The 72,089-nt window shown below is 37.0% G+C and overlaps 3 protein-coding genes and 1 non-coding gene across 4 annotated transcripts; 2 read left to right on the top strand and 2 right to left on the bottom strand.

The window, feature by feature from the left end:
* Nucleotides 1-10,734: 10,734 nt before the first annotated feature.
* Nucleotides 10,735-10,841, top strand: LOC112418003 (small nucleolar RNA R71). Its single transcript, XR_003008330.1, has one exon. It is a non-coding gene; the product is annotated as a small nucleolar RNA R71 (small nucleolar RNA).
* A 10,589-nt stretch (nt 10,842-21,430) lies between these two features.
* Nucleotides 21,431-25,519, top strand: LOC120577047 (disease resistance protein RPM1). The gene is made up of 2 exons (XM_039827949.1): nt 21,431-24,428; nt 25,178-25,519. Exon 1 carries the CDS (start codon nt 21,542-21,544, stop codon nt 24,389-24,391), a length of 2,850 nt encoding a protein of 949 aa, XP_039683883.1. The 5' UTR covers nt 21,431-21,541; the 3' UTR covers nt 24,392-24,428; nt 25,178-25,519.
* A 7,035-nt stretch (nt 25,520-32,554) lies between these two features.
* Nucleotides 32,555-34,274, bottom strand: LOC120577149 (uncharacterized). Its single transcript, XM_039828207.1, has 4 exons — nt 34,211-34,274; nt 33,730-33,999; nt 33,436-33,541; nt 32,555-33,308 (listed from the first exon to the last, which is right to left on the bottom strand). The coding sequence occupies exon 4, from the start codon at nt 33,253-33,255 to the stop codon at nt 32,626-32,628; it is 630 nt and encodes a 209-aa protein (XP_039684141.1). The 5' UTR covers nt 33,256-33,308; nt 33,436-33,541; nt 33,730-33,999; nt 34,211-34,274; the 3' UTR covers nt 32,555-32,625.
* Nucleotides 33,877-53,580, bottom strand: LOC25490443 (uncharacterized). Its single transcript, XM_039827880.1, has 9 exons — nt 53,161-53,580; nt 36,223-36,937; nt 35,714-35,832; nt 35,348-35,443; nt 34,858-34,935; nt 34,698-34,770; nt 34,496-34,618; nt 34,211-34,374; nt 33,877-33,999 (listed from the first exon to the last, which is right to left on the bottom strand). The coding sequence occupies exons 1-9, from the start codon at nt 53,578-53,580 to the stop codon at nt 33,877-33,879; spliced, it is 1,911 nt and encodes a 636-aa protein (XP_039683814.1).
* Between the last annotated feature and the right edge of the window lie 18,509 nt (nt 53,581-72,089).

Below are 72,089 nucleotides of genomic sequence, written 5' to 3'. Positions count from 1 at the left end.
ACAACATTATTCAAAAGACAATAAAGGCTCCTCATCAACAAGTTCCAAAATTCGATACATGGAAAAGAAACAACAATAATATAAATAACAGTTCCCATCCCACGTATCAGAGCCCTAGACACGACATTGAGCCACCACCAACTACTCAGGATCACCTGCAAGTTACCCATAGGAAGGGCAACATTTTCAAGCAGAAGGGGTGAGATTCACAACAGTAAATATAGATATTAAGATCTTCAATTGAATCTAACACCCTAATCATCAAACACATCATCTTGTAAACATATATATGTGTATAAGTTACAAGCAACAACAACATCCACAATACACCATGATCACAATGAATATATATAAAGGTTTTGAGGTAGATATGGAGGTTTAAGGTTTTGTGGTTATGAAGGTTTTAGAGAGAAGTTTGAAGGTGGAGATGTAACACCCCGTTTTACCAATATACAAATTTCTTAAAACATTTTATTAGAGTAAGCATCATAAACAACGGGATATCACATATAACATGATCCAAAACAGTTAAATAATAATTTAACCAAAAGTCGTAAACATTGCAGCGGAATTTAGTTCATAATCCATAAATCAGTTTGGCACGTAGGCCCCATCAAAATATCTCAAATGAGTTAAATCAACTTAACGAAACATAATAATTGTTCAACATCATAAAACATAAACGTGATAGTCACGTAAGAGAATGAAGCATGCAAATAACCCCATCCCGTTACGTATCAGAGCGACCTAGACGACACAGTGAAGGCAAGGCCACTCACGACGGCAACTGCACACTAAACACGATCACCTGCAAATTACCCATACGAAGGGCAACATTTTCAAGCAGAAGGGGTGAGATTTCATAACAAAATAATGTTAATCAAAGTAATTCGAATCATAATTAACATTAACATCATAATCATTCTTACATAACTTTGCATATTCAAATAACAAGTATCACGTATTCACATATTCAATCGTCATCAACAACATAACATTATGGACATGACAATGTGACAATGCTCTTAGACTCTTTATATGCATGTGTACCAATCGTCATCATAAGTATTAATATACTTTAATCGTGCGGAGGACAAAGCTCCTATAAATCGTGCGGAGGACAAAGCTCCTAATAATCGTGGTGAGGACTAAGCTCAATGAAATGCTATGCATGGACTCTTACGAACAAAACGTCGTAATCAACATATCAACATGCATCCAATAATTTGGAGCTAAACGTCATCATTCATCATATAAATATACTATGCACTTAGTCAAATAACAGCAGCAGCATAATCAAGTCACATAACAGGATGATATCATTATATCAATAGCAATTCATTTGCATCATAATTAAACCTTCATATCATACATATTTTCACAATAGATTAATCAAACTCAATTAAATATCAACATATCTGAAACAGCTCTACAGACTGCATTTAACGTCATCATTAGGTCTCATTATCATAAGGGGGTTCACTCTTGATCCAAACGTGCGACACAGATCGCACAAACACTCAAGACACTCAAAGCTGGAAGTGCTCGCGAGGCGAGAGTTCTTACTCGCCATGGCGAGTACCAAACAATTCCCAAACTAAAGTTGTTCTGGGTCCAATCTTGCCTTACATTCAATCCTAATCATTACTAGGTATGTTCAGGCACTCAAGGTCCAACTAAAAAGGTCGAAACACAAAATCTAACATGCTCTCTGCCTTAGCTCGCTATGGCGAGTAAGGTTGCTCACTATGACGAGCGATACCAAAGGAACTCGCGAGGCGAAGGGAAAGGGCTCGCGTGGCGAGCGATGAAGATCATCACTCGCGAGGCGAGGTTCATTGCTCGCCGTGGCGAGCGATGAATGTCGCTACGGCCAGGCTTCCTATTTTCACAAAAATCTGACGATCCACAAGGTTCCAAGCCTAGTATTGATTCCAAAGTTTTTCCTAAACATAATCTAAGGTCCAGGAACACTTTCTACAATAGTTTAATCAATTCCTACGGTTTAATCATCAATTTTAGGGTTTTGACCTAATTCCAAAACTTTTCTAAATCAATCCTAACTTTGTCAATTAATCATCAGAATTACAACAACTAACATTATTAAATTATTAGTCTCACCCTTACCTTGTATTGAAGAAATCGCAGCACTCTAAGGTGGTTCTCCCTTCTCTTGGCTTTTTCTCCCTTTTTATCCAAAAACGTACGTACAACAATGTTTTTCTAAAACTAGGTCTAACCTTTTTATATCTCCTCTTAATTACTTATCTTATCTCACTTCCTCCCCCAAAACTATCTAAAATATCAAAACAGCCCTCAACTAAATATTTTATATTATTTTCAAATCTTTATTTTATTTAACAAAAAAATAAATCCCTTAATCTTATCAAATCTTCCAAAACTCATAACTTATCACAATATCAACTAAACCATCAACATAAACGTAAATCATTCAAATCGTACCATAATCATGCATATATTATATAAATATAATATAATCGCCTAAACCCGATTTAAATAAACAATTAACGAAAGTGGGCGTTACAACTCTCCCCCACTTAAAAGATTTTCGTCCTCGAAAATTTACCTCAAGCAAACAACTCTGGATAAGACTCCAGCATCTTACTCTCAAGCTTTCACCAGTCGCTCCCGTCCAAAAGACTCTCACGAGAGGTATCTCCTTGCCTCTCAACGTCTTCACTTTACGATCATCAATCCTCACCGGTAAAGTTTCTACCGTAAGGTTGTCTCTAACTTGCACATCGTCACTCTGGATTACATGAGATGGATCCGGAACATACTTCCGAAGTTGCGACACATGGAAAACATTGTGCAAATTCGAAAGATGCGGCGGTAAACCCACTCGGTAAGCCACCGTTCCAACTCTTTCCAATATCTGATATGGACCAATGAACTTCGGGGTCAACTTCGTTGACTTCAAAGCACGTCCTACACCAGTCATAGGAGTGACTCTCAAATACGTGGTCTCCTTCCTGAAACTCAAGGTCTTTTCTACGCTTATCATGATAACTCTTTTGTCGACACTGCGACGCTTTCATTTTCTCTTGAATCATCTGAACTTTCTCAGTAGTTTGCTGAACAATCTCTGGTCCTAAGACCACTCTTTCACCTGACTCAAACCAGCACAACGGAGTTCTGCATCTCCGACCATATAAAGCCTCGAAAGGTGCCATTCCAATACTAGAATGATAACTATTATTGTATGTGAACTCGATCAACGGAAGATGACTATCCCAAGTTCCTCCTTGCTCAAGAACACAAATCCTCAACAAATCCATGAGCGACTGAATTGTCCTCTCCGACTGACCATCTGTCTGTGGATGATACGCCAAACTCAATCTCAGCTTCGAACCCAAAGCCTCTTGCAAACTTTTCCAAAATCTAGAAGTAAATCTTGGATCTCTGTCTGACACAATGCTCGAAGGAACACCATGCAACTTCACAATCTCCTTGATATAAATCTCTGCCAACTAGGCAACAGGGAAACTAATATTAATCAGTAGAAAATGAGCCGACTTTGTCAACCTATCAACAATAACCCAAATTGCGTCGTTCCCTCTAGGAGTATTCGGCAAACTCGTCACGAAATCCATTGATATGCTATCCCATTTCCATTCTGGCACATCTAAAGGTACCATCATTCCAGCAGGTTTCTGATGCTCGACTTTCGACTTCTGACAAACTAAACAGGAATACACGAACTGTGCCACATCTCGCTTCAAACCAGACCACCAGAAAATCTTCTTTAAATCATGATACATCTTCGTAGCTCCCGGGTGAATACTCAAGCTACTTCTATGACTCTCTTCAAGAATCATCTTCTTAATCTCCTCATTGTCTGGAATACAAATTCTCCCTCGGAATCTCAACACACCCTGATCATCGATTTTAAAATCACTGTCTTCAGTCTGATCTCTAGCAACCAACAAGTCCACAAACTTTACATCAACTTTTTGTGCTTCCTTGATACTTTTCAGAAATTCACTATCAATCTTCAGCATACCCAGTTTCACGCTCTGAGGTGACCATTCGCAAACCAAACTCATATCTCTGAACTGTTCAAGTAACTCGAACTCTCTGACCATCATATCGGACATATGCAATGCCTTCCTACTCAAGGCATCTGCAACAACATTAGCTTTACCTGGATGATAATTCAAACCAAAGTCATAATCCTTCAACAATTCAAGCCACCTCCTCTGCCTCATATTCAATTCCTTCTGGTCGAACAAATACTTCAAACTCTTGTGATCACTAAACACCTCAAACCTCGAACCATACAAGTAATGTCTCCATATCTTCAATACAAAGACTACGGCCGCCAACTCGAGATCATGCGTAGGATAATTCTTCTCATGAACTCTCAACTGTCTTGAAGCATAAGCTACCACTTTACCTTCTTGCATAAGCACACCTCCTAAACCCAACTTGGACGCATCACAATACACCACAAAAGGCTCATCTGACTTCGGCAAAATCAAAACTGGAGCAGTCGTCAGACGTTTCTTCAATTCACTGAAACTGTTCTCACAATGGAAGTCCCACACAAAAGTTTTACCTTTACAAGTCAATTGCGTTAGCGGAAGAGCTAACTTGGAAAACCCTTCAATAAATCTTCTGTAGTAACCAGCTAAACCCAAGAAGCTTCTAATCTCTGTAACTGACTTAGGAGTCTCCCATTACGATACCGCTTCAACTTTAGACGGATCCACAGCAATACCATCTCCGGAAATAACATGGCCAAGAAAGCTCACCCCTTTCAACTATAATTCACACTTAGATAATTTGGCATAAAGTTTCTTCTCTTTCAACACTTGCAAGACAATCTTCAGATGCTCAGCATGTTCTTCTTCAGTCTTGGAGTAAATCAAAATATCATCGATGAACACAACTACGAACCGATCCAAAAATGCATGGAAGATGCGATTCATATACTCCATAAACACTCCAGGTGCATTGGTAACACCAAAAAGGCATAACTTTATATTCATAGTGACCATAACGCGTTTTGAAAGCTGTCTTCTACATATCTTCATCCTTTACATTAATCTGATGATAACCTGACCTCAAATCAATCTTGCTGAAAACACGTGCACCCACTAACTGATCCATCAAATCATCAATTCTCGGAAGTGGATACCTATTCTTTATAGTTACCTTGTTCAACTGTCGATAATCAATACATAGCCTCATACTACCATCTTTCTTCTTTACTAGTAAAACCGGCGCTCCCCAAGGTGAAACACTTGGTCTAACAAACTTCTTCTCGAGCAAGTCTTCCAACTGTTTCTTCAACTCAGATAACTCGGAAGCAGACATACGATAAGGTGCCATCGACACCGGCTTCGTTCTAGGAACAAGATCAATAGAAAACTCGACTTCTCTCTCTGGAGGCACATCAGGAATCTCATCTGGAAAAACTTCAGGAAATTCACACACCACCGGTAGCCTATCAATCACTGCTTGATTCTCAATAGATAAAGAAGCCATCAATGAAAAAATCAAGATACCATCGCGTTCCAGTTGCTTCAGCTGCTTAGTAGATAAAAACTCTGCACCACTTTCCTCCTCGACGGAAAAGAAATGCACTGACTTGCTAAAACAATTAATAAGAACGTGGTTGTACTCTAACCAGTTCATACCCAGAATCACATCCATACCACTCAAGGGTAGACAAACTAAATGCATTTCAAAATCACGAACAAACATAGACAAAGGACATTTCAAACATATGAGAGAAGTAGTCACCGAACCCTTAGCTGGAGTTTCGACAACCATCTCTCCATTCATATCAGACAATTCAAGACCCAAAGCAGAAACACAATCGAAAGCAATAAAGCAATGCGTAGCACCAGTATCAATAATAGCAACTAAAGGAGTATTATTAATATAGCAAGTACCTCTAATCAAACGATCCTCGTTCTCCGTCTGAGTACCAGTCAAAGCAAAGAATCTACCAGTAGTCGGCGCCCTCTTAGGCTGAGTACACTGTGAAACGACTCTGCTGTCCCTTGCCCTTCCTCTCGTTCACTATCTTGTAGTGAGCCTTTGTATCCTCTTCATAGATCCTGCAGCTATTAACCAAATCCGGAAAAACTCTCAGCTGTTGGTATCCAATCGCCCTTTTGATGTCGGGCCTTCTCTGTCACAGACTTCGCCAACTCAACAAACTTGGCAGCATACTCTATCACAGACATGTTTCCTTGCTTCAGCTCAAGGAATTCGATCTCCTTCTTCCCGCGAACATCTTTCGGAAAGTATCTTCTCAGGAACTCTCTCCTGAACACAGCCCAAGTCACAACAGCTCCTTCCTGCCCAAGGGTAGGCAGAAGACCAACCCACCAGTCATCAGCTTCCTCAGCTAGCTGATGAGTGCCGAACCGCACCTTCTGATCCTCAGTGCACGGCATAACCCGGAAAATCCTCTCAATCTCTTTAAGCCACGTCTGGGCTCCATCAGGATCATAACATCCTTTGAAAGTTGGAGGGTTCTTCAGCATGAAAGTCTCCAACATCCTAGCTTCAGCATTCGCACCATCATTTGCGTTAGGTTGTTGTCCCACAGCTTGGGCAACAGCTTGTAGAGTAGCAGCTAACGCAGCATCGTTTCTTCCAGCCATTTCTGATATTCTACAAAAGTAGCAACAACAACATAAGATAGTAATATAAATATTACTAAGACTCGACACGACTCTCTAATTGGCCGGACGCACCGACCTGCTCTGATACCAATTGTAACACCCCGTTTTCCCAATATACAAATTTCTTAAAACATTTGATCAGAGTAAGCATCATAAACAACGGGATATCACATATAACATGATCCAAAACAGTTAAATAATAATTTAACCAAAAGTCGTAAACATTGCAGCGGAATTTAGTTCATAATCCATAAATCAGTTTGGCACGTAGGCCCCATCAAAATATCTCAAATGAGTTAAATCAACTTAACGAAACATAATAATTGTTCAACATCATAAAACATAAACATGATAGTCACGTAAGAGAATGAAGCATGCAAATAACCCCATACCGTTACGTATCAGAGCGACCTAGACGACACAGTGAAGGCAAGGCCACTCATGACGGCAACTGCACACTAAACACGATCACCTACAAGTTACCCATATGAAGGGCAACATTTTCAAGCAGAAGGGGTGAGATTTCATAACAAAATAATGTTAATCAAAGTAATTCGAATCATAATTAACATTAACATCATAATCATTCTTACATAACTTTGCATATTCAAATAACAAGTATCACGTATTCACATATTCAATCGTCATCAACAACATAACATTATGGACATGACAATGTGACAATGCTCTTAGACTCTTTATATGCATGTGGTACCAATCGTCATCATAAGTATTAATATACTTTAATCGTGCGGAGGACAAAGCTCCTATAAATCGTGCGGAGGACAAAGCTCCTAATAATCGTGGTGAGGACTAAGCTCAATGAAATGCTATGCATGGACTCTTACGAACAAAACATCGTAATCAACATATCAACATGCATCCAATAATTTGGAGCTAAACGTCATCATTCATCATATTAATATACTATGCACTTAGTCAAATAACAGCAGCAGCATAATCAAGTCACATAACAGGATGATATCATTATATCAATAGCAATTCATTTGCATCATAATTAAACCTTCATATCGTACATATTTGCACAATACATTAATCAAACTCAATTAAATATCAACATATCTGAAACAGCTCTACAGACTGCATTTAACGTCATCATTAGGTCTCATTATCATAAGGGGGTTCACTCTTGATCCAAACGTGCGACACAGATCACACAAACACTCAAGACACTCAAAGCTGGAAGTGCTCGCGAGGCGAGAGTTCTTACTCGCCATGGTGAGTACCAAACAATTCCCAAACTAAAGTTGTTCTGGGTCCAATCTTGCCCTACATTCAATCCTAATCATTACTAGGTATGTTCAGGCACTCAAGGTCCAACTAAAAAGGTCGAAACACAAAATCTAACATGCTCTCTGCCTTAGCTCGCTATGGCGAGTAAGGTTGCTCACTATGGCGAGCGATACCAAAGGAACTCGCGAGGCGAAGGGAAAGGGCTCGCGTGGCGAGCGATGAAGATCATCCCTCGCGAGGCGAGGTTCATAGCTCACCGTGGCGAGCGATGAATGTCGCTACGGCCAGGCTTCCTATTTTCACAAAAATCCGACGATCCACAAGGTTCTAAGCCTAGTATTGATTCCAAAGTTTGTCCTAAACATAATCTAAGGTCCAGGAACACTTTCCACAACGGTTTAAGCAATTCCTACGGTTTAATCATCAATTTTAGGGTTTTGACCTAATTCCAAAAGTTTTCTAAATCAATCCTAACTTTGTCAATTAATCATCAGAATTACAACAACTAACATTATTGAATTATTAGTCTCACCCTTACCTTGTATTGAAGAAATCGCAGCACTCTAAGGTGGTTCTCCCTTCTCTTGGCTTTTTCTCCCTTTTTCTCCAAAAACGTACGTACAACAATGTTTTTCTAAAACTAGGTCTAACCTTTTTATATCTCCTCTTAATTACTTATCTTATCTCACTGCCTCCCCCAAAACTATTTAAAATATCAAAACAGCCCTCAACTAAATATTTTATATTATTTTCAAATCTTCATTTTATTTAACAATAAAATAAATCCCTTAATCTTATCAAATCTTCCAAAACTCATAACTTATCACAATATCAACTAAACCATCAACATAAACGTAAATCATTCAAATCGTACCATAATCATGCATATATTATATAAATATAATATAATCGCCTAAACCCGATTTAAATAAACAATTAACGAAAGTGGGCGTTACAGGAGAGATGTTTGTGGTTGAGAGTGAAGGAAGAAGAAGGCCAAAAGATGTGGTTAATCAAACCTGATGGTCGGGCACGGCCGTGCCAACCTTAGGACGGGCCGTGCCAACTTCCTGGAATGTGGCGTGGTTTTGGCTTGGCAAGATCTGGCACGGCCATGCCAGTGTGAGCACGGGCCGGGCGAAGGTTCTGGATGACGGGCTTCAAAAATTTTCCATTTTCTTGGATCATACTCGGACAATTACCTACAAAACAACTTAAAATAACAGAAAAGAAACAAACAAAAGCGGTTAAATGCGTGGTTTGCCTCCCAAGAAGAGCTTCTTTATAGTCATTAGCTTGACGTTAGAAAGTGTCCATTAAAAAGGATCAAAGAGATCGTATTGTGTAGATGACACTAAATAGCGTTCTTTCACATCATGTTCTTTAATCATATTGCGATAATAAAGGGCAGGACCTTTCATAACATTCTCGAACTCAAATCCTACCATATCGTCACTCACTTGAAAAACTATCCTACCAGTCTGAACATCAACTATAGCACCCGCAGTGGCGAGGAAGGGTCTTCCTAGAATCATAAGGCAATCAAGGTCTTCCTCGATGTCAACAACCGCAAAGTCAGTCGGGATGTATATCCCTTCTATCTTAACGGGGATGTCCTCAACATATCCAACTATGGGGATAACGGAACGATCGGCTAACTTTAATGTCATCTCGGTAGGTTTCAACTCTCCTATTCCCATCATTTTAAAGAGGGATAGAGGCAACAAACTAACACTAGCTCCTAAGTCGCACAAGGCTTTGTCTACGGTTTCTTTCCCTATCACACAAGGGATGGCAAAACTACCACGATCTCTAAGCTTTTGGGGCTGCTTCTTGATGATTGCACTACTTTCTCTAGTTAAAGCTATTGTCTCTTTGTGGTCTATAGCCTTTTTCTTTGAAAAAATTTCTTTTATAAACTTGGCATATAGAGGCATTCGAGACAAAGCTTCCGCAAGGGGAATCTTAATGAAAATCTTCTTAAGGGTGTTGACGAACTTATCGAATTGAGCCTCCAAGTTAAGCTTAGTAAGCCTTAATGGGGAAAGGGCTTTGTTCTCATCAAGTGGTTTCTCACTTTCTATCACACATTTCTTACCCAAAAGCCTAACACTCTCACTCTTAATACTTTTGGCTTTAGCAATGGTTCCTTCCAACTTACTACGCCCATAAGAAATGGCATTGACATGAGCTTTGGGGTTTGTTTCGGGTTGACCGGGAAATACTCCCGGTGTTTGAGAAGAGTTCTTGAAGTTGTTTATTTTGATTCATCATACAATTTTCCAACAAAATTTCCAAACTTGATTTTTGAGCTACCCTCTGGTTGTTTGTATAGCCAGGTGGTGCTACTTGTCCATAGGAACCTTGAGGGTTTTTATAAAAGTTTTAATTTGGCCTCGTTCCTTGTTTGTATTGAGCATAATTCAATTGCTCAATACTATTAGTAGCACTACCTAACTGACAATCAACACCAATATGACCAAATATACCACAGATTTCACAAGGAGGAGATGTAGGAGAAGGTGTGACAGCATTAACATTGAGTTTTTCAAATTTTTGAGTTAATGCATCGACCTTAGCAGCAAGGTGATCATAATCAGAGACCTCGTAAATACCTGCCTCCTTTTTGGAGGGTGTAGAGGCAGTGATGGCTCTTTCGTTGGTCCATTGGTAGTGATTCTGAGCCATATCTTCAATCAAAGCATAAGTCTCCGTGTAGTTCTTATTCATTAGTGCTCCACCTGCGGCTACATCAACAAACATCTTAGTAGTATAAGTTAGGCCATTATAAAAAGTGTGGACTATGAGCCACTTTTCTAGACCATGGTGGGGACAAAGTCTAAGCATTTCCTTGAAACGCTCCCACGCATCATAGAGAGAATCCCCATTTTTTTGGTTGAACTGCATGATTTGGTCTATTAGTTTGGCGGTTTTAGAGGGGGGGAAGAATCGGGCAAGGAATGCTCGCCTCATCTGATCCCATGAAGTGATGGAACCGACTTCTAGGGAATGGAACCAAGCCCTAGCTCTATCCCTTAAGGAAAAGGGAAAGAGATGAAGTCTTATGGCTTCTTGGTTCTGTTTTATAGTGCCACTGAGTCTAAGGAAGGAAGAAATATGGAGATTTGGATCCTCAGTTGGTGATCCAGAAAACTGATTTAGCTGCACCAAATTGAGTAGTGCAGGCTTGATCTCGAAATTGTTACCATCAACCGTCGGGTACACGATAATAGCTTGTGGCTCTTCCGTTGAAGGAGTATCATACTCTTTGAGAGTGCGTTCAGCCATAGCAATATTATTTTTTGCCTCTCTTTTTCTTATGCAAATATCTTTCAATCTCAAGAATAAATTCTCCGAGACTTTTACTTCTTCGCATAAGAAATCGAGAACCCAAGAAGTTAATTGTAACACCCCGTTCCCAAATATCAATTATTTAATAAAATAAACACGCATCAGAGTAATAATCCCAAACGGGCATGTCACACTTCATTTTCAAATTTTCTTAAATAGAAATATAAAACTATTTAATAAACCTTCATCAAAAATATCATTAATCTGCAGCGGAATAATTGTATTTAAGCAAAAACATTAACCGTTTAAAACTCTATAAAATATCTTGGCATAAAAGCCTCAACCAGAAAAATCTAACAAAACATAGGGCTACAACATCATCATCCAAAATTTGATACATAGGAATGAAGAAACATTAAAAATCTCATCCCATGTATCAGAGCCCTAGACACTTTGAGCCACCACCTACAACTCAGGATCACCTGCAAGTTACCCATAGGAAGGGCAACATTTTCAAGTAGAAGGGGTGAGATTCTCAGTCAATAAAAATAATAAATAATAACATCAATTGAATCTAACACCCTACAATATCCATGATTATTCAATAGGCATAAGTATTTCATAATCAACAACAATCATCCAGATATAGCAATTTGATCAACAATAGCAACTCATGAAATGACATGACACCCCACTAAGACTCCTCGATAAATGCAACTATGCATGTGGTACCATAATCAGGGCCGTGACCCACACCGCTGTCGAATGGTTAAAGCATTCTCATCAGGACCTAAGTCCTCACCGCTCAACACCGCTTTGAACAACTGGTGTTCCACCGCTTTGAACGACAAGGCGTTCTAGAGCCGAAGCTCTCCCACTTTGATGCTTATGCAACTACCCAACCTGTGTATATCTACATACAACTCAACTAATACATATGTTTCATATGACTTACTACTCCGCAACTCAAACAATCCAGAACATAGACAATTATTTATAATTATGCGCATACATCAAATTCATTCAATAATTATATATTCACATGATTTCAAACTCAATCATCTCCAATATTCACTAACATCAACCAATTCGATCACCGGCTTGTTCTAGTGGGATTCTGGTACCTATACAAGGGTTATACAAGTTAAAGGAAATATTTTAGAATGCTCAAGAAGTCCCCTCGTGCACGAAGCAAAAGTTCAGAAAGAGGCTGACTAAGGCTCACTTCGCTTAAGCGACGGCTAGTTCGCTTAAGCGACCGGCTTACAGTAGGTCTGGGTTTCGCTCGCTCACAGTTCGCTTGAGCGAACACAATGTCGTAACTAAAAGGTTTCCTCGCTTACGGTTCGCTCACGGTTCGCTTAAGCGAACAGGCTTCTTCAAAATCTGGGCAACTAGCTTGAATGTTCGCTTAAGCGACGGGTAGCTCGCTTAAGCGACCATTCATCTGGGCAGGCAAAAACTTATGGGTTCAGACCTCTCCTCACTCCAAAAACCCAACTTTAATCCCCTGATCACCCAAAACGTTTTCCAACAGATGTTTACAGGTTCTATACACAACTAGGCATCTAAAGGAACACAAAACAGCCATCAACAACAACAATTACAGATCATTCCACCATCATACACAAATTCATCAATTCATCCAATCACCCATAAATTTCAATCAATTTATGATCACAGCAACAACAAAGATTAAGTTTTCATTCTGATCACAGCAATCAATTTAGACCTAATTTCTCAAGACAGTTTCTCTTTTGTTCCTCTAACAACCAAGCCTATTTCGCTGACTTGATTACTATTAGATTTTGGTTCCTCTAACAACCAAGCCTATTTCGCTGACTTGATTATTATTAGTTCCCTTGAAGATCGAAACTATATGTCTCAAAGATTGCAAAGACTATTTCGCTGCCTTTGCAATCCTGGTCTAAATTCACTTGTTCGAATATCAAAGCTCCACTTTCGTTTTATGAATTGATATTTGAGATGATGGATAAACAATTATCAAACCCTCCACTTTCGTTTCCACAGTTTGATAATGGTTGATCCATGTTAAAGCGGTGAATTTAGATAAGAAACTAGGGTTACATAAAGTTAAGGCTTAGAGCTTGGCTTGATTAGGATTATGTCATTTAGACTTATCCAACAATCCCAAGACAAGGAGAAGTCTACTCACTCATGTTCATCGTAGACATGGGTAAGAAGAGAGAAAATGTAACACCCTCTTTGAAATATTTGATTTATTTGATTGTTTTAATAAGTTTAGAATATATTTATATGATTAGGTGATTTATTAAGTGACTTATTTTATTATTTAATGGAATAGGATTTGAAAATAAAATAAGATTAAAGTTGTGGGGGCTGTTTTGGAAATTAGATGAGTAATATTTTGTTATGTTATATGTTGGTATTTGTTAGTATAATATATATGTTATTTGGTTTAGAAATATATATGTTATTTGTTATAGAAATATATTTGTTATAGAAATATTTTATATTATATATATATATATATATATTAGAATAGAATATTGAGACTTGTAAGGCATATTTGGAATTAAGAGAAAATAAGTAGGTTAAGGATTTATATAAAAGGCGAGAGTTAGAATTAGAAAATAAGGATTACGTGCAAACTGCTTTTGGGAGAAAAAGGGAGAAAGTGAGAAACTAAGAGAAGTGAAAAGTTAAAGAAAAACAAGAGAAGAGAAGAACCAAGAGGAAAGGCTGCCGATCGTTAATCTTAAGGTAAGGGTGGGACTAACATTCAATAATCTTGAGTCTATGATTCTGAAAATTGTATTTAACATGTTGTAGGTTTAGTTTTTGAGAATTTGAGAATTAGGGTTAACAGTGATGATTGTGATGATTTTGAATGAAAGTGAAGTTGAATAATATAGGTTGCTTTTTCTGATTTTTCTTTTCATCTCTGCCCCGAATTTGAAATGAAAACTGGTATTGATTAGTACAGAATTGGTCTTAGGTGATAACACGAAAGTTGTAGGTATGGATGTTAGCTTTCTAATGCCGTTGGTCTGACGTCAAAACGATTTATAAAACTTGAGTTATGGTCAAATTACTGCACGTAGGTCACAGTGAATTTTTATGAATTGTTGTAATCTGCCTATGCTGCTATTGTTATTTAACCAAGTTGCATGAGTCGGTATAAGATGATCAAGATGATGTTGAACCACCAAATTATTGGATAAATAAGAGATGATGATTACGATGTTTAAGAGATCGAGTCCATGCATTAGCATACATATGTTGGGGGCTCATGCCCTGGAGCTTTGTACTCAACACGATGGAGCATTAGCTCAAATTAACGATGGGGGCTTATGCCCTGGAAGTATATTAATACTCAAATAACGATGGGGGCTCATGCCCTGAAATGGTACCACATGCATATAAGAGGTCTAAGTTGCATAGTCACATAGTCGAGTCAATGATAAAAGATGTTAAGATGTTATGAGATTTATGATGTTCAGTGAAGTGATTACATGATATATTACTATCTATGATGCTATGATGTTTAAGATGCTTATGTTGAAGATTTATGTTGTTAATTACGATTGTTAAATTATATTGATTAATATTATTGTTTTGTGAAATCTAACCCCTTCTGCTTGGAAATGTTGCTCTTCGTATGAGTAACTTGCAGGTGATCGAGCCTAGAGTGTTGTGTTGCTGTTGTGAGTGACGTATTCCTCACTGATTCGATTAGGTTGCTCTGATACGTAACGGGATGGGGTTTATGATTGCATTCTTCATTTCCTTTACGTATTTGACTATGATATTTATGATTTAAGTTGTTTAAACTGAATTTATTGAGATGTTATGATGAGGCCTACGTGCCAAACTTATTTATGATTGATGAACTAATTCCTCTGCGATGATTGAAGTATTTTTGTTGAAAGTTAAATTGTTATTTAACTATTTATGATTATGTGAAACGTGATATCCCGTTTGTGATGTTTACTCTGATATTTGTTAAGAAATTTTTATGTTGGGAAAACAGGGTGTTACAATCCTCGCCACGGCGAGTGATGAACTTCATCGCTCGCCACGCGAGCAACCTTTACCCGCCTCGCGAGTTGCACGTCGCAGCTCACCATCGCGAACAGATGAACTCGCCTAGCGAGCTTGACCAGAGAGCATGCAAGATTTCGTGATTTTGACTTTTGAGTAGATCCTTAGATGCTTTTGAGTGCCTGAACATGTCTAATAATGATTAGGAAAGAATGTAGAATGAGATTGAACCTGGAAAGATTTAGAATGAAACGTTTTGAATTCTGACCTGAACTCGCCACGGCGAGCAGAGGCTCTCGCCTCACAAATGATCCAGAAACAGAGTGCCTTGTCAGGATTTTGCGATCTGTTTCGCACAAGTTGTTAAGAGTTTAACCTTGGGGTAGTATTGAGACTTAATGATGATGTTAATTATAACCTGTGAAGTTGTTTAAGATTGGTTGATGTTGATTATGATGTGATATAATGTTATATGCATTACTTGAATTATGAATGTATATTTGAGATGTTGTTGACTTGCATTTGATATTATTATGTCATGCAGTTTTGTATACGTCTATGTTGCTGTTGTTATTTAACTAAGTTGCATGAGTCGGTCTAAGTTGATGAAGATGATGATGGTTTCTAAATTATTGAATTATATAAGAGGTTGTTGTTCTAAGATGTTTAAGAAGTCGACTCCATGCATTAGCATTTAATTGTTGGGTGCTTGATGCCCTGGAGCCTTGTACATAACACGATGGAGCTTTAGCTCAAATAGCGATGGGGGCTTGATGGCCTGGAAGTATATTAATACTTATAGCAATGGGGGCTTTATGCCCTGGATTGGTACCACATGCATATAAGAGGTCTAAGTTGCATAGTCACATTGTTGAGTCAAAGATGATAAGTTGCCAAGATGTTGAGTTGTGTTCCATTTATGAACTATTTATGAAGTGATATGTGATATATTATTATCCATGATGTTATTATGATGTTTCCAAGTTGTTAAATATAATTGTTGAATTATATGTTTAATATTATTGTTTTGTGAAATCTCACCTCTTCTGCTTGGAAATGTTGCTCTTCATATGAGTAACTTATAGGTGATCGAGAGTAGGTTGCTGTGTTTGCTCTCGTGAGTGGCCTTTCCTCGCTGAGTCTTAGGTTGCTCTGATACGTAATGGGATGGGGTCTTTGATTGCATGCTTCTATTCCTTTACGTATTGATTTATGATTAAGTTGTTTGAACTGAATTTATGAGGGGTTTGATGAGGCCTGTGTGCCAAGACAATTTATGTTGAAGAACTTAATCCGCTGCGAAATTTTGAAATAATGATGTTGAAGGATAATTTGTTAATTATCTGTTTCTATGATTTTTTAGAAGTGTAGCATTCCGTTATGTGATGATTACTCTGATAAATGTTTATGAAATTTTTAAGTTGGAAAAACGGGGTGTTACAACAATTCAATTATCACCAATTTCATGTATTCAAACATATCACCATAATTAGAGCACGAATTTCAAAAATGATGAACAAATAATCACTTATTCAATTAAGCACTTAACATGGAATTAATAAAAAATTACAACTAATTGATTATGGTTGAATTCTAACCCCCTTACCTTAGTTAGCAAAAATCCTAGCCCAAGCTTCAATTTAGCTCCTAGAATCACCACCACCTCTTAGGTCTTCAAGTCTCCTCTCTTCTAACCCTTTTCCTCTTCTCTTGCACTTTCTCTCTCTACCTCTCTCTACCTCTCTCCAAAAATATTATGAAATGAAAAATGAATGATATTTTCTCTTCAGACAAGGTTTATATAGGCTATTCTCAAATGAGCTTAACCCTAATGCCTTAGTGGGCTTAACCCACTCAATTACAACTCTAAAATGTTTCTACACACTTAATGGTAAAATGCTAACAACGGTCACTTACCGGCTCACAACTATTTACCACACTAGTAACTTAGTAAAGTAGTGGTTCTCACTGAAACACTAAAAATAATTGTCACATGAATTTTCAAAATTACCCTTACTCACAAAATGACCAAATTACCCTTCTAACATGAAAACCCATTAAAATGTACCCAACGATAAATAATCACACACATGCACATAAAACACATATTAAAACAATTAAAAATAAATCTAACAAGAATCGGGCTGTTACAAATACTACCTCCTTTTCTTCTTTGAGATCGCTGGTTGCTTGTGAGTTTTGGTTCGGTTTTGTGGTTTCTGTATGTTGCGGTTTGCTTTCACGTGATATTGGATGTGTAAGTTTGTTGATTTGAATGGATCTTGTGTTAGGTGTGTGCCTTGGCCGGTTGGTTGTTGTTAGTTTGAGACAGGTTTTGATTTGTGTGATTGGTGTGATTTGCGTCGTTTCTTAAATGGTTAGGGTTTTGGTTCGAAACCGGTGTTTTGTGGGTTGATGATGATGGTTTGTTTGAATCGGATTTGGTGACTAGGTGTAACTTTAATGCGATGTTTGATGGTTTATGAATGGATTTGAATTTTCAATGGGTTTAGATGCTGATGCGTTGGAAATTTTTTTGCCTGCTTGAATTTGTGTATTTTTGTTAACTTGTTTGCAGGTTCTTAGTGAATTTTTGGTTGGTTTGTGTGTTGGCTGGAAAATTGTTGCGATTAATTCTTTTGTGTGTTTAGAAAATTGCCATTTTCTTGTGATTTTTCGGTCTGGAAAATTGTTGCGATGAATTCAGGTGGTTGTATTTATAGAGCTGGATTGAGACATGGAGTTTGTTAAGGCAACAACAAAAACTGCCTTGGCTTGGATTAAGGGAACATGACAGGCTGTTTTGAGTTGTGTTCCTTTGGACTTTGATAAAAATAAATAATGATAAAAAAAAAAAAAGCAAAACTAAAAATAAAAACAAGATGAGCTAAAAATAAAGATTAAAAACTGAATTTAAAGTTAATTGACTAAAATGAATTTAACTAAAAGATGGCTACTAAAATTAAATAAATAAAAAGATGAAAATTGAGAGAAGAGGGCCCGGCTCAGAGCCAAATATGAGGTATTTTAAAATACCTCCTGCTGAATTTTTTTACTGAAAAGGCTGAGACCGGTCGGGATTAAAGGACACGTGTCTGTGATATTGTGTCAAAAATTGGGGTATGACATTCTTCATCTACTTGGGACCAATATCAAAGACGGCAAAACTTAACCGTGCAAACAACAATAGTTATTAGAGAATTGTTGTTCCCACATCTGGTTTGGCTGTGCCACACGAGTACTTTACGAAAATGCCCTTCGGCAGTAAACTGCCGAAGTTTTTAGTAACCCGGCGGCAGTTGACTACCGAGGAAAACCTCGGTAGTTAACTGCCGAGGAAATCTGAACTTAAACAGATTGGAGAACCCGAACCTCCCATTTCCAAAACACTTTCTAAATTCTCAATTTCTCTCCAATCTTCACCAAATCCATTTTCACGAATTGCAAGCAAATCAAGTGCACATTATCACAAGTAAGTTTTGTCAATCATTTTAATGTTAATGTTAATTTGTTTAGGTTGATTTTTTTAAAAAAATTAGAGTAGTTTGTATGTGGTTAGGGTTGATTTCAAAATTGACAATTTGATGATTGCATGTGTAGTTTAGGAATTGATAAATGAATGTAGTTGTTGCCTATGTTGTTTAAATCATAATGTGGCTTTGAATGATGGCAAATGAACACAATTTGAATATGTTTTATACTTTGCACACAAAGTATTTGATAAAATGCCTCAATGACAATTTTATTGATTTTTTAGTTAGTTTAGGTTACGAGAATTATTATGGACACAAATGATTTAGTTGTATAGAAATGATTAAGTGTATGTTAATTATTGAATGATGTTTAGGTTATTATCGAAATGATGGACATAAATTTTATTGTAATGATGATTATATTAAATGATCATCATTACAATAAAACCTAACTAAAATACAATAAATAAAGATATTCGAGTACGAAAGAGTAACAAATATTGTATTGATATTATAAAAGAGACAACTCATTCAAATCAAATTAAAATGATAAAGATGTCACTTATTATACGACGCAATACTTATTAATTCGCTATATAAAAAGTCGTTGAAATTTCATAGTATTTACCAATATTTGTGTCGACAGTCTTACATAGCCTGCCCTAGTTTTTTAGTGAGAGACACTTCAACTTCTCTATAAACTTTCTTTCAAATCTGTTCATCGAGGAGGGGTGGTTTTAAGTTATTTTTTGACCTATAATCACCCCTCTACACCTTTTTTTCTTTTCTTTTAAGCTAAATAAGTGGTTTTTACATATATCCAGTTTTTGCTTTTGTGATTTTTGTGATTTCGTCATCTAAGTGCGGCGTTGTATTGTTCATCGTCTTGTGCAGCGTTTGATTTCGCGTCTTGTCGCGATGTTCGTTTAGTTCCTATTGAAAGATCGACATCAGTCTCTTACAAATTCAACCAATGATTTGGGCGTCAACGTTGCAGATCTGGAAGAATGGGTATTTCGGTGAATTATGTTTTATCATATTAATCGTAGGCATTTTGCCGTTGTATGCTATTAAGTTGGGTACTGTGAGTTTGTTCCCAAAATGAATCCTTTACGTTTTTAGCTATGCTTGTATCAGATGTATTTTATCGATTTGAATGAAGGAATATCGTTTTATTTTTGTTAAAAAAGAAGTCTCATACCATATGGCCCACAAAAAGCAACATGTGAAATTTCATAGTATTTACAAGTGTATTTACCAAAATACACTTGTAATTAACAAAATATTTTATTTTAGACTAGGGATGACAAAAAAATCCGCATCCGTGGATATCCGCGGATAAAATCCGCCACGGACACGGAGCGGATACCTTAATGGATATCCACGGATAAAATAAATGGATATTTTAACTACCCGTTAATTAATGGATACGGATGCTGATTTAATGGTATCCGCACCCGCGGATATCCGCACCCGTTATTAAACTGAGTGAATTACGTAAATATCCTTAATGCCTTTCAACTTCCTATTAAAAAAAAATAAAAACTTTATTTATGTGAAAGTGATTGACATTGCTGAAGCTATAAACTGTTTTGTTGATGATGAATTTTATTTTATGTTTTGTTTAATCAAGGAATTTTATTTCTGTTAAATGTAGTGAACTTTATTTATGTTTTTATTGAGTCAATGATCTTTGTTGTTGTTATAATCTATCGATATTATGTTTTGATAAAAAAAAAATGCATGTTATGAATTTTTGGTTTTAAATTTACCTAAAAAAATAAATAATTTTTTTTTCTTATGAATGTTATCCATGGATATCCGTATAAATTCGTGGATACCTCAAAATCCATTGATTATCCGCTAAATGGATATCCGCATGGATATGGATAGGGTACGGATTTCATATTTATCTAACGGAGTGGACACGGATATCACACTATCCGCATCCATGGATATCGATTTACATCCCTATTTTAGACCCTATAATATTAGTGACATTAACACCAAAATCAAATGTTCACATAAATCAATTTTGTAGGGGTTAAAACAAAAGAACAATGATTAGAAGCAAAATAAAAAATAAGGACGAGAACAAAAAAAAAAAAAGTCAGAGGAGTGAAACCAAAAGGTGATATGTTTGCAAAGATCAAATGCTTACTTAAACGTAACGATTAACGTACCATCGTTTGTCGGCTTATCAAATAATTCTAAATCTTCTACTATTATATTTTTGCATTTATTTCAATATAGATGACCACTCACTTGCAATTGGTTATAAACACAAATAACTACTGGTTCGTGTAAGACCATAGAAAATATTAATTTAATTGTCAATGCTACATTTCTTATTGATAAGCCTGACGAATTTCAATGGGATGGCAATAGAATAAATAAGATTATTGAATAAATCAATCAGATGTAAAATTATATTTATAATAACAATTTTTCTATGCAAACATGGTCTGCATCAAATTGATTAAACTAATTATGCTTGTTAAACTCCAAAGGCTTGTTTAGTGGTAAAAAGACAGGACTCGAAGAGAGAATCCGGGTTCGAGTCCCGCTAGTGCGTTTGGAGGGAAGTAAATGTAATTACCTTTGCAAGTGTTCTTTGAGTCCGAAGGTCTTCCCTACCTTGGACTGGGCACCGGATTTATTATATAAAAAAAAAAAAAATTATGCTTCGTTGCATAACCATAGGCTGATAAACAAAAAATAATGGCACACCTTTCCTTTGACTTTTGAAGCTTATTTTTCTTTGGCACTGTTCAAAGTTAATATACCCAACGGAAAGAAAGAAAAAAAAAAACTGCAGTATGAGATAAGAATTGAATGGCAGAAACTGCAGTATTGTTTGCCCTCGGAGAATTGTTCCAATTCCTAAAAAAAGAAACAAATCTTCTGAGAGGTGTACACACAGATTTTACAGACATCAAAGATGAACTTGAAAGCATTCAAATCTTCCTCAAAGATGCAGACAGAAAGGCTGCAGATGAAGCAGACACTAATGATGGAATAAGAACTTGGGTGAAGCATATGAGGGAAGCATCATTTCGCATTGAAGATGTTATTGATGAATACCTTCGGCTGATCCATAGGGCCAACCCTCCTGGATGCGGATCATTAGTCTGCAAGATTGTAAGCCTAATCAAAACTTTGATTTCTCAGCATCAGATAGCATCTGAGATTCAGGACATAAAGCTGTCAATTCGTGGAATCAAGGACAGAAGTGAAAGGTATAACTTTCAAATTTTACATGAACCTGGATCATCAAGTGTCAGCAGCAGCACAGGAGAGGCAGAAAATGGAAGATGGCGTGATCCTCGATTATCTGCCCTTTTTATTGAAGAAACTGAAGTTGTAGGATTCGAAGGCCCAAGAGAGGAATTATATGGTTGGTTATTGGAGAGTCCAGCTGAGCGCACCGTAATTTCAGTGGTAGGAATGGGAGGTATAGGGAAAACCACTCTTGCCAAGCTAGTTTTTGACAGCCAAAAGGTAACAACACAATTTGATTGTCGTGCTTGCATCGCAGTTTCTCAAACATACACCGTGAGAGGGTTACTCATAAACATGATGGAGCAATTTTGTCGGGAAACTGAAGACCCTCTTCCGCAAATGTTACACAAAATGGATGACAAGTCATTAATTATAGAAGTGAGGCAATACCTGCAACATAAGAGGTATTTGATATTCTTTGATGATGTATGGCAAGAAGATTTTTCTGACCAGGTTGAATTTGCCATGCCTAATAACAATAAAGGTAGTAGGATTATAATCACCACAAGAATGATGCTTGTTGCCGAATTTTTCAAGAAATCCTTTATAGTTCATGTTCACAAACTGCAACTCTTGCCTCCAAACAAAGTATGGGAACTCTTCTGCAAAAAAGTATTTAGATTTGAACCTGGTGGGCATTGTCCACTTGAGCTTGAGGCTGTATCAAAAGAAATTGTTAAAAAATGCAAGCAGCTACCTCTTGCAATTGTAGCCATTGGTGGTCTACTTTCAACAAAATCTAAAACAATGGTTGAATGGCAAAAGGTGAGTCAAAATTTGAGCCTAGAGTTGGAACGTAATGCCCATTTAACGAGTCTAACAAAGATTTTGTCACTTAGTTATGATGGCCTGCCTTACTACTTGAAACCATGCATTTTGTATTTTGGTATATATCCAGAGGACTATTCTATTAATCATAAGAGATTAACTCGTCAATGGATAGCTGAAGGGTTTGTTAAGTATGATGAGAGACAAACTCCCGAGCAAGTTGCAGATGAGTACTTGTCTGAATTGATTCACAGAAGTCTGGTTCAGGTCTCAAATGTTGGCTTTGAGGGGAAAGTTCAAACATGTCAAGTCCATGATTTATTGCGAGAAGTGATCATTAGAAAAATGAAGGATTTAACTTTTTGTCATTGTGTGCATGAAAATAGTGAATCAATTGTGGTTGTAAAAACTAGACGCCTGTCTATAACCACTAGTCCCAGCAATGTGTTGAAGAGCACCGATAATTCACATTTTCGTGCTATTCACGTTTTTGAAAAAGGTGGATCGTTGGAGCATTTCATGGGTAAACTGTGCTCACAGTCTAAGATTTTGAAGGTACTTGACATTCAAGGTACATCATTGAATCATATTCCCAAAAATTTGGGGAATCTTTTTCACTTGAGGTACATAAACCTACGGAACACAAAAGTAGAGGCTCTTCCTAAATCTGTTGGTGAGCTACAAAACTTAGAGACGTTGGATTTAAGAGAAACACTTGTGCATGAGTTGCCAATTGAAATAAACAAGCTGACAAGGTTACGACATCTACTTGCTTTCCATCGTAACTATGAAGATAAATATTCTATTTTAGGCTTTACAACTGGTGTGCTGATGGAAAAAGGTATTAAAAACTTGACTTCCCTACAAAATATTTGTTATGTCGAGCTAGATCATGGGGGAGTAGATCTCATTGAAGAGATGAAAATACTAAGGCAGTTAAGGAAGTTAGGTTTAAGGCATGTAAGAAGAGAACATAGCCATGCCTTAAGTGCGGCATTAGTAGAGATGCAACACCTTGAATCACTTAATATCACTGCAATAGCAGAGGATGAAATTATTGACTTAAACTTTGTGTCATCCCCACCCAAACTTCAGCGACTTCATTTGAAAGCCAGATTAGAGAGGTTACCTGATTGGATTCCAAAACTCGAGTTTCTTGTTAAGATAAGGTTAGGTTTATCCAAGCTGAAAGACGATCCAATGCAGTCACTGAAAAACTTGCCAAATCTGTTGAAGCTCTCTTTGTGGGACAATGCCTATGATGGCGAAGTTTTGCATTTTCAAAGTGGAGGATTTAAAAAATTGATGACACTGAATCTTAGTCGCTTGAGTAAAGTAAATTCCATTGTTATAGACCATGGATGTTTGCTTTCTCTTGAACATCTTAGACTGGAAATAATCCCCCAATTGAAGGAGGTACCCTCTGGCATCAAGCCCATGCATAACCTCAAAGACATTTACATCACTGATATGCCAGCTGAATTCGCTAAGAGCATTGATCCAGACGAAGGACAATACTACTGGATCATCAAGCATGTACCTATTGTATTCATTCGCCACTGGATTGGTCCAAACCTACTTGATTATGAGATTCACACTATCCACTCATACTCAGGGGAGTCACAAAATATTTGACAATGCCTTGGTGTACAATAAACTTCAAAATATTAAGGTACCTTTCCTCCGATCACAGAAAGCTTCTCTCATTTAACTTTACAATTCCTGACATTTTACTATTCTTTGCCTTGTATTATACAGCTTCTACCGTCTATCTCTATTAATTTCACATTGCATCCATCATCACATTTATGGAAAAGTATATATTTCGCACCATAAATAGGGGGTGAGAGGTGGAGAGATAATTAAAGATATTGGTCTACCTATCAAAAAATTATACATTTATAGGTCTACATGAACTAGAGCCTATGTTCTCTCAAAAAATTAAAAAAGAACTAGAGCCTATGTGTATCCCAACAAAATCTTAAAGAGAATGAAAAAAGAAAACAACTATATCAATTTCTAATTGTAGATTAGATCAAGAGCGATAGTCTAAATTGGACTACAAAATTTGTTTCTGGTGTATTACTCAGAACAGAGATTTCAAATGTTTCAACCAACTACACAATGCATACAAAGTAAATACTAAAACTGGAGCGATACAAATGGAAACTGGTCGCAAAATATAACTTGATATCATTAGCTAACTCTAATCCTCTGCAGCTTTTGGCTTCATTTAAAGTATTCTTTCATTCTAGCATGTAATATGTAGTGAAGATTTTGCACGATAAATTCTTATATGTGGTGAAAACTTTCATGAATGAAGTTGCTTATAGTGACGCTCATTTTCAGTTTAGTTAAGTTGACAACTGTATATATATATGTGATAACTGACTCAATTGTTTCTTTTGTCAATGTGGACAGAAATCCGGAGCCTCCATGTTACAGTTCAAACATGACGCATTTTGTTCTTCATTCCATCTATAGTGCTTGAGTTCAAAATAAAAAATATCTTCTCTGTGGATTCCATTCACCTAGTGATTTTGTTATTTGTGGTGTTGTATGATTTAGTTTTGGAATTTTTCAATCAAAACCTTGTAAATAAGACCTATATAAGGACTCCGTTCAGGTACATCATTTTGATATTTCTTTCCTATTTTTTCCATTTGTGGCGGTTAAGATTGGTGGGAGATTTTATTCAATCCTTGTAATAATTGAAACCTCTTCATTTGAATGAATATATTTTTATTTGTTAACCAAGAATAATGCTAGTATCATGATCTAACTCTAAATCTAGATGCCTAGTTGATTTCAAGTTTATCAGTAGGGCATGCATATGTTTCAGCCTGCCGGTTTCATCCATTCATCATTGTCTCAGTAATTTTAGAAACAAAGAAAAAAAAAAAGCATTATGGTCTGTAAACTGGTCCCTGCACCGGGCCTGATTTCAGCTCTGTGTGACTTAATAACTAGCTTTCTATTTCTACTTTTTTATTTGTAAGTCTGAGTTCTGCCTATCTCGCGACGTGGGGAGAAAGCTCGCAACGAGATAAATGAAGGATTGCTGGGAGTCCTACTATGGCATATCTTGCAACACGCGGTGCAATTCTGCGTTCTTCTGTTTTCAGTCGCCAAGTTTTAAGAGCTGGATGAATTTAATAAAAAGATAGCTCGAGTTTAGGGTCTCAAGAGAGTAAAAAAGGAAAACAGAACAAAAGAGGGAACCTTTAAGCTCTATTTGGGAGTTTGGAGGGGAAGGGAGGGAAAGACTTAAATAAACAAAAAGGAAGGAAGAAGTGGAAATAATAGAGTTTTTAATTGGGAGGGGAGGGTTTTGAGTGCTTTAGTTTTCGTCATAAAACAAAATTCCTCTAATTTGGGGGAACTAAACTTTTTTATTGCAGATGGGTTTGATTAGTTTTTCAAATCCATTCTAGCTGATAATTTTTTTGTTATTCCTCTAGTTGATTTCTGCTTGCATATTTTCTATTTTTTAACAACTAGCTGATATCGTTGAATGTTAAATCATATGTTAGTTTTTTCTTTTTTTTTAATAAATTCTTTACTTTTCTAAGTGATTCTCATTTCTCAGAGGGATTTTGATGTGTTTGATTCCACTATTTATTTTGGCATTATTCTATAACTTGTTTTAATGATTAATTCAAAGCATTATGTGAAGGTTGTCTTTATGTTCAAGCTTTTGCATCTTTGACATGGACAGATTTTGTCTTGTGACATACTCTCCATTTTTAGTGCTTTTGTATCCATGAAAAAATTGTTCATTTTGCTTTGATATGGGGACATTGTTCATCATTACATTAGTTTCTAAAATCTATTGACTTGCTCACTTATATCCAAGTTTCTACATGAAAAGTTCTAAATAATTTCGAAGTGTTTGGTGTACATTAGCAAAGTCAATGTTGATAGAACTTGAGAGATGTTTTGTGTATGGCGATGTAATTTGATAGAATTTGTAGTTTTTTCACTGCTTTCAGGGTCGTACCATTATAACTTGTAATTTATCAAAAAATTGTAGGTAGCACTAGAAGTCAAGCATTTTTTTTTTTTTTTCAAACAACTTATATTAATAACACCGAAATATACAAGCAGTACACATCCTGAAAAAAGGAAAAGAGCAGGACTGCGGTTGTAACACTGCAGAAAACAGCAGCCAACCAGCAACCTGAAAAAACCAAGAAACTCCCTAAAAACTGAAAACAGAACACCGGGAAGTCAGCAAGCCTAAAACAGATCCTGCTATCAAAACAGACGCCAAAACACAACCTGAACCCAGCAACCAGCGACACCAAAAGTCCCGGACACCTCTAAAACTACCCCACCTGTCGGAGCAAGCATTCCTTGGGCTTCCAACACCACTCATAAAAGAGGCAGGGAGGACTCTTAAGTCTTGTAATCGCCCAATTCCAAGGGAGCACCTTAATGTCATCAACAATTTCCCCATAATCTTTCACAATAGAATTAAAAATCCTATCATTCCTCGTTTTCCAGATCGTCCAAAGAACCGCATGCCAAATCATCCAATAACCTTTACGGAGCTTTAGTCTCCCAATCTCCCCACTCCAACACTCAAAATGTTGGAAGAGCGTTTGAGGAGTATTAAAATTAATCCCCAAACAGCAACATACCATCGACCACACTTTGAAGGACATATCACAGTGTAGAAAAAGATGAGCCGCCGTTTCTCCCACTTGATCACAAAACACACACCTAACCGAGGTCTCCGTTGGAAGAATACGCCGTTTCAGTAGGTTATCCTTAGTGCGGATACGATCAAGGAGCGATTGCCAAGAGAAAACCACCACTTTAGAGGGTGCCGGACTCTTCCAAACCGAACCAAACACCATAGCTTTAGTATTCTCCAAAGGCTCCAGCGGCATTTGCAATTTCACAAGAAGGGAATAGGATGATGAGACCGAGAAGATCCCTCCCTCCTCCAACTTCCACCACCAAGAATCCATTGGCTCGGAAGTCAAGCATTGAATCTGCAATTCGTGAATTTATGGACCTTCATAGGATTTGCATGTTTGGAAGTAAGTTTACCCTCGTGTTTATTAATACAATGAAGTTGCTTTGGTTTGTTGTTATCTATGCATCTTAAATGATAAGTTTAATATATTAAAATCATAAGCTCGTGATCCTTCTCTTGTTTGGAAAATAGACTTATTTTGAAGATTTTTGGTAGCTTGTCTGTTTTATATGGTGTAGGTGTGTCTATTTTGGTGACTAAGCTTTATGAGTTTATTATTGAGCTGTTATTCCTCTGTTGTTTATTGTTTTCCCTTGGCTGGTTTTCCCAAAAAGCTCATACGGCAGGAAGCTGACCTTGCTCCAAGAACATGTTACTATAAGTTTCGTTGTAATGTTAATTGTTGCTTCGTGTAAAATTGTTTGGACTTTGGACAATGTCATCTTATATGATGTATTCATTTTTTTTTTTTAAAATAAAGCTTTATTAATGAATTTAATGCATTTAGTAGTGCTTGATGTTGATATATATGTTCAGCAAACAATTTTTTTTATTTAAAAAGTAGGCAACAGTGGCCGAAGTAGAGACTGATTTTTTTAAAGTTGGTCGCTACAACCGATCTCTACAGTGGTCTCTAATACCAGCTTCATATCATATATACAGTCGTTAATTAATTCACCATATTCAGTCAATAACTTGGTCATTAACAATCTGGCGCTGACTCCGTCGCCAACATCTAGCCATGTTTTCAAGTTTTTTGCGTTCCTTCAAAAACAAATTTGTTCCTTGTACACTAATAGTTCCACATAATCAAAAGAGCAATAGTTCCTACTTCAGCAACCATATTTTGCAAAGCATTTAAGACGTTCAAACTATCTCGTGCTCATTTCTTATTGCGCTAATAGTGTGTGAATTATAAACACTTCACTATAGACAATTTTGAACACACGATGCTTCACGATTTTACATTTGTCATTAGAGGTTAACTTGGCATTGAAATAAAACAAAAATCCACTCTCATCCAAATATTTGTTCATACATGTAACTAAATTAGCAATGATGCAAATACCGAAACACACAGGAACCCCATGATATGCACATGAAGAGTTTTGCATGGTTAATTTTAGTGCAGTGAATTATGTTGATACATATACTTTATGGTTTAAAGCCACCAATACATGGAGCATAACACAGTATCGGTTAGTATGAAGAAACAAAGTAAATAAAAAGGATGATGAAAGTCATGCTCAAAACTGTAACGCACCGTTTCACTAAAGTGATTTTTTTTAAAAATAAATAAAAATAAATAATAGTAATTAAATGAAATGTAAACCAGACACGGAAGCTACTAGATTTTTCCCTCACACCCTTTCTCTTTCTCTTTCCCATATCACTCTTTCCTCTCTGTTCTCTCACATCATCACTTCTTCCTTTTCCAATTTTTCTTTCAAATCTTCAATTTTCTTCCACAAATCAAACACCCACAAGAAACGCTACATATCTGAGCTGAGTTATCTCATGACACAAGTGTTATTTGGTAGAATTTTGGGGGTTAGGGTTGTGCTCGAGGAAGATGAAAAATACCCATTTTATGGAAGTGGCTCACCGAGACTTTTGGAGGTATATTTATCAACTTACAATGCAATTGCTGCATATTTATATGATTTGAGGATTTTTGGTTACCTATTGTTAAAGAAGTAGTAGAATGAGTTTCTAATTCATAAGAAAATATTATTGATGTTCAGATATGACGCCAGACGCTTCACATGCTTCTCTTTCACCGTTTGTTAAGTTTCTCTAGATGATGATGCTGCCATGAAAGTAACCTCTATTATTGAACAATAGCTTCCTAACCTAAGGATGGCAATATCATTCCTTCCTCCATTGCATTTCCAACTCCTTCAATGCTACTTGAAGTTATATATTTTCTCCCATAATTTTATTTTAATTCTTGTATCCAAAGTTAAAGGGAAATTCTTGCTCAATAATTGCTGTGGCTTAACAGTGAAATTTTTCTGTTTTATATTTTTAATCTGATCTGCAGTGAAATCAGGCCCTTCCAAATTAAAGTATATGTAGTTAAATATTTGATCTTGTATATAAATATTGAGACTTAATATATGATAATATCATTTGTTGATTTGAATCTGTGTATAGGAAGATGGTGACGACCAAATAGCTAAGTCTTGTTTTTCCATTGCCACTATAGAGATCAATGATCAAGGTGAAGACTTTTGAATATATTTTCTATTCTTATGTTACTTCAATGTTCATCACCCTTTTGATTTTGAACTTTTTTGTCTCTCACAATTTGTTTAGTTTCTTGGAATGGTGATGCTTTCAAGAAAATAAGTTCAAATATTGATGAACAGTTTCCTAACGATGATGATATAACAGTTTCCAAATATAAACCCTCTCCTAGCATCACATTTTCCGTTGCATCTAAATTTCCTTCTGTGCCTTCTAAAGGTTTTCTTGCTGGCATTTTATTTTTAATTAACTTTGTTGTGCTCAAATATGTTTAATTATTCTTTCCTAAATTTTCAGGTGACCCTTCTCAAAAAGTAGAAGACTTCAATTCTTCTTTGCTTGTCATGAGGAAGCTTAAGCAATTAGTTTCCAAGAAGCATTTGGATTATGATAACTTGTTTATGAGGAAGCTTAAGCAATTATGATCCTCTCTCTCTCTCTCTCTCTCTCTATATATATATATATATATATATATATCCCTTAGGAAATTGAAAGGAGGAAAATAATGTGTTGAAGGTTCATTCAGTGATGTTTGAATAAACAAATTAAAAAGTGTAATTACTTGTACTGTACATCATACACCTCATGCTCCATATTTATATATACAAAAACTTTTTAACAATCTCCTTCATAATACTTCTTTAGCGTCTCAATTCATTCTACTGTACAAGTTCAAATTCCGTACTCTACGAAGTTATAGATAATACTAGCATATACAATAGAAACAATAGTAATCACATATGTGGTAGTGAAAACTTAATCAAAATTGAGAAGAACTCATGCATGCATAATAAAACCACAAGATATATTGTATTACCAAACAAAACAGTGTTCTAACGAGACTATGATTATTAAAAATTTCAATTTCTTTCCTTGTTTGAGAGATTTGGAAATAGTAGTATGATGGACAAATTGCTCTATGATGTTGGTTGTGACAATGATATTAACAATAATTCCTCTTTTAACCTTGCTTGGTCTCTGCCTAGTGCAAACTGTTTCTGTTTACCCTTCTCAGATATTTTCAAAGAGCTGAGTATAAATATCTGTTTTATGAGGTATGTTTGGAATAGAGGTAGCATGGAACCAAGTCAAACTCAATGAGGCACTTCATACACCAAAACAAACCGGTAAATTCATGCAATTCAATACCTCTTGGATTGATGTTAACGACATGAATGTCAACTTCATTACATAAATGTTCACTTCCGGTGCACTCAGAGAGTTACAACATAAACATGATCATGATATTTATTTCACTTTCTTTACTAGCTTTTTGTTCAATCAATAGTTGACGAGCTTTAGGCTTTTGTACAGATAGATACAGGAAGAAATATAATCATATAGGCATGTAAGCAATAAAGAATTAGCCTCGCCAAATCTTAGAGTCATGCAAGAAATCCATAAGGACCTTATGTGTGATAATACATTTGTCAATGGACATCTTGGACACGTGAAAATTACCGACTTGGGTCTAGTATAGATTCTATGTGGTTTGCAGCTTTTCCATGGCGTTATAGGTATTAGGTACTTATTTTTTGTGGAAGGACCCTAAAGTTTCAGGCACCAGAATTGTACGAAGAAGAATACAATGAACTTATTGGTGTGTCTTTTTGAAATTATTACATCTGACTAGTGAGTGTACTGACCCAGCTCTGTTATCCATGCTGCTGCCAGATACGAGGAACAGTAATCAATATCATTGTTTCACTTATGTCTCTACTTATTAATCGTCGCAATTAATCTTCAATTTTTCTTAAATCACAATACACTCAAATTACTGTGACTGTCAAGTTTCCAACAATACACTCAAATCAACCCCCAAAGCCCTCCCCTCCCATTTTCTTCTATTTCTTCCACTTGCTCCTTCCTTTTTTTCAAAGTCTTCCCTTCCCTTCCCCTCCAAACTCGCAAACAAAGCCCAAATGATTTGCCAATGAACCAGGAAATCAACTTTCTCCCGCTGCAATGCTTTCTCCTTTCACAATGTATGCGCTCATATTATCTCTCCGTGTCAATTTAATAAAGTCTCATGTTAATTTTCTATCTTTTGATCTGTTGACGAAGTGGAAAACCTCACTGAAACTCTCACACACTGCAAGATCATGGGTGTGAAGATATCCAACCTAAGATCCACTGTTACACTCCATGTTTGCAATAGGAAGAGCTACTATTCATTTTAAAATTTCACAACATGGTACAATATATTCCCCTGTACCAATATATATTAGCATTTCATGCATTGAAATAAGTCTTGAAAAACTGAGTAACCCAATATATATTATATTTAAAGGGGAATTCTATCATTGGAAATTGAAAGGTTTTTTTATGTACTGAATGTTACGAAATGAGCTTGGATATAGCAAGTTATTTTCTCTGTTAAAAAGTTATAGCAAAATTATTTTCCAACTGATTTCGCTAAAAAGATAAAAAGAAGATGCAACTTTGGGACTAGGAAAATCAATTCACAAGGGAATAATATTGTAATACAGTTGCCTCATTAAAAACCTTACCTGTAAAACCCAATGGGACAAAAGCAGGTGAAGGAAAAAGAGCGCAGTACTAAACATACATAAACAAAACAACATTAACAAACACCATAATCAAACCCTAACCTATTTTCGTGTGGGGTTCCTTCCTAAAATGTAGGAAACGAAGACTTTAAATTAGAAAAGCCTTCTGTTGCCAAATTCCTCGCACGCTCAGCTTCTCTTAAGTCGACCTCGGTTGATGCAAGTGCTGAAGCAAATTCTTTACTTTGTTGTGCCCACTCACTGCATTCAGCGTTCAACTCTTCCTTCTGAACATCACATTTGTTTACTACTGACTTCAAATCATCTATTTGATTCTCAAGATCTTCCAACTGTTTTCTAAGTTCATCAATTTCCAAAGAGCGTTTATGTATCTGAGCATTGGCAGTTGAAGCTTCACTGACAATGTGGAATTGCTTACTCTTTGCAATCAAAAGCTTTTCCAAAAGACCGGGTTTCAAATCAAGAAGTTGCTTATGCTTCGTAAGTAGTTGTTGATAAGTGGCGTGTTTGTTAATGATGTTATTGAAGAAGGTATTCACTTTCTCAACAAACTCCTTCACATCAGAAGGTAAGAGTCCTTGATGCTGATTCAATCCATGCAAAAGAGAAATCAATTTCGATTTGGACTCTTTGTTAGATACAAGATGGTCAAGGTCTGATGATGAGTCCAACAAAGTCTTCAGTTCTTGAAGTAAAGTTTTAATGGACAAACTTGGCACTCCAGTAAGAAACATCTCAAATGCAAGAAGTGAGTCCTCCTTGATCAGTTTGTCAATGTCTTCTATTGCTACAAGAAATCATTTATTCACTTATATTCAGCTCATTACTCTCATGGAAGAATTATAAAATAATTTAAGAAACTAAACACAAGGTGGGAGGAGAAACATTAAAATTTAAAGGAAGAAAAAACTCACCAAAAGTTTCATGGGAGTCTCCAATATCAACATATTTGGTGGAAGGAAGCTTTATAATATTGACAATTGAAGAAAACGGTATGCATGTTTTTCCATCAACAACTTCCTATCAATTGAAATTAATAAACAAATTATATCCTTAGGTTTAAAATAGTTGAAATGTCATCAAGCCATAATAATGTCCTTGCCATTTTAATTTTTCTTAATAAAAAGATTAAAAATAAAATATATTAGGTCATAATATGTATATTGGACCGGCCCTTGTGACATACTATAAGATGGTGACGAACTTACTAAATGAGTTGATGATGTTATTGTTTTGTCACAAGTTGATGTAGTTCCTTCTTCAAAACTTATCTCGCTACCCTGCTAAATATTAAAAGGATGTTTAAGATTGTAGTATAATTCAATTACTGCATTGAAAATGTGTCCAACAGAATACTAGGAAAATAAGGGAAATGCCTTTTGTTTAGGAGCAACTAATTGTATAGGTGGCTCATCGATTGTTTCTGAAATGGTGGACAAAGTTGCACCTGCTAATCTTTCTGATGCAGAGACCTCCAACTAATTGCATATCATAAAAATGAAAATTAGTTGGAAGTAAAATTTATGTTCTTCATTGTTGGAATAGATTTCTAAGCACCTGCTACTGATTTCTACCTCAGGTGTTTGTTTCATTTTTATGTGCACATAAAACAATGTGTTTGATTCGAAGACATTTTCAAGGTGATTTTATTAAGGTGTGGTTAGCTTGGACAATTAGAATAGTATGGACCTGTGAAGAAGTCGACTTGTGCCTTGATGCTGCTTCCGCTTCAATCCAGGCTGCAAATTCTTTAGTGATTTGTGCACTTTGATTTTCATTACTGTTAATGTGACCCTTAGAAACTTCTTGAAATTGTTGATATAAACTCTCCATATGCAAATACAAATCAAAATCTATATATAGCAAAAAATTATATAGATTAGCACCATTCTATGTAAATGTTGAAATTGGGTTCTTATTGAATTATTTAAGAAAAACAATGTTTATTGAAAATAAATTGAAGCTATAAAATACCTTTCGAAGGAATTAAAGGAAACTGACATGCAATAGGAGATATGATGCTGGGAGAGGGTTTTGATTTGGAAATTATTTCATCATCCATAGGAAACTGCTCCTTAATATTATGGCTTAGAGAAACTGAACATGTGTAAAATCATAATATCAAAAGGATGATGAGGTAACATAAGAAAATAAAATTGATCCAAAAAGTCTTCACCTTGATTGGTATTAGTCTGAGATGTTTCCTGAGAGGCAACATTATCAATATCTTCAATACTTAACCTGACACTCTGCACAAAATGAAAAACATATTTAAGTGGGTAGCATAGTTAAATTCCTTTGTTGAAAAAGAGTAAAGAGAGTAAAAAGGGTAATGCCTTTTGTGTAAGATCAACTAATTGAATATCTTGGTCATTCTTTGTTCCTGACGTAGAACCCTCTTGAATGATTTCATCCTGAAAATGTAAATAAGTTGCAGCATATACCTATAATGATGATCCATTTATGGAAAGCATTAAAGCTGTAATGGAAGCAGGACAAGGGAAGTGAAGGTATTCTGAAGAATATTCAGAGGGAGAGGTAGAAGAAGCCAAAGAAGTTATAGCTACAATTTATTCAGGATAATTTTCGTATTTCTAACTTAATTGATCTTTCCTCTTTATAACAATCACTTAACGTATTTTCAGATTTATATTCTACATTTTCTTTCCTTACTTATGACAGTGTTTGCCAGAAAAGGTTTGAACCAGGAACGTTTGGATTAAATTCTTGCTTTTCTTTTGATGATTGTTTCTTTTTTTCTCTACAACGTCTGACTCTGATCGACACAATGCTACGGTAATTTCAAGTTACATAAAATAAACTCACCTGGGAAGATGAACTGAGTGATTTTGAATAAGTCGAGGATTTTAATGTCTTGGTATTAGTTAATGCAGTTACTTCTTCAACAGTTATCTCGATACCCTGCTTAAAATTAAAGGATGTTTCAGTTTGTAGTATATATAATACAATTCCTGCATTGGAAAAGTGTCAGAGTAAATACAAGCAAAATAGAGGAAATGCCTTTTGTTTATGATCAATCACTTGTACGTGTGGCTATATTACATTTTTATTTCCATTAGATGGTTTGATGGTAGTATCATATTCTCCAATTGAATATTATTAGTTCATCAAATTTAATGAGTTCTGACATTTTCAACAAATTCATGCTTGACTAAATGGAATGGGATTGACCTGTGAAGAAGTCAATATAGTAACTTCAATTTCAGAATCATCATTACAGGTATCGCGGTCTCTGGTCTCTTCTCGCAAATGATCAATTGCAGAATTGATATCCTTACGCAGATAATAATCTATAGCAAAATATTATAGGGATTAACATCATTATATAGTAACTCATAAGCATAGTAATAAAACTAAATGTCCACTTTCAACTGTAAATCATCATTTTCAAATTTAAAGATGTACAACCCTGTTTATCTATATGCATAGAGTTTTTTTTCAGCACTTTTAGACTTAATATAAACTTAAGGCTTCTATTATATCCTTTAACCAAATGATATCCTTTATATAAACTTTCATTCTAGACCATGGTAAAAAAAAAAGGTTAAAATGTAGATATTAATTTTAAAAGAAAAAATCCATTAATCTACTCCTTAGTATGTTTTTGTTGCTGTAAATAATACTGTATGATATGCTATTATTTACAGCCAAAATGTAAAAATATTGGACAAAGTCTGTACCTGAGATATAATGAATTGTGTATTCTCTTAAGAATTCTGTTATTGCGTTAGTCAGAGAGAGTTCTTGACAATTTTGGATAATACGATTTTGTACAGCCTGAAAATGAATTCCTTGAGTCTGGCAGAGACTTGGTAGGTTGACAAATGCTACAAATTCCAGTTTTGGAATATTGACTTTCTCATCACCTTCTTCACATACAAATATTTCCTCTAGCTCATTTGCTTCTCTTATAATTAGAAACTGTAGCTCAGGAAGCTCTTTACATATGGAGATTGGAAACACATATTTTAACATTTTGCACCTTTTTACCACAAGTGTTTTTAGCTTTGGGAAGCATACAGTCTTGGTAGCCATAAAATTTGAGGATTTTTTACTCTCCAAATCATCTTCAATCATATGCTTCAACTCCTTGCATTCTTCAATTCTTATATGAAGCAACTGCGGTAGGCACATTATTATAGAAGTAGAGAAAACAAATTCCAATTTTTCACATCCCTTAATGTTCATCTTAGTAAGGTTTTTGAGGGAAAAATAATTTTTGCAACCCTTAAAAAGACATGTTATCATAGGTAGATTATGCAACTCAATGTCTTGCAACCCAAAGTTCATCTGCTGCTCACTTACTTCATTGAGACAAAATATATTTTCTACTTTGGAATCATGTACCTTCAGCTTTTCCAAGGAGAGGAAATGCTCAACGTTCACACTCAATTCCTGCCACAGATGAATGGCAAAATAAGTTAAGCCTAGTTTCTAATATAACTCATCTTAAGGGAACCCAGACAATTGTAAATGGTTGAATTGCAGGGACATTAAATAAAACTTTCACTGATTCATCACAACATTATGTTCTACTTTCTTATATCCAAACATAAGACAATTTATAAAATAATGATTTCTATATTTAATTTTCAACAGAGACGGAGGGGTGATTCAAGGATTCCCTAATCGCCGTTACACTTCTGAAAAACAAAAATCTAATATAACATTGGTGTTAGCCTGTAGTTTCAACAAGCTCATTTAATGCAGTCAATGAGAGTTGACTTTTGTTCTTTCAAGACCTGAAGTATTATCTTCAGCATGGAGAGTTCGACACGGTCTGGAGTCTAGCACTTAGAAGAGTTCAAGAGCTTTGGAGTTCGAAGGGAAGCAACATTGAGACAAGATTGGTCGAAGCCAAGCAGATGTTGTCGAAAGAAAATAATTTGAATTCAAAAAGCAACGGTTTTGCCATTGAAGACGTGGGGGACATGTAGGTCGTGGAAGTTAGCTCTTTTTAGTTATTTTTGCCATGTAATCTCTTTTTAGTTTTTCATATGAAAAATATGTCGCAAATCACTTATAGAATTCTAGCACTCAAAGTATCGGCATCCAGATAAAAGAGTCATACAAAATGTATGTAATCTAATTTGTCATACCACCTTTACATTAATACAATGCAATTTACCCTTTTTTTCTTTAAGTTTATGCGTTTAAGATTTTAGCCCCTTTTTTTACTTGCATTTTTCTTTACTTTTCCCTGTCGAGAGACAGTTATTTTCTTACAAAACTTCATCTTGTTCATAAAGCAATCTATAAATATGATGAACATTCAAACACTTTCTTAAAAAAGATTGCCTAACATGTCGTAGGATTTCTGGTTTAATCCTACTTGTAATAACCAAAACCAGCCTTATTGTTTACCAAAAACACCGGTAAACAATTGGGCAGGACAATTAAAACCCTGCAACCACCATCAATATCTTCTTTTATTTATAGAGTTGAACGAGAATCCATATGGAGACCATTAACTTACTTCTTTATTACTTGGTATGATATGGTGCACTTGCCAATTCACTAAAATCACCATCAAGTTTTTAACTTCTTTATTAACTTGTGAATAATTAGATTAGGTAATGTAAGTTTGAAACACCATAGCCGTAACGCCCTCTTTAATTATTTGATTATTTTAATGAGTTTAGAATATACTTATATGATTTGTGTGATTTATATGATTTATTTTGATGAGTGATATTTTGTTATGTTATATGTTGGTATTTATTAGTATAATATATATGCTATTTGGTTTAGAAATATATATGTTATAGAAATATATTTGTCATAGAGATATATTTGTTATTTGTTATAGAAATATTTTATATTATATATATATATATATATATATATATATATATATATTAGAATATTGAGTTTAGGGGGTTGTTATGAGATTTTAGAGAGTTTTGGGCGAGAAAGAGAAATAAGATAAAATAGAAAAGAAAAGTTATAAATAGGAGAAACCTAGTTTAGAAAAACATAATGTACGATCAATTTTGGAGAAAAGGGAGAAAAAGCCAAGAGAAGGGAGAGAGACCTAGGAAGCTGCGATTTCTATATTCCAAGGTAAGGGTGGGACTAACATTTTATAATCTTGAGTCTATGATTCTGAAAATTGTATTTAACATGTTGTAGGTTTAGTTTTTGAGAATTTGAGAATTAGGGTTAAGAGTGATGATTGTGATGATTTTGAATGAAAGTGAAGTTGAATAATATAGGTTGCTTTTTCTGATTTTTCTTTTCATCTCTGCCCCGAATTTGAAATGAAATATGGTATTGATACGTCCAGAATTGGTCTTAGGTGTACACACGAAAGTTGTAGGTATGGATGTTAGCTTTCTAATGCCGTTGGTCTGACGTCAAAAAGATTTATAGAACTTCAGTTATGGTCAAATTACTGCACGTAGGTCACAGTGAATTTTTATGAATTTCAGCACAACTTTGTACGAATGTGAAATGAAAACTGGTATTGATTGGTACAGAATTGGTCTTAGGTGTAAACACGAAAGTTGTAGGTATGGATGTTAGCTTTCTAATGCCGTTGGTTTGACTTCAAAAGGATTTATAGAACTTGAGTTATGGTCAAATTATTGCACGTAGGTCACAGTGAATAATTGAATATGATTGATGAATTAGTATATGTATGTATATGTTTGTGAATAATATATTGTTCATGATTGATGAAGTGTTATATGAATGTATATGTTTATGAGTATGATGTTGTTTATGATTGATGAATTAGTATATGTATGTATATATTGCGAATACGATATTGTCCATGATTGATGAAGTGTTATATGTATATATGATGTTTAAGTTGATGTTGATTATCATTTGATGTTGTTATATCTTGAGATGTTTACGTGCTGCCTATGTTGCTGTTGTTATTTAACTAAGCTGCATGAGTCGGTCTAAGTTCATCAAGATGATGAAGTTCCAAATTATTGGATTATATAAGAGTTTGTCGATTTAAGATGTTTAAGAGGTCGAGTTCATGCATTAGCATTTCATTGTTGGCGGCTTGATGCCCTGGAGCCTTTGCTCACTTAAGTTGAGGGCTTGATGCCCTGGGAGCCTATTTACGCTCAAATAAAGTTGAGGGCTTGATGCTCTGCGAGCCTATTTACGCTCAAATAAAGTTGAGGGCTTGATGCCCTGGGAGCCTATTTACGCTCAAATACGTTGGGGGCTTGATGCCCTGGATTGGTACCACATGCATATAAGAGGTCTAAGTTGCATAGTCAAGTTGGAGTCGCATTTGTCGAGTCAAAGATGTTTAAGTTACCAAGTTGTTGAAGTTGTGATTCTTTATATGAACTATTAAAGATGTGATATATGATATATTAATGTCTATGATAAATATTATGATGATTTTAGGTTGTTAAATATAATTGTTGAATTATATGCTTAATATTATTGTTTTGTGAAATCTCACCCCTTCTGCTTGGAAATGTTGCTCTTCGTATGAGTAACTTGCAGGTATTAAAGATTAGTAGGAGTGGTGGCTCAAGTGTCTTAGGGCTCTGATACGTAACGGGATGGGAAATTGTTGCTATGTTTATCATTCCTTTATGTATCAATTTTGGAACATGTTGTTGAAGCTTTTATTGTCGTTGAATTAATTCCGCTGCAAAGTTTTAATTATTACATTGTTGAAATTTGAAGGATAATTATTTAATTATTCCATTTATGATTTTTAAGAAAATAAGTGTAACATTCCGTTTAAGGTGTTTTACTCTGATTAATTTATGAAATTTTTATGTTGGGAAAACGGGGTGTTACAATAGCTACATGGGATGATCTAAAGATGTCATTCCTCTGTTGATTTTTGCCAACAGCCAAATACCTTTCAAAAGGGAAAGAGGTAGCTGGTTTCCAACAAGAAGACGAAGAGAATCTCTATGATGCAGCTGAAGTCCAAGAGCTCGTCGACAACATGTCCTTATACATATTGTCCTCAAAGAGAGAATAGGGGCGTGGTGAATAAACAGGGAGTTTTAAGTTTGGAAACACATGATGCCTTACTAGAAAGAAACAAACTCCTTAGTGACAAGATTGAAGCATTAGCTAAGATATTAGAAGCCCCAGAAGTAGTAAAGCTGTCCATCAACGGTGTAAGTTGGAAATTTAGTGAGAAAGCTTGAGAAAGTTGTGCATGTCTTCCAGCAAGTTTCGGGTTATCTGAAGAGCAGGTCAAGTTTCTAGTTGTTTGCACTAGGCAACAAAGAAATCCCTACTCGAAAACTTACAGTCTAGTTTGGGCAGAACATCCAAATTTTTTATGGAGAGGAAACAATTCTGTTAATCCAACCCAAGCACCAAATCAGCAACAGCTAAAGAAAATATTGGAAGAAGTCCTAACCCGATACATGCTGACAACTCAAAATCAAATTAAAGTTATCTTGAAAAATCAAGAAGAAGGTCAAAGAAACAATGAAGCATCTATCAAGAGTCTCGAGACACTGATTGGGAAGTTTTCTACACAACTGCCTAACATGTATAGAGTGGGATTTTCAGGAACTACCTTAGTCAAGCTGTTATACCCTGATTTTGGACCTAAAAATACTCGTTCAAATTTCTTTTCTAACACTGATATTTGTCAATTCTCTGTTATTTTACTCTGAACCTTTACTCTCTTTTCCAGCGTATTTTACTGCCTCTGTCCATCCTTTCTTGCATTTCAAGTCATTTAAGAACTCTCTAAAACATCGCATTACTTTTCTTGCATTTTATTTAAAAAAAATCATACAAAAGGGTATTTTGGTCATTTCCTACAGTGGAACCCATTTTAGTCCCTGTGTTTGCCTCTGAGTCTTTTCAACCTGTCTGTACAAATAATTGTTGAGTCTTTGTTTAAAAATCATTTCAAAAATTGCATCTGAGTCAGTTTGAGTCAGTTTAGTCCTAGGGGCATTTTGGTCTTTTCTCTCTCTTGTCAGTTACAGATCAAAACAGAAAAATCATCAAGAACATTCACAAAAACCCTAATTCACCAATCCATCAAAATTCATCAGAATTCAACAATTTTTCTTTGATTTCTTTACAGTTCTCAGTGATTCATCACTGAATCATCATCATTGAAGCATTTCCTTCGCAATTCCAGTGCGAAATCATCACCATCAGTGACGAACTCAAGCACGATCACGAAGGATCTGAGAAGAGAAAAGATGAAGAAGAATTGAATCAGTACCGGTGAAGAAGAAGAAGAACCGATTTATTTTCGGATTCACGCAACAAATCATCAAACAGAATCAAGTTCAAGTGTTTCCGAAGATCTTCGCTAGAAATCTCCAACCGAAAATCACAGGTAAAACTCAAACTTCATCTTTCTTTCTCAAGAACATCAACAAAGGAGAATCAAGTGTAGATCTGTAGAGTTTTAAAAGTTTCCAACCGAAAAAATCAAAAAAACTTGAAAAAAGTTTCTTCCAAAACCGCGAAAAGAAAACTCAGATCTACGTTGATTCGAGCTTTGCACGCAAAATCTAGTGCCATATTCAAGTTCAGAAAAAAAAAGGATTCCTAGAAAATGTAAAAATTTTCGAAATCGGAGAAGTTTGTTCAACTCCGGCGGCGGCGCCACCGCCCTTGGGCGGCCGGCCACCACGCCGGAGGAACAAACTTCACCGGAGAAGATGAAGATCATCTTCTTTTCCAGAAATCCGGCGGAGTTAGAGAGGTGAGAACTTCTCTCACTAGGTTTAGGTTAGAGAGAGAGAGGAGAAGGAAGAATGAATTGAACCGGTCCCCAAACCTTTTTATAACCAACTGAACCGGACCGGTTCAATTCTGGTTCGTTTCCCCTCAATCTAGACCGTTGGATCTAGGTTTCCATCTCCTGGATCAATCCAATGATCCCTGTGCTTTCCTGTGTGATCCGGATCTGTAGGTTTTGGGCTTGGGCTTTGTTTTACAGATTCTTTTGTTTTTTGCCTTTTCTTTGCTATCTGCACCTTATTTTCCTGCTATATACGCCTCTATTTGTTCTAAAAATTTCCTAAAAATTCTATATGTTTTTTCTGTTGTATCTTTTGACATTTTGTGTGATATTGCTACCTGTTTAGGAATGGTAAAAAAATATGTGTTATTTTTCTTGATTAATTTGTTCTTTTTGGACTAATTTTGTGAATTTCTTGCCATATCTTTTCTTCATAAATTTTGGCACATGTTAAGAACAATTGGTATGCAATTTTATGACAAATGTGATGTTGATTTAATGATTGTGCTGCTGTTTTGGTATGATTTGTGCATTTCTTGCATTTTAAGCAACTTTTCTTCTCATTAGGTCTTGGTTATTCTCATCATTTCTTTACCATTTCATTTCGTATTCAATTGATTGCTTTCTCCTATCACTCATGTTATATTTTTCATTTTGTTTTGCTAACATTGTTGACTCATGTTTCACTCATCTCATAGCATCTTACCACATCATTCTCATTTCTATTAGATTAGGTTTTATTTCTTGCAATTTTTCCTTTTTTGTATTTCCAATGGTTATGTAATATTTTAGGCTAGTTTAAATTCATCTTTTAAATCCTTGCAAGACCATAACATGTATTTAGGACTCGATATAAAGGACTATGGACACTATAAGTGATGTACACCGACACGAGCACCGACACATGCACACACCCCACATGGATATTCTAGATGCATGGTTAGGGAATGTATGTTTAGATGTATGCTTAGGTTTTATAACACTTAAACAAAAATCATTTTCCCAAAAAAAAATGTGAATAACCTCACTTGAAAACCTTTTTCCAAAATAGGAGTCAAAACTCCTCATTTTCCTTTTATTTTCTTAAGTAAAAATCTTAATGAATTTTAATCATACTTAGACTTTATTTTACAAAATAACTAATTCCACCTCACATTTTCCAAATCTCATGCCCTTGAGGCCTCTCATCTCCATTCTTCAAAATTCCTCCTTTTTTTTCAAACTTAAAATCAACCAATAAAAAACAAAAAAAAACAATTTTTGAGAATGAACTACGTTTGGTTTTGATCCCTTAAAAGGGTACGTAGGCAAGGAGTCAAAACTCCTCCAAGCCAAATAAAATAAAATCTCACTCATCTTCTTCCCCCCATTCTTCACTCAAATAAAACTTCTTTTTTCAATAAGTAGGCAATAAAAGTAAAGCGTAGACATCAAACTAGGAAAAAGGTTCTATAATCATTGCGGGTGCCTAACACCTTCCCGTAGTGAAAGCGACCCCCGAACTTAGAGACTCTAAGGGTTTTCTCAATTTTGCCCTTCCCAAGAAAAAATAGAGATTATCAAAGATTGAAAGGTTCAAGCCTAATTAATGACTTGACACCTGAAAATCATGATAACACAAGCCAAAGGGAAAAAGTTGCAGAATGGTGATAAAGGAGGAAGATGTTAAGAGAAAAGCTGAAAGGGAAAAAAAACAAAAAAAACAAAAAACTCAGATGAATGAAAGGATGATGGCAAAGAACTGGGATATGTGGAGTCCTTTATTCAGGATCAACATCATAAGTTTGCAAGTGAAACATGTCTCTCCAAAAAAGGAAAGAAAAACTTGCGAAGGCATTAACACATACAAATTCTTCAGGAAAGTAACCTTAACAGAGGAACTTCTGGAAGCATTAAAACAGAAATCTGGATGAAGAAAAAGTTGGATTTTTTTTTCCTAGTCCACTAATTACTTGAAAGGAAGGATGGGGAACAGAAGGAAAAGGTTGAATAAGAATGGGACTTTGAAAAACTAGTAGAGGGCTTGCAAACATTAAAACTAAAGATACCAGTTCTAGAACTACTAACATTTAACCCAAAATTGGTAAGGCTACTCAACAACTTCATTCGACAAGTATGAGAATCATCAATCAATAAGGAATTTCTAAGAGAAGTATCTAATTCTTCAAAAGAAGAAGAGCCCTAGAAGGTAGAAGACCTTGGTTGTTTCAACCTTCCTGCTTTTATCAATGGCATCTACATTGGAGAAGAATTTTGTGACTTTGGGTCTAGCATTAACCTAATGCGCTTTGAAACTTTTAAAAGATTGGAAGACTGCACCTACAATGAAGCAATGCCATCATAGGACTACGTAATGGTTTTAAAACCAAAGTAGATGGGATAGTCAAAGATGTAAAGTTAAAAGTTGACAAATCATCTTTTCCTACATATATGATTGTTGTAGTGATGACAAATTACCAAGAGTGTACCTTGCTATCGGGGATATCATTCCTTGCAACTTCTCAGGCAATAATAGATGTGCAAAATGGGAGGATCATGATCAGATCAAATGGTCATTCTCAAACCAATCAAATAGATTCTCAAACCAATCAAAATGGGACTTTCAAATAGATGTCATGATTCGAGATGATGTTAAGAGTTACACTAAAGTTCCTAAGTCTGAGTTTTTTTTTTTACCCAAAGAGTAGCTAGCAAAGTGCTAGGCTACCAAAAAAATATATATATATTGTTATCATGGTTTTTGGGTGCCAAGCCATTAATTGGACTTGAACCTTTTGACCGTTGATATCTCTCTTTTTTCTTGGGAAGGGTAAAAGGAGAAAAACCCTTGAGTTTCCGAATTCGGGGGTCGTTTTCGCTACGGGAAGGTGTTAGGCACCCGGAGCGATTATGGTATTCCATAAGAACCGCTCTCCTAAGTTCATTTCTACGCTTTAGTTTTATTGCTTATTTGTAAAAAAGAAGGTGTGATTAGTTAAGAATGGGGGTGAGAAGAAGTAGGATTTGATTTTTTGTTTCGGCTTGGATGAGTTTTGACTCATTGCCTACGTACCGTTTTACGGGATCAAAACCGGCGTAGTTCTTGCTAAAAGACTTGTTGTTTTTGTGTTTTAATTGTTTGATTTTAAGTTTTGAAAATGGTTTTGAAGAAGGAGATTGGGAGGCTTCATGAGCATTAGATTTAGCAAAGATGTGAGGTTTGATTAGTGATTAAAAAGAAAGTCTAAATGATTAAGATGAATTGAATTTTTTCTTAAAAAAAAGGAAGGAAAAAAAATGAAGTGTTGACTTCATATTTATTATGAAAATTTTTGAAGTGAAGTTCAATTGTTTTTTTTTAAAAAAGATGGATTTTCTCTAAGTGTTTAAAACCTAAGCATTCACCTAACCATGCAATCCTATGCATACATCTAAGGTGAGTGTGTGCGTGTCGGTGCGCCATAGTGTCCATAGTCCATATTACAACATTTCCTAAATACATTCTATGGCCTCTTTGCCAAGCTACAAACCAATGATAACAAATTACATCACTAAATGAATCAAAATTTGCAAAAATAAATGCTAAGCTAAAGAAAGTGGAGGAGGTAGTGAAATGCTAGGAGTGAAATCACATGGGGGACAAAATGTTAGTGCAACAAGGAAAAAATATAATTGGAAAGATGCAAAATGTGCCAAATGAGTATGCAACATGAGAATTTAGCAAGCACGATGTATAACAAAGTCAAGATAAAAAAAAGCAATTCAAAACAGCAAGATCAACATGTGATTAGAGGCATAAACATCTCACATCAACATACCAAAAGATTATTATCACATATTAACATAAGGATAAAAATACAATGAAAAAAAACTCATGGCAAATGATCCAAAAGGAATTAAAATGCCATGAATTAATCATGCAATACTTTTATCAAGCTCAACATGCAAAAATGTCATAGGAACAATAAGAAATCAACACAACGTATACCTAAAAAATCTAGGAATTTTTATCAAAATTTTAGCCAGGGCACAGGTTTCAATAACACAGAAATACGGTGTAAATAGCACAAAGGAGCAAAAAACGTATGGAATCTTAGGCCCAAACCCAAAGCCCAAAGTCAAAACACAGGAAAGCGCAGGGACCGTTGGATTGATCCAGGAGATGGAACCCTAGATCCAACGGTCTAGATTGAAGGGAACGAACCAGAGCTGGACCGGTCCGGTTCAGCTGCTTATAAAAGGATTACAGGACCGGTCCAGTCCATTTTTCCTTCTCCTCTCTCTCTCTAACCCTAAACCTAGTGAGAGAAGCTCTCACCTCTCTCCTCTCCTCCGGTTGTCTTCTCCGGTGAGCTTCACCGCTCCGGTGTGGTGGCTTGCCGGCCCAACAGGGCGGCGCCGCCGCACCGGAGGCGAGAAACTCTACCGTTTTCAAAATTTTTTACAGATTAAGACATCCTTTTTCGTCCTAAACAAGAATATGGCGTTAGATTTTGCATGCAAGGTCTGAATCGTTGTAGATCTGAGGTTTTATGTCACGGTTTTGAAACTCTTTTTTTCTTTGAAACTTTCTTGGATCAAATCCTTCTTTTATCCTTCTTGATCTGTAACGATTCGCTTGCGTTGATGCTTTTTGAAAAGAGAAAAACGAGATTCACGCGTTTATGGTTACGGTTACGGTTACGGTTCTTTTTGTGATTCTGGAAAATTGTTAAGTTTGCTGCTTGCGTAATTTTGCAGGTTTAAACTATGATTTTATTTTGTAAAGAGGTTCTGAGTTTTTACCTGAAATTTTTGATGGAGATTCTGTGCTTTCTGTGTTGATTTCCGGCTTTGAAACTGAAAATAAATCAGTGATTCTTCCTTTTCTTCACCGGTCCAGATTCTTCGTTTTCTTTCCCTCTTCTTCTCACTGTCTTCTTCGTGATCGTGCTTGAGTCCGTTGCTAACAGTAATGGACTCGCACTCGTATTGTGAAGGAGGTGATTCAATGATGAAGATTCAGTATTGAATCTCTGAGAATTGCAGAGAATTTGATGAATTTGTTGATGATTCAGTGATTCTGGTGATTCTGAAAAAAAACGGTTAGGGTTTTTGTTCTTGGTGTTCTTGATGAATCTGAGAAATTTTTCTGTTTTGATTCAGTTGCTGAAAAAGAAAAATGGTATTTGTGTTTATGAGTTGGCACTTGATGAATTGGAAAACGTGTGGCACTGTACACCTTTTATAGTTTGACATGTGTGCATTGGAACCAATAGGATAGTGACACCTGGATTTGTATGAAAATGGCGCAGCTTGGACTTAAAATGGATTCTGGACCTTTTTGCAAAAACAAAGAAATTGAGGACTAAACTGTAAAATAAAAAAAAAAGCTTGAAATGAAATAAAAAAACAGTTTGGACAAAAATGCAATTTTGGGACCTCAATTGAGGGACCAAAATGCAATAAAAAATAAAATTTGAATAAAAAACGTAATTTGACCAAACGTAAAGCGAAACAAAAATAAAATTGACAAAACGGACTAAAACGAACCAATGGCCTAAATGAGGTACTTCAAAGTAACCTCCCCATGCCAAAATTTCGTGTGAAATGACCAAAATGCCCCTAGGGCTAAAAATGACCTAAACTGACTCAAACAGACTTGACACTGACTCAGATGCAAGTTTGAAATGAATTTAACAAGGTTTACTGATGAAATGTTAAAAATCAATCTGAAAAGACTCAGAGACAGTCACAAGGATGAAAATGGGTCCCACTGCAGGAAATGACCAAAATACCCTTATGTACGACTTTTTGCAAATTTTGAAATAAACTGTAGAAAAAGCAATGTAATGATTCAGAGACACTTTTGAATGACTTACAAGACAAGTAAAGACATTTCAAAAGGTTTTATGCAAGAAAAACATAGGAAAAATTGTGATTGAAAATACTGCGAGGCAGAGACAATTTGAACTGTGCAGTTGAAATTTGATAATTGACAAAGTTTGAAATGAAATTGGGCCCAGTATTTTTAGGTCCAAAAACAGGGTATAACAGCTGCCCCTATTTAAGTTTCTTTGTCTGGAGAGTCAAGAGACGGAGTCTTTGGCTTGACAGGACGAAGATACTTAAATATTAGCATTTGCACTGTGTTTGGACGTAAAAATACGCCTACCCATTTTCAAATAATATGCATGCCATGCATCATTTGGATTATGAATGCAAGACCTCATGGGGATTGGAATTAACAAAATATGTCGCATCCATTGCGGGATTGGTAGACATTGACAAAGATAGTGAATAGCAGAGTAACGGGAAACTAGAAACAAGTTGGACAGATACAAGCTGTTCTTGGATGCGAACTAGCCACTTGACCGGGGATGAAACAAACAGACAACTGCGAGTTGTTCTTATGGATTCGAACTGGTCACTTCACAGGGGATAGAGGTTACTGGGCAAACATGAGTTGTTCTTATGGATTCGAACTGGTAACTCACTTGGGGATATTGGAAAGTGCGAGTTGTTCTTACGGATTCGAACTGGTGACTCGACTGAAAACATGTAAAATTGGCAGGTACGAGTTGTTCTTAAGGATTCGAACTGGTTACTCGACTGAAAGCAAGGCAAATAGACAGGTGCGAGCTTGTTCTTGGATGCGAACTGGTTACTCCACCGGAGACAAATACAAAATAGACAGGCGCAAGCTGCTCTTGGATCGAGCTAGCCACTTGAGCGAACAGAGACAGATAGGCGGGTACAAGCTGCTCTTGGATTGAGCTAGTCACTTGACTGAACGGAAACATATTGACAGGTACAAGCTGCTCTTGGATTGAGCTGGGCACTTGACCGATAACATAAGCAAATCGATAGGTACAAGCTGTTCTTGGACTTGAACTAGCCACTTGACCAAACAGAAACATATTCACTGGGGATTGGTTTGTTGGCACAATATAGATTGAGGTTGACTTGACGTCGATTTAGTTTGAAAGGTGAAAATTAAGACTAATGTTATTGGCTCACAAGGTTTTGACAGAGAACCTGACATGAGTATTGAATTGAGACTGATGTTGACATTGGAAATGCAATATGCATGGATGATATAACAGATTCATTAATATGCATGGGTACGTAATATGCATGATTATGCATGTATGAATGCTTGTAATGCATGACTGTTGGCATTTTGTAGGCACGACTTCACGGGGAAGACAAGACATCAGAATATTGGGCACGTAGTGGCTCGTGCTATATTACACATTCTTGGAAATCCTCTTTGAAGATGACGTCGTTGGGAGACGTATCGGAACCATGGCTGAGGGCAGGTAGCTATGCAACTTGCTGGAGATAGAATCTTGGAAGACTTTACTGGGGAAAACGCCGTTGTGCTGGGCATTTCAGTACTGGGTACGTTGTGGACATCGCATCTGTGGTCAATGCTTTTTGCATGTTATTTTCTCAATTTTCATTCATCATTTTTTGCATCCCATTTTTGCCTGGATCGCCCTTTCGAGTTTTCGATCCACCGGGGAAATAGATTCTATTCAATGCCCCATTTTTGCCTGAACTGCCCTTTCGGGTTGTCAATCCAGCGGGGTGCTCATTTTTGCCTAAGTCGCCCTTTCGGGTTTTCAACTTAGCGAGCTCATTCATTTTCATGCATTTTCATTCTGTTTTTTCATTCTTGCCATTGACCACAGACTATCCTGGAGGAGAACCTGCTGGTAACATACATTGAAATAGACGTTCACATACCCTCGCTCATGCATGTTTCATTTGATTGTACCCTGTTGCTCAGGTTTGCTTTTCAAAATAGACAAAAAGTTTTCAATTTTCAAAAATGTTTGTTTCAAGCATTGTCATTATCAAAATAGAAAGAAAATGTTTTGTATATAGCTTTGAAAGTAGAAGAAAATAGAATTTCAAACAAAAGCACAAGCTCAAATTGATGTATAAGAGTGGTGGTCAGCCAAAGGCGTGACTCCACGGATTCACAAGGCTTGGAAAATGGTAATTTTATTGGTTGGTGGTACATTGAACACAGTAATCACTACATTTCTTAGAAACTTTGAATCCACAAGTACAGAAGCTTTTTGATGAAGACGGTCATTAACAGCTGCAGATGCCCCAAGGGGGACGGTGGTTGGCCAGATATAGTTACTTGCCTTTGGTTTCAATCTCATTTTTGCATGAACCGCCCTTCCGGGTTTTCGGCTCATCGAGACGCTCATTCTTGCCTGAGTTGCGTACAATCTCAGCGAGCTTTTCATATTTGTTTTTTTTTTGTCCCTTATTTTTGCCTGGACCGCCCTTTCGGGTTTTCGATCCACGGGAAGCGCATTTTTGCCTAGGCCGCCCTTTCGGGTTTTCGACCTACCACGCTGTTCTTTTCACATTTCTAGGCAAAGTATTTCTTGACTATATCGGCATTCACTGGATTTGGAAGTTCTACACCATCCATGTGTGTAAGGATTAAAGCACCACCGGAGAAGGCCTTCTTGACAACATAAGGACCTTCATAGTTAGGCGTCCACTTGCCCCTTGGGTCGGGTTGCTGGCTTATCCTCCTTTTCAATACAAGTTCTCCTACCTTGAATTCTCGAGGATGTACTTGCTTGTCAAAAGCAGTCTTCATTCTTGCTTGATATGACCGTCCGCGAGCCATGGCATCCATACGTTTTTCCTCAATCAAATTCAACTGATCATACCGGCTTTGGCACCATTCAGCCTCAGATAACTTTGCTTCCATGATCACACGGAGGGATGGGATCTCCACTTCCAAAGGAAGAACTGCTTCCATACCATATACAAGAGAGAAAGGGGTTGCCCCGGTTGAACTGCGCACAGTAGTACGGTAGCCATGCAGAGCATAGGGTAACATCTCATGCCAATCCTTGTAAGTGGTTACCATCTTCTGGACAATTCTCTTGATATTCTTGTTGGCGGCCTCAACTGCACCATTCATCTGAGGTCTATAGGGAGAAGAGTTATGATGCTCAATTTTGAATTCTTCACAAAGAGCTTGCACCACATTGTTGTTCAGGTTGGTACCATTGTCGGTAATAATCTTGCTGGGAACACCATATCGACAGATGATGTTGTTCTTGATGAACTTAGCTACCACTTGCTTGGTCACATTGGTATAAGATGCTGCTTCAACCCACTTGGTGAAGTAGTCAATTGCCACTAAGATGAAACGATGACCATTTGAAGCCTTCGGTTCAATCCTTCCAATCATGTCGATGCCCCACATTGAGAACGGCCATGGGGATGACATAACATTGAGAGCATGCGGAGGCACATGAATCTTATCAGCATAGATTTGACATTTGTGACATTTTCTGGCGTACTGGTAGCAATCATGCTCCATAGTCATCCAGTAGTAACCTGCCCGTAGCAACTTTCTTGACATAGTATGCCCTGTAGCATGGGTCCCGAAGGTACCGTCATGTACATCATGCATTAACTGCTCTGCTTCATGTTCATCAACACACCTTAACAATACCATGTCATAGTTCCTCTTGTACAAGATATCTCCATCTAACAGGAATCTACCGGCCAATCTTCTCAAGGTCTTCTTGTCTTGTTTGGAAGCACCCGGCGGATACTCACGGCTTAGCAAGAACTGTTTGATGTCGTAGTACCAGGGTCTATAGTCAACCACATTTTCACCAGCCTGATCGATCGCATCCCCAATAGCAAACACATGCGAAGGTCTTTCAAGGCGTTGCACTTTGATTACTGGCACATCATTCCAATGGTTTACTCGAAACATGGAGGATAGAGTAGCAAGAGCATCAGCCATTTGGTTCTCATCACGAGGAATATGATGCAGCTCAACCTTTGTAAAATATGTCAGAAGACGTCTCGCATAATCACGATAAGGAATCAACTTAGCATGGTGGGTCTCCCATTCACCCTTTATCTGATTGATGACGAGCGCAGAATCTCCATAGATGTCGAGGTGTTTGATTCTCATGTCAATTGCTTCCTCGATCCCAAAGATACATGCTTCATACTCAGCCATGTTGTTGGTACATTCGAACAAGATTCTGGCGGTAAAAGGAATGTGATGCCCCTGCGGGGATACAATGACTGCCCCAATTCCCTTACCATAAGCATTGACAGCACCATCAAAGACTAAACCCCACTTGCTATTGGGATCTGGACCTTCATTAATCAACGGTTCGTCGCAGTCTTTGGATTTCAAATACATGATCTCTTCATCAGGGAAATCGAATTCAATTGGTTGGTAATCATCAAGAGGTTGATAAGCAAGGTGATCGGCAAGAATGCTGCCTTTGATTGCCTTTTGAGTTTTGAACACAATATCATATTCAGACAAAAGCATCTGCCAGCGTGCAATCTTCCCAGTAACGGCCGCTTTCTCAAAGATATACTTTATCGGATCCATTCTGGATATCAGCCAAGTCGTATGATTCACCAAATAATGACGCAGGCGTTTGGCAGCCCAAGCTAGAGCACAACAAGTCTTTTCAAGCATTGTATACCGAGTTTCACAATCGGTGAACTTCTTGCTTAGATAGTAGATAGCATGCTCTTTCTTTCCAGTTTCATCTTGTTGACCAAGTACACATCCCATGGATTCATCAAATACTGCCAAATACATGATCAAAGGCCTTCCTTCCACGGGAGGGACAAGGATAGGTGGTTCCAGCAGGTAATTCTTGATGCTATCAAAAGCTTCTTGGCATTCGTCATTCCATACAACAGGCTGGTTCTTTCTAAGTAGCTTGAAGATCGGCCCGCAGGTTGCAGTCATATGAGATATGAATCGGGAGATGTAATTCAAACGTCCCAAGAAACCTCTGACTTGCTTCTCTGTCCGTGGAGCTGGCATTTCTCGGATGGCCCGGACTTTATCAGGATCGACTTCAATGCCCTTTTGGCTGACAATGAAGCCTAATAACTTTCCGGACCTGACACCGAATGTACATTTGTTGGGATTCAATCGCAGCTTGTATTTTCTCAACCTTTCAAACATCTTTGTTAAATATTCAACATGCTGCTCCTCATCTGCTGACTTCACAATCATGTCATCCACATATACCTCAACTTCTTTGTGAATCATGTCATGAAACAGAGTGGTCATTCCCCTTTGGTAGGTAGCACCAGCATTGATTAGGCCGAATGGCATCACTTTGTAGAAGAAAGTACCCCATGGAGTGATAAAAGATGTCTTCTCTCTATCTTCAGGAGACATTTTGATCTGATTATAACCGGAAAAACCGTCCATGAAGGAGAACACCTTAGATTGAGCAGTATTATCAACAAGCACATCAATATGAGGTAATGGAAAGTTGTCTTTTGGACTGGCCTTGTTCAGGTCTCTGAAGTCAACACACATCCGAACTTTACCATCCTTCTTTGGCACAGGCACAATATTGGCAACCCATTCGGGATACTCAACTGTCATGAGGAAACCCGCATCAATCTGCTTTTGAACTTCATTCTTGATCTTGAGGGCCATGTCAGGATGAGTCCTTCTCAATTTCTGCCTGACGGGAGGACATTCAGGCTTGGTAGGGATCCGATGCTCCACGATCATAGGGTCTAGACCTGGCATATCTTCATAGGACCATGCAAAAATATCTGGATATTCCCGGAGGAGCTGGATGATCTTCTGTTTAACCCCTTCCTCTAGAGTAGCACCAATCTTGATTTCTCGCTTGTTTTCCTCGGTACCTATGTTGATAAGCTCAATTTCTTCCTGGTGAGGCTGAATGGCTTTCTTTTCTTGCTCAAGTAACCGAGTAATCTCATATGGTACGTCATCACCTTCCTCATCTTCGGCTTCATACACAGGGAATTCAAAATTTGGAGGAACCGTAGGATTACTGTGTTCAACGGGTTTATTATGGTTCAACCTGCATATAATGATTGGATGATTTTAGAAAGAGTTTTTTTTTTCATGCAGATTTTTGAAATTAATAAGAAAATACAGACGTTTTGGTTTTTTTCTGGCATTACCATTGTTTCCAAGGGAAAAAGCACTAAAAAAAAGTAGTCGTGGAAGAAACGACAAAATTTTATTAATCAACGGCAATGCCGAAACAAACATGCCCTTACAGAAAATATCACTCTCGCTTTGGGCAGAGCGAGAGGATTGTTATTTTGAAAACAAAGCATTAAAGCAACAAGACACATTACTCAGAAACATGCATGATTGAAGGAATGTCAATGGCATCCCAATTTGTCGCAATGCCTCCTGGTGTAACAAATGCAGGCCTGAGACCAGGTCCAGTGGCTTCTTCAGAGATAGCATTAACAAACCCTGCACTGTGGAAGACTCCCGAGGAAACCCTTGATGACGGAGAGAACCCGAGACCTTCTTTACGCTTGTTCTCACAGAGCTGTATCACCTTGCCCCAGCCGGCAGTCTGACCTTCTTGGATGGCTCTCTGAGCATCCTTCAATGAAGCCATAGCAGCCCCAGCTTCCTTAGACTCTGCACCTTCAATGGTCAAACCTTGGAAAGCAGTCCCTTCAGCAGACCCTGCTTCAATACAAGAGAAAGAAGACAACTGGCTGACTAAGTATGCTTCTTCACCATGGATTGTAACGAGTTTTCCATTCTTCACAAATTTCAACTTCTGATGTAAGGTGGAAGTAACTGCACCTGCATCGTGTATCCACGGTCTTCCCAGCAGGCAACTGTAGGATGCATTAATGTCCATCACTTGGAAAGTAACCAAGAAATTCTCAGGGCCAATGGTTATCGGCAAGTCTATCTCCCCCAGCACATTCTTTCGAGATCCATCAAAAGCTTTGACCAAGAAAGTACTTCTCCTCAACGGGGTCCCATGGTAGCTCAACTGATCTAGAGTTGTCTTGGGCATTACATTGAGAGAGGAACCGGTATCCACCAACACATTTGATATCATATCTGATTTACAATTCACCGAGATGTGCAAAGCCAAATTGTGACTCTTTCCCACTTCCGGCAACTCTTCTTCACTAAACCAGAGGTTGTTACAAGCAGTAATATTTCCCACTATGCCGCCGAAACGATCTACCGTAACTTCGTGGTCAACATAAGCCTGCTCCAGCACTTTCAACAAGGTATTCCTGTGAGCCTCAGAGCTTAAGAGTAACGACAAGACAGATATCTTCGAAGGAGTCTGCAGCAACTGATCAATGATCTTGTAGTCGCTTCTCTTTATTATCCTCAAAATCTCATCTAAATTTGAATCCTCTATAGATTTGCCTGACTGGTTCACATCTGTAGCAATGGGTGAAACAACGGTTGGAGTTGCTTCTTCAACTGGTGGAATGGTTGGCGTAGCTACCTTCTTCTGAAATAATGGCGGACGAACCTTCCCGCTTCTTAGCGCTGCAGAAGTCCCTTCGGCAATATTGCTTACTGTGGCAAAGGAGGCTAGAGGCACCTCTACTCCATTTTCTATCATAGTAGCATTGTACTTGTATGGCACTGCCTTGTCCGAAACATAAGGAATTGGTCCTGGCAACCTTATCACCAAAGGCTCAGCACACTTCTTCAAAGGTACACTCTTGACAGGCGGATCGTGAAAAACTGGCACAATCACGCAAACATCACTGACGGTCAGAAGATTATCATTCATCAAGCTTTGGATGTCGTCTTGAACAGCATGGCAACCCAAAGGATCACGGAGGCATCCTAGACACTTGGCATGATCATGGCTGAACAGAGAAGCTTTGCACAGCTTGATGTGCAGAGGCACCAGAGGAGTTGCGACGTTGCGGACATCAAGTCTAGGAGTTTCCTCACACACTTCGATCATATTCACAGCGGCATGATTTGGAAGAGGATTGTCAAGGACATGTGGAACATTATTCTCAAAAGTCAGCTTTCCCTGATCAATGAGCTTCTTCACGATATACTTCAAAGCATAACACCCCTCGACATCATGACCTAAGGCACCTTGATGAAAATCACATTTGAGATCAGACCTGAACCTTGGAGGCAACAGATCAGGTGGTGGCTTGCCCTGTCTAGTTGTACAATGACCTCTCTGGAGTAGAGTTGGAAGAAGTTCTGCATACAACATCGGTATAGGAGGGAAGGTTGGCCTGGCATATTGCTGCTGCTGTTGTTGTTGTTGTTGTTGAACCGGCAACTGTTGTTTTATCTGTTGGGCAATTGCATTGACGGGCACTTGAGGCTGGCTCGGTGGCAAAGGGTACTGATGATAAAATGGTGGGAAGAACGGATGCTGAGAATACGGCATATATGGGTATGACGGAGGCATTTGAGCTGCATTGATAGGTGCAACAGTAGCCATAGATTGACCGGCTCCAGCTGACACCATCCCCACTTCCGTTTCTTTCTTCTTGTGGTGTCCATTACCATATCTCTTCGACGCATTCACAGAGGATTCAGCTTTCTCAAACACAATGATTCCATCCCTGACTGCTTCCTCAAGACGGGTTCCCATAGTGACCATCTCCGAAAAGTTGTTCGGGGCGGCGATGATCATCCTCTCAACATAATCTTTCTTCAAGGTCTTTAAGAATGTCTGGGTCATTTCTTCTTCATCTAAAGCAGGAGTGATACGGGCAGCTGCCCCTCTCCACCTTTGCGCATATTCACGGAAACTCTCCTCCTTTTTCTGAGATAGGGACCTGAGGAACTCCCTATTCGGCTTCAAACGAGTGTTAAACCCGTAGTGGCTCCTGAAAGCGGTGGCTAGCTCATCAAAGGTATGGACATCATCTTTGCTCAGACTAGTATACCACTCTGCAGCATCTTCCATCAGACTGTCTTGGAAGTAATGGATCATAAGGGAATCATTGTCCTTGTAGTTGCCCATCTTCCGGACATATTTGACAATATGATTTTGAGGACAAGTCAGCCCGTTATATTTGTCGAACTCCGGGACTTTGAACTTTTTTGGAACATCTACCTTCGATACCAAGCAGAGATCCTGGGTTTTAATGGAGTCTCCATTTCCCCTGTTGGCCTTAATTTCCCGTCGGAGCTCTTTGGCAAGTTCTTCCATTCTCTCTTCCATAGTTCCGGTCGTGGCAATACTCCCGTGGTGCGCATTAGCATGAACAAATAGAGGCACCGCATTCACAATAGGTTCGGTAACAGTTGTTGCAGCTTGAGTCAAGGCGGTACTAACAGGAGTTAAGTTTGCCCCTGGGATTGGGCCATTGTTGGTAGTACCAGAGGTCCCTGCCCCTGTGTTAGCAGTATAGTACAGCGGAAGCCCGTAAGGATACCCGGATGGCATGATAGAGCGGGGATCAGTTGTTACGGTAGGAGTCACATTTGCAGCTGTAGAAACTACAGGAACTGGTTGTTCCTGAGCAGCCAACAGAGCAGTCATAGCATCATGAGCTTTGGCCAATTCCTCCCTTAAAGATGCCAATTCAATACGAAGCTGTGTGTTCTCTTCTTCCATAGCCCTTTTCTTTCTTCTGTATTCTCTGGTTCGATCAATTCTATCAGGTTCGTAAACCCTCTGAGCACGAGCCACTTTTCACACTGTGGCAGAGAAACCAGGAGGTGGTAAGCACTTGGAAGCCTTTGTGACCAATGCATGGTGCATATGATGCATGATATGCAAATGCAAATGCGAAAGACTCATTTTTTTTTTCATCGAAGGATTTTTAAACAAATTAGAAATCTTTGCAAATAATCAAAACTACATAGCATTTTTAACAGGAAGACTTTGAAATTTCAACAAGATAAACACATGAAGCCCTCAAGCATAGGAAGTAGTCGGAGGATCATCGGACTCGGAATCTGAATCACAGTATCTGGCAAAGAAATCTCGTCGTCCCCGAGCTCTCTTGGAATCCCTCATAAGCAGCTCGTCTTTCTCTTCCAATTCCCTCCGGGCCTTAGCTAGCTCTTTCTTCAACATTAGATTCTCATGAGTCTTCTGCTCATCTCTACCATCCAAAGTCATGATTAGATTTTCGGCTTGATTGTACCGAGCTTTCCACACTTGCTTCTCACGACTCTCCATGGCTAGATGCTCCTGATACATATCCTGAGTCGCGGGAAGTAGAGGTAGAGGCATAGACGGAGTGGATGAAGACACGTATCTCATAGCTGGATAAGGCATACCGATCTCCTCAGCTCGATCTATCACCCACTGAGTATAGGCCTCATGAGCGACACCGGATCTCACACCTAGATGCTTCACACTCTTCCTTCGAACCTTGGACCAGGCATCCCCGAAAGCTTTCCTTTGTCCGGTAGGAGCATTCGCATAGAAGAAGAACTCTGGAGATGTAGCAAGATTGATGGGCTTCGACTTCATAGGAAAACCAAACTGTCTCATAGCAAGCTCGGGATTGTAGTTGATTCCTCCACGAGTACCAAGAAGAGGTACGTTGAGAAAGTCTCCACAACCCATGATAATCTCCTTCACCTGAGCGGCCGGAGTGAGCCAGACGACCTCGTCAGGAGTGAGGGCCATAATCCGTTGCGAGTAGGACCAGTTCTCCGAGTTGTCATGGAAGGAACTCGGAAGGTGCGAAATAAACCACCTATACAAAAGAGATGTGCAGCAAAGAATATACCCACGACCCTTGAGAGTCCTGTCATGAATGGCATGGTAGGTATCCGCTAGCAAAGTAGGAACCGGGTTCTTGGAATGAAAGATCTCGATAGCATTCATGTCCACGAAGTTGTCGAGGTTCGGGAAGAGAATGAGCCCGTAGATAAGCAAAGCAAGAATAGCCTCGAGTGTATCCTGACGAGTAGTACCGAGATTAGCCTGATCAAGAAGATACTTCGAAGTGAACCCCCGAATGTGAGACTTGGTAATAAGATGGTTGGAGACGTCGGAAGTCTTGAGGTAGAGATCCTTAGCAATAACCAGAGGAGTAAGAGAAGTCCCGGGACCGGTGAAGGGCGTCTTCTCGGCTATAGGTAAACCCACTAGATTGGAGTAAGCCTCGAGAGTAGGAACCAACTGGAAGTCCGGGAAAGTGAAGCAACGGAAGCTCGGATCATAAAACTGCACTAGAGTGTGCACTAGCTTCTCGTCCACATCGGTTCGGAGCAAGGTAAGCAATCCCCCATACCGGAGTCGGAACCCTGTTTGACTCTTGACCTTGAGTTCCAACTCTCTCAAACTAACCAAATCCACTTCCTTGAACTTGTAGCACTTAGTCTTCTTCATACCTGTGATTATTTACAAAAATTCTCATTTGTTTAAACCCTTCGATGAGTGCATGAAAAATGTTTATGCATGAATGCATGTATGCATGATTGTGTTGCTTAGTTTACAAAGGACAAGGTGGCTTGAGATTCAAAGTAACGGATGGACACGGCGTCCGGTGAACTAAGGCTTTGGATAGTAGTAACCAAGGTTCTAACACAGTTCCCAAACTGCAACCTCTCTCACATATATCATGGTAGTACAGGACGACACCCGTTCCATGATTATTTGTGAGAAGGTCTAGTTTGAGTGTAGTATCGCGTGACGACTAAAGTTTGAGACAACACTCAATTTAGCCACCGCACTACGTCCTAAAAAGGCTAGGATGGGTTTGGTAACTACGGTTCATAGCTTCGTCGAACAATTGAAAGTGAAGTGCCTAAGCATGACAACACACGCCGACAATATCACCTCCAAAATGCCTCAGCTATGTGAGATTGATCGCATAATCCAATACACGAGGCAACCCCCGGATCGGATTGTCGATTATATCTCTACCTAAACATAAGTTCACTCAGCCCGGGTTAGGACTTTTGATATTCTCACCCCACACGTCAAATGAAAGTAAACAAGTATTCACATATGTAAGCAATAAAACAAAGCGTAAATATAAACTAAGGAAAACTAGGCGCGACCCGCTAAAAAAAGGTCCCCAGTGAAGTCGCCATTTCTGTTATCATGGTTTTTGGGTGCCAAGCCATTAATTGGACTTGAACCTTTTGACCGTTGATATCTCTCTTTTTTCTTGGGAAGGGTAAAAGGAGAAAAACCCTTGAGTTTCCGAATTCGGGGGTCGTTTTCGCTACGGGAAGGTGTTAGGCACCCGGAGCGATTATGGTATTCCATAAGAACCGCTCTCCTAAGTTCATTTCTACGCTTTAGTTTTATTGCTTATTTGTAAAAAAGAAGGTGTGATTAGTTAAGAATGGGGGTGAGAAGAAGTAGGATTTGATTTTTTGTTTCGGCTTGGATGAGTTTTGACTCATTGCCTACGTACCGTTTTACGGGATCAAAACCGGCGTAGTTCTTGCTAAAAGACTTGTTGTTTTTGTGTTTTAATTGTTTGATTTTAAGTTTTGAAAATGGTTTTGAAGAAGGAGATTGGGAGGCTTCATGAGCATTAGATTTAGCAAAGATGTGAGGTTTGATTAGTGATTAAAAAGAAAGTCTAAATGATTAAGATGAATTGAATTTTTTCTTAAAAAAAAGGAAGGAAAAAAAATGAAGTGTTGACTTCATATTTATTATGAAAATTTTTGAAGTGAAGTTCAATTGTTTTTTTTTAAAAAAGATGGATTTTCTCTAAGTGTTTAAAACCTAAGCATTCACCTAACCATGCAATCCTATGCATACATCTAAGGTGAGTGTGTGCGTGTCGGTGCGCCATAGTGTCCATAGTCCATATTACAACATTTCCTAAATACATTCTATGGCCTCTTTGCCAAGCTACAAACCAATGATAACAAATTACATCACTAAATGAATCAAAATTTGCAAAAATAAATGCTAAGCTAAAGAAAGTGGAGGAGGTAGTGAAATGCTAGGAGTGAAATCACATGGGGGACAAAATGTTAGTGCAACAAGGAAAAAATATAATTGGAAAGATGCAAAATGTGCCAAATGAGTATGCAACATGAGAATTTAGCAAGCACGATGTATAACAAAGTCAAGATAAAAAAAAGCAATTCAAAACAGCAAGATCAACATGTGATTAGAGGCATAAACATCTCACATCAACATACCAAAAGATTATTATCACATATTAACATAAGGATAAAAATACAATGAAAAAAAACTCATGGCAAATGATCCAAAAGGAATTAAAATGCCATGAATTAATCATGCAATACTTTTATCAAGCTCAACATGCAAAAATGTCATAGGAACAATAAGAAATCAACACAACGTATACCTAAAAAATCTAGGAATTTTTATCAAAATTTTAGCCAGGGCACAGGTTTCAATAACACAGAAATACGGTGTAAATAGCACAAAGGAGCAAAAAACGTATGGAATCTTAGGCCCAAACCCAAAGCCCAAAGTCAAAAACAGGAAAGCGCAGGGACCGTTGGATTGATCCAGGAGATGGAACCCTAGATCCAACGGTCTAGATTGAAGGGAACGAACCAGAGCTGGACCGGTCCGGTTCAGCTGCTTATAAAAGGATTACAGGACCGGTCCAGTCCATTTTTCCTTCTCCTCTCTCTCTCTAACCCTAAACCTAGTGAGAGAAGCTCTCACCTCTCTCCTCTCCTCCGGTTGTCTTCTCCGGTGAGCTTCACCGCTCCGGTGTGGTGGCTTGCCGGCCCAACAGGGCGGCGCCGCCGCACCGGAGGCGAGAAACTCTACCGTTTTCAAAATTTTTTACAGATTAAGACATCCTTTTTCGTCCTAAACAAGAATATGGCGTTAGATTTTGCATGCAAGGTCTGAATCGTTGTAGATCTGAGGTTTTATGTCACGGTTTTGAAACTCTTTTTTTCTTTGAAACTTTCTTGGATCAAATCCTTCTTTTATCCTTCTTGATCTGTAACGATTCGCTTGCGTTGATGCTTTTTGAAAAGAGAAAAACGAGATTCACGCGTTTATGGTTACGGTTACGGTTACGGTTCTTTTTGTGATTCTGGAAAATTGTTAAGTTTGCTGCTTGCGTAATTTTGCAGGTTTAAACTATGATTTTATTTTGTAAAGAGGTTCTGAGTTTTTACCTGAAATTTTTGATGGAGATTCTGTGCTTTCTGTGTTGATTTCCGGCTTTGAAACTGAAAATAAATCAGTGATTCTTCCTTTTCTTCACCGGTCCAGATTCTTCGTTTTCTTTCCCTCTTCTTCTCACTGTCTTCTTCGTGATCGTGCTTGAGTCCGTTGCTAACAGTAATGGACTCGCACTCGTATTGTGAAGGAGGTGATTCAATGATGAAGATTCAGTATTGAATCTCTGAGAATTGCAGAGAATTTGATGAATTTGTTGATGATTCAGTGATTCTGGTGATTCTGAAAAAAAACGGTTAGGGTTTTTGTTCTTGGTGTTCTTGATGAATCTGAGAAATTTTTCTGTTTTGATTCAGTTGCTGAAAAAGAAAAATGGTATTTGTGTTTATGAGTTGGCACTTGATGAATTGGAAAACGTGTGGCACTGTACACCTTTTATAGTTTGACATGTGTGCATTGGAACCAATAGGATAGTGACACCTGGATTTGTATGAAAATGGCGCAGCTTGGACTTAAAATGGATTCTGGACCTTTTTGCAAAAACAAAGAAATTGAGGACTAAACTGTAAAATAAAAAAAAAGCTTGAAATGAAATAAAAAAACAGTTTGGACAAAAATGCAATTTTGGGACCTCAATTGAGGGACCAAAATGCAATAAAAAATAAAATTTGAATAAAAAACGTAATTTGACCAAACGTAAAGCGAAACAAAAATAAAATTGACAAAACGGACTAAAACGAACCAATGGCCTAAATGAGGTACTTCAAAGTAACCTCCCCATGCCAAAATTTCGTGTGAAATGACCAAAATGCCCCTAGGGCTAAAAATGACCTAAACTGACTCAAACAGACTTGACACTGACTCAGATGCAAGTTTGAAATGAATTTAACAAGGTTTACTGATGAAATGTTAAAAATCAATCTGAAAAGACTCAGAGACAGTCACAAGGATGAAAATGGGTCCCACTGCAGGAAATGACCAAAATACCCTTATGTACGACTTTTTGCAAATTTTGAAATAAACTGTAGAAAAAGCAATGTAATGATTCAGAGACACTTTTGAATGACTTACAAGACAAGTAAAGACATTTCAAAAGGTTTTATGCAAGAAAAACATAGGAAAAATTGTGATTGAAAATACTGCGAGGCAGAGACAATTTGAACTGTGCAGTTGAAATTTGATAATTGACAAAGTTTGAAATGAAATTGAGCCCAGTATTTTTAGGTCCAAAAACAGGGTATAACATATATAAATAAGATATAGAGGAGAACAAAAGAGGGAACAGAGGGGGGGACCCAACCAAAACCCCTTAACTAGGAACAAACCTAAAATTAGGCCAACCTAACTTATCCTTTACAAAAGATGCATTTATATAAGCTGGCACCTCTAACCAAATAGTAAGATGATCAAGATTATGACTAAGGTTTGCAAGTGAGTCTGCACACTAATTACCTTCTCTATAGACATGTGTGATCAAGAAGTTCATTTTATAGGTTAGCGAGAGACAGTTCAACCAGCTGTTTCTTAACCTCCAAGGAACTATATTAGGGTTTATGACTGCTTTGGTGACGATCACGTAATCTGTTTCCAGCCACAGGTTGTTCCATTCATATGCGTTTGCTAGCTCTATTGATGGAAGAAACAAAATGGGACAAGCATGAAGAAAATAAAGTTTCTCGAGCAAAAACAAAAGTAGTTCAAGAATTTTGTTGACTAGGTAAACCTTACAGAAGAGGAAATAGTAAATTACGGATGGTCAGATTCTGAATAGGAGTGCACATTAGAGGATGACATGGAAGAAGAAAACAACGATCATGAAAGTTTGGGACTCCCAAGCTCACCTTAGATAAATGCGTCAGGCTTGAAACGCTAAACAAGAGATGAGCTGAATGGGAGGCAACCCATACATTTATTTTCAATCATTTTCAATTTCAGTCATTTTACATAGCATTAAATCTAACAATTTCTTTATTTTACTGTTTGCTAACTCACTACTAGGCACGTTGTTTTTACATGAATTGCATAACCTTCCTCTTCCAAAAACCTCGAAAAAAAATATTTTAGTCTCGGACAAATATCCCAACCATTAACAGTAGAGGGCTAGCTTACTTTCGAAGTTCAAGAACAATAACTTTTAGGGCTTGGTGCACCAGATACACAAAAATATTCACCATTACAATTTTGTATAACATAACCGCTGGGATTTTAAGCCAAATATATATTCCACTTTTTCTACTATAATTTTTACTATATGTGCGTTCCAAGTGGATTGTTATTTTTGCTCAAAATTGCAGTAGTTATTTACAGACTATTGGTTGTATTATCATACATATGATGCACTTCTTTACGGACTATCAGTTGTATTATCATACACATGAGGCACCCATTGTTATTATTGTTATATCCTTTGTGAAACCACTTTGAGCCTCCATGAAATTTTACTTTTTTGTTACTTATGTGAAAAGAATCATGTCACAAGTTTTGAACCTTATAATGATTATATATGTTTGCTTTATTTTTTTAGTTAGATAGATTGGTGAAATAATTGGCATGGTTTGAAATTAAGCATGAGATTTTTTTTTTAAATTTACAACATCTTAAGTTTGGGGTGGGGTACCAGTAGAACTTGGTTATTAATTAAAAAGAAAAAATGTAGATAAAACATCAAAATGATGGTCTACACACAAAAAAAAAAAAAAATAGAAAATCAAGTGCCAACAAAAGTTTGTCTCTTCAAGGAAGAAAATAAGAAGTTCTACTAGTACCCATTTCTCTTGTTAGCTTAAAAGCTAGTACCTCATACACATTGGTTGTGACAGATTCTGAATCAAAAGCTACAGGTTGGAAGAAAAGTATTTCAAATTGGAAATCCCTACACAACTAACTTTAAAATGTTTGTTAGCCTACTTTCTCAAATATATCCCACATTTAACCTAAGTCATGTTATAACTTTGAAAAGACATCTATATCTGTGTGTGTTGGAACAAAGTGTGTTTAACACTGGCCACCTTAAGTTTTGATGATAACAAGGTATTAAAATGTCAATTGAAATTGTTAATATTTGTTCAAGTGTGCAGGACCATAGTCAAAAATTATAAGTCAAGTATTGGTTCTGAAAGAACAAAATAGAGCAAAGGAAACTACAAAAGAAGCTTGTGTCAAGACAGAGTCTGAAGACAAAGAGAGTCTGAAGACCATCAGAAGCTGACGTCAGCAGAGAGTCTGAAGAACCATCAGGAGCTAGAGTTCATCAGAGTCTGAAGATTGGAAGCTGAAATCAGTTCAAAGTTGTTATTCTGAAGTCTGATCATTGTAGAAGGTATGGAAGCGTGAAGCAACGACTGTTTTAGAGGAATTAGAATGCATTGGATGCTTATCCACTAAAGAGCTCAAGAAAAGGACATAGTGCAATTGTACAACCACAACCTCCATTACTTCACTCTTCATGGCTGCAATAGTACAAGACAACGGTTGCGACTACGCTAGTTATTCTCTATTAAAGGAATGAATTTGAAATTGTTCCCTCTTAGGACAATAACCAAATCAAGCAACAGATCATTGGTGATTATCAAGCTACAACAATGACTCTTTTTTATGTGCTGGCAATCTGCAACGTCTCTTTCATACCTCATATCTTAGATATTCTAGAGTCTTAAAGAGTCTGTATCTAATTGGTATTGTGAACAGCACTGATTGTATATCAAGTGTTCAAACCTCAAACATTTGATTTGTAATTCTATTTGAGTAGAAGTCTCTTGCTTTTGTTCTTGAGCACAGGAAGTCTCTTGCGTGTGTTCTTGAGCATAGATAACTGATGACAATCAGTCATTCGCTATTTTTAGAGTCTTTTTAGTTAAGTTTTTATTCTGTATTATTAATTGATTACTTAATTTAGAGTCATTTTAAAAAAATTGTCATTTTATTATTTATTGTGTTAAGTAGAGAAAGGATTGAAAACATGGGTTTATTATTCAATTAGTAGCCACATGAGTAAGCAAAAGATGTACCACGTTTTGGAGGGCTGAATTGCATAGAATAATTAGAAAAAAAGTTGGCTTCATAGCATTCAGTGTTGCAATTGGCCCAATATAATTACTTCAATTTCATAGCAAAGTACAATCACATGACGACTTGAGTGTGGCAAATACCGTAACCATCTGCACTGGCTTTAGGAGGTACATACATGTGTCTTGAATTTGTACGTGGTTGAAAGTAAGAGTATCTTCTCAAAGCACGTCCTGCTTGCATGCATGTTGTTAGTTTGTCAAGTCTAGAAGTAGGAAGAGTAAAAATCTTAGCACCATCTCCGGAAAGGTACGTTCCATCATCGAATTCTTGTAAATCTAACTTCTTGCTATTTTTTTGCTTGATGACAAGTAACGTTTTAAGTTTGGGGTTGCGATGATGGAATATAATATGATGTTTTTAACTATGTTTTTAGTTATTTTCTTTGCATTTAAAGGAATTAGAACTTAATTAGATGAGTTGTCAATGATTTAAGGAAATTTTTGTATTGTTTTCATTCTAGTCATTGTAATCTAGTTTTATCCTAAATTATGCAACTTTGTAGGTTATTTGAATCTTTTTAGTGAGAAATCATGGAAATTGGCAAAACAAGAGATCATGTGAAGGATAGAGAATATGAAGATTTAAGTTTAATATATGGTTCTTAGAATACATTTGATGACAATACAAAGTGAAGAAAATTCATTTAAAGATCCATGTTATCACAAGACTGAAGAGCGCTTCAAAAAGGTTCAAAAACTACATAATCCATAATGTGCGGAAGGAGATAGTCAAGTATTTTCAAGTCACTTTGAAGATGTTCATTTGAAAAGGCCACATCTAGATGAGGCGGAGCTTGCGAGAGATCCAAGTCTTTCACAGAGGAGGAAATAAGAGATGTGGTTTATTTATAGGACAGAGGTAAAGGTTATGTTTGACAAATTTTATGCTAATGAAAACTCCCTAAATTTCTTCTTTTCTATTTTGTTGCTCTAATTCCAAAGGTGCTAACCGTACAGTTTGTCATTGACATAAAAAAATGTGCTACAATAGTAACTTCTTTTTGTTTTAAACTGTACTAAATAAATTATAAAGGGTAAACATGAGTTTTAGTTTAAATTACAAGGGTAAAAATAAGATAAAAACTGATAAGTTATAAGGTCAAATACTATTTAAAATAACTTATGAATAATCAACTATAAGCTAGTGAATAAGTTATAAGCTCGTGATGAAAAGTCAGCTACCAAACATGCTTTTTTTGGAGCTTCTTGGATTATATGTTTCAGCTGTTTGGGTTTAGTGAGAGACGACATGGTTAACTGAAGGCATGTGTTTGTTTTGGTAGTTTGTTGGTTCTTGTTTTTTTTTTTTAGGTCTATGTCGGTTCATATTAATGGGAGCTCAAAAGTTAAATTTTGATAAATTTATCATCTTGATGAATATTTTCAAAATATTAATTTTTTAAAATTTTTGTTAATTGGTGATTAAAGATAGGGTCATGATAAAATGTGCTCTTATGGCACATATTAAGGATTTCATAAATAGTTTCTCGCAAAAAAAAAAAAAAAAAAAGGATTTCATAAATAGTTAGTATTTAATGAGAAAAAAAAATTTCAAAATTTTGATATATAAACGGGACACATTATCGATATATTAAAAAAAAAATGCTAACATGTACACTAATAACACATGTGCATTTTTCTTAAAAATATTAAAGATCAAAATTATAGATTATTCATTATTTTGCGATGGAGAGAGACTAATTTTGTAACGCCCTAGTTATTTATTTAATTAATTTTAAACTATGTGGAGTATATATATATTTATATATGATGGTTGGTGATTTATGTGGAGTATATGCATATGTTTATATTTATATGTGTGATTTTGGGTGATTATGTGGTGTATTATTTTATTATATGATTTATTTAATAATAATTAGAATAAGTATGAAATATTAGTTATTTTGGAGTTAGGGGAGTTATTTAATATTTATTATAATTAAAGGGGGTTAAATGAAAATAGAAGGGAGTTACATTAAGTGGGAAGTTATACAGAGAAGTTAGAAAACCAGTTTCACGTAGAACCAGTTTTGGGAGAAAGGAGGGAAGAGCAAGAGAGAACCAAGAGCTGATCATTGCTGTGCATTTCTTCTTCAATTTCTAAGATAAGGGTGAGGTTTACTTCAATAGTGTAGATTTTAAAGTCTGATTTGAGTTTAACAGGTTTTTGGAGTGAAATTGAGGAATTGGGTTTTAATTGAATTTATGGTTTTTGGAGTAGATATTGCTGTTCTGATGTTAGAATTTGGTTTTGGTTGCATAGAAACATTCATTTCTCATCTGTAAACTGATTTGGGGAGTGATTGGAAGGAAAATGAGATTTTTGGGAAAAACCAGTTTTCTGTCCGTACAGAAGTTCATCGCTCGCCTCGCGAGTAGCTGTGCTCGCCATGGCGAGTGAGCAACTTCATCACTCGCCTCGCGAGCAGTCCAACTCGCCATGGCGAGTAAGCCCAGATAAAACTTGATTTTTGAAAAGTTGTTATAAGATGTTTTGGGGATGGTTTAAGGTACCTAGACGATAATAAAGATGAATGGTGGAAGTTTTAGGTTAAAAAGATGAATAGGGAGCTTAGAATTGGAGTTTGAGTGAGAAAAATTGCATTTTTCCCGAGAGCACCTAATTTTCACTCGCCTCGAGTTCGCCTTGAACTCGCCATGGCGAGCTAGTGTTTTTGTGAACTCGCCATGGCGAGCAGATGTGCTCGCGAGGCGAGCTACTCAGTTCCTGAATGTTGAATTTCGTGCTTGAATGGTAGTACCTTAATGTTGTTGTGTTGAGCATAGTTTCATGTAATTATGCATTATTGTGGTTGTTTTGATTGCTGGATTGATGATTGCTGATGATGAATGAAATGTATGTAAAGTATTGAATCATACATGTTGTTTAAGTTGAGTCACATGGAGTTGCATTGCATGGTCAGTTGTATGTAGATATACACAAGTAGGTCCATTGCATATGCATAAAACAGCGGTGAGGGCTTCGGTCCTGGAGTACTAGTTGCTCAACAGCGGTGAGGGCTTCGGTCCTGATGAATGCTTTAACCATTCAAAAGCGGTGAGGGCCTCGGTCCTGATTGGTACCACATGCATTATTGCATTTCATTTAAGAAGTCTAAGATGGTGTCTTAGCAGTGGTCATGTCATTTGCATGAGTCTTAGTGGTTATACAGTTGTTATCTGATAAGATGATTTTGGGTGTTGAATATGTGATATATATATATACATTATACTCAATGTGATTATGGTGTGTTGTTGATGTTGTTGATGCTTGTGGCTTATACCTATATATGTTCACAAGATAATGTGCTGTTGATTAGGGTGTTAGATTCAATTGATGATTTTAATATCTATATTTATTGTTGTGAATCTCACCCCTTCTGCTTGAAAATGTTGCCCTTCCTATGGGTAACTTGCAGGTGATCCTGAGTAGTCGGTGGTGGCTCATCGTCGTGTCTAGGGCTCTGATACGTGGGATGGGATTATTGATTATCTTTGTTGTTGTTGCTTTTCCTTTCCATGTATCAAATTTTGGAACTTGTTGATGTGCCCTTTTCATTGGCTAACTTATTGTTGTTTAGGCTTAATGCCAAGTTGTTGTTGGAGATTAAAACATTGTTGTTATTGAAATGCAAACTTTCCGCTGCATGATTTTGAAATTATGACTGATGTTGAACTAAATAGCCTTATTTTCTATTTAGGAATTTTGTAATTGCAATGTAGCATACCCGTTTGGTGAAATACTCTGATGATTGTTGTTATTTATTTACTTTTGGGTAACGGGGTGTTACAATTTGGTATCAGAGCAGGTTGGTCCGTCCGGCCAAGTAGTAGAGTCTTGTTGAGCCACCTAGGATAGAGTGTCAACTTTATTGTTGCTTTTTGTTGTTGTTCTGAGTTGTTGTTTGTCATGTAGAATCTCGAGATGACTGGAAGTAGTGATGCTGCTTTAGTTGCTGCGCTTGAGGCTGTAGCTCAAGCTGTTCAACAGCAACCTAAGGTTGAGGCTGGTTGTAACGCCCACTTTCGTTTAATCGTTATTTAATCGAGTTTAGGAAACTATATTATAATTATATAATATATACATGATTTTGATATATTTTGATGATTTGTGGTGATTTGGATGATTTGATCGATGACGTGTTAAGTTATGAGTTTTGGAGAATTTGACAAGATTAGAGAATTTATTTTATTGTTAAATAAAATAAAGATTTGAAAATAATATAAAATATTTAGTTGAGGGCTGTTTTGATATTTTAGATAGTTTTGGGGGAGAAATTGAGATAAGATAAGTAATTAGGAAGAGATATAAATAGAGAAGACCTAATTGTTAGAAAAACTGATTGTACGTGAAAACTTTTGGAAAAGGGAGAAAAAGCTTAGAGAGGAGCAAGAGACCAAGAGGGCTGCGATTTTCTTCATAACCAGGTAAGGGTGGGACTAATAACTCAGTAGCATTAACCTCTGTAATTCTGATGATTAGTTGACAAAGTTAGGATTGATTTAGAAAAGTTTTGGAATTAGGTTAAAACCCTAAAAATTGATGATCAAACGGTAAAACTTGTTTAGATTGATGAAAGAACCGTCCTTTAACCTTAGAATATGTTTAGGATGAATTCTGGAACCAAAACCAAGCTTTGAAACATGTTGTAGGATGGATTTTCGAGAAAAACCCCAGTCTGCCCGTGCTTCTGTTCATCGCTCGCCACAGCGAGTGATGATCCTCGCCACGCGAGTGATGATCTTCATCGCTCGCCACGCGAGCCCCTTTCCTTCGCCTCGCGAGTTGTTTGGTCCAACTCGCCATGGCGAGCAACCCTTTCTCGCCTCGCGAGCTTAGGCAGAGTGCATGTCATATTTTGTATTTTTGACTTTTTAGTTGGACCTTGAGTGCCTTTAAGTGCCTAAACATACCTAGAGATGATTAGGAATGATTTTAGGACAGGACTGAACCCAGAACAACATTAGTTGGGAGTTTGAGTGGTACTCGCCATGGCGAGTAAGGACTCTCGCCTCGCGAGCAAGTCCAGAATGTAGTTTTTGTGTGTTTGTGCGATCTGTGTCGCACCTTTCGATCAAGAGTGAACCCCTAGTTGGTAATGAAACTTAAAGATAACGTTTAATGCAGTTTGTAAAGCTAATAAGATATATTGATGTTAATTGAGCATGATTAAAGTATTATGCAATATGTAAGATATAATGAAACGATTATGACTCTATTGAATTAATGTTGATATGATAATATCCCCTGCTGTTATGTGACTTGATTATGCTGCTGCTGTTATTTAACTGAGTATGCAATGTTTATTTTTGAATATAAAGAAATGATGACGTTTCGCTTCAAGTTATTGAATGCATATGATTACGATGAATACGATGTTTTGTTATTAAGAGTCCATGCATAGCATATCATTGAGCTTAGTCCTCACCACGAAATATTAGGAGCTTTGTCCTCCGCACGTTTTATAGGAGCTTTGTCCTCCGCACGATTAAAGTATATTAATACTTATGATGACGATTGGTACCACATGCATATATGGAGTCTAGGAGCATTGTCACATTGTCATGATTAAGATGCCTTGTTGATAATGATTGAATATGTGATTACGTGATACGTGCTTATTGATTATGTTATGTTACTCCTAATTAATGGATATACGATTACGTGTTAAAAGTTTAGCAATTATGCAAATTTAATTAATGAAATGACCATGTTGTTAACTTATGATTCTTAATTGCATTGTTTAATGTTAATCTGTTATGAAATCTCACCCCTTCTGTTTGAATGTTACCTCGACCGTGGGTAACGTGCAGGTGATCGTGCTTAGTGTGCAGTTGCCGTCGTGAGTGGCCTTGCCTTCACTGTGTCGTCTAGGTCGCTCTGATACGTAACGGGATGGGGTTTAATGCTATAA

The sequence above is a fragment of the Medicago truncatula genome, chromosome 7 (genome assembly GCF_003473485.1).
Source record: "Medicago truncatula cultivar Jemalong A17 chromosome 7, MtrunA17r5.0-ANR, whole genome shotgun sequence".
Taxonomy (NCBI): domain Eukaryota; kingdom Viridiplantae; phylum Streptophyta; class Magnoliopsida; order Fabales; family Fabaceae; genus Medicago; species Medicago truncatula.
The sequence above is the reverse complement of the archived record's forward strand: the minus strand, read 5'-3'. Positions and strand labels throughout refer to the sequence as shown.

Coding starts and splice junctions, on each gene's coding strand:
- LOC25490443 (XM_039827880.1), bottom strand. CDS start 53,580: ATGTGTGTTGACTTCAGAGACCTGAACAAGGCCAGTCCAAAAGACAAC. Junction 36,938..53,160: donor ATCCCAACAAATGTACATTC/GGTGTCAGGTCC, acceptor CATCTGTGGCAG/GAATTGAGTGTGAACGTTGA. Junction 34,936..35,347: donor CACTCAGTTCATCTTCCCAG/GTGAGTTTATTT, acceptor TTACATTTTCAG/GATGAAATCATTCAAGAGGG.
- LOC120577047 (XM_039827949.1), top strand. CDS start 21,542: ATGGCAGAAACTGCAGTATTGTTTGCCCTCGGAGAATTGTTCCAATTC.
- LOC120577149 (XM_039828207.1), bottom strand. CDS start 33,255: ATGTTTCTTACTGGAGTGCCAAGTTTGTCCATTAAAACTTTACTTCAA.